Below are 72,089 nucleotides of genomic sequence, written 5' to 3'. Positions count from 1 at the left end.
AGAGACCCCGGTAAACAGAGATTACATATGACATTTGCAATGACAATCGAAAACAGGCGTCTCAGTAAAATTTAGGGTAGTCGTCCGGCCCAGGTTGCCAGGTTATACGGGTACACAAAAAAAAAAAAAAAAAAAAAAAAAAAAAAAAAAAAAAAAAAGGGGAAACCACATAAGCAAAGATAATCCATCAGTCCTTGAGTCTTACGTATGGTTATCAGATTAACCATAATTTCTAGCACTGTAGGCCAGAGCGTTGTCTTGTCTCTAATGACAGAGGCTTTAGGATTATACCTCTGTGTTCTTCGGTTTATGGGTTCTCTATCAGTCCGTGCCCAGCAGAAGGGATGGAGTCCAGGGGTGCTTGGGGCCAAGTGTTGTTAGGGGACATCCCGGTTTCGCTGGGTTAGCCTTCTGCGTGATCAGGTTGTGGCCTCGGCTCGAGAGGTATGGGCCTTGATCCTGGGCACAAAGTCCCGTGTGGCCTCGGGATTCCAGCCGTGAGGGTTTGTTGGGCGTAGCAAGTCCAGTGGCAACCCCAGCGTCTGCAGGTGATTTGTTGCGTCCGACAGGTCTCGGATGGTGATGACTGTTTCTCCGTGAGGTATTAGAAGCGACCGGGCTTGGCTCCAGCGGTAGCTGATGTTCTTCTCGCGTAGTTGAGAGGTAAGGGGTCGAAGAGACCGTCTCCAAGCGAGGGTTCCTCCGGATAGATCAGCGAAGAAGGTCAGGGCCATCCCCTCGAAGTGGTATGGGGTTTGACCCCTGATGGCCGCCAGCACGGCTGCTTTTTCCTTCAGGCTTTGGAACTGCAGCACTAGGTCTCCCGGAGCTGCGGGTGGTGCCTTGGCAGGTATCGGGAGTCGGAATATTCCCTCTAGTTGCATTGCTTTGGCTTGCTTTGGTGTAAGTATGGCTGTCAGGAGGCGCCTAGCAAAATGCGGGAGTTCCTCCGGTGGTACCGACATCCCTACCCCCCTGAGTTTTAGGTTTTTCTGCCTTCGCTTGTCTTCCAGTGCATCAAATTTATTTTCATACTTGCGGCTCTGTTGTGTGAGCTCTTCTACTTTTTGCTGCAGTTCGGTGATTTGTTTTGTGTGGGTCTGAGTGGTATGTTCCATCTCCCCAAGACGGCCTGTCAGTCCCCGCAGGTCTTTTCGAAGCAAGGCCACATCCGCCGAGATTTTCGTTTGGAAGTCCGCCATGATCTCCCTGATGGCTGCCAGTGTCACTGGGGCGGCGTCGGGTGTCTTGTGCGGGGGCTCCGTTCTCACTGCTGGCTGCCTTACTGTTGCCATCATGTGGTCTTCGTCCTCCTCATCCGACAGTCCGTCGGAGAAGTCGGAGCAGCCTCCATGAAGGGACGCCATTGCGGCCTCCTGGGCGCCGCGTGCCTGCTGCCAGAGGTCCCCGATGCTTCGCCCCTGTTGGGGCCGGTCAGGTTTGAGCCGTTTCGTTTTCTTGCCCATTAAATCTGTAGTAGGGGCTTTTTGGGTGCCCTTTGCCTCGATTTTTAAGGGTTTTTGCTTGTCGTTTGGCCGGAGCTCTGAGGCCATGCGACTATCCGCTCCTGTGGTTAGGCCACACCCCCCACTCTTTTCAGTAATAGAGTCGATACTTCTCGCATTAGAGAGAGTTCCATCTCTAGAGAATGAACCTCGGAACATAGAAACATTTCCATTGGGGCTTGTGATAATTCTAGAGCGTATCCGTGTTTTATCACTGTGAGAACCCAGCGATCTGATGTTGTTCCTTTCCAGTGCTCTAGGAAGTGACTCAGCCTTCCACCCACAGGCCTGGCGTCATAACTTTTTATTTCTTCTGTCAGAAAATCTTTCCTTCTTCCTATAATCAAAGGTTTTTTTATGCTGACCCCTGAAATAGTTTCTACGAAAGGAACTTCTAAATGAGGGAAGCGACTCCGCTTTACGTCTTCTAAACTGCTTCTTAAATGATTCTGGTAAAGCTTTCCTTCCTTCCTTCATCTGTTTTAACAATTCATCCAGTTTTGAACCAAAAAGTCTTCCTGGTTCAAAGGATAGGTCACACAGTGAATTCTTAGATGCTGTATCTGCTGACCAATTTTTGAGCCAAAGCGCTCTTCTGGCGACTGTTGAAGTACCTATATTCTTGGCCGAAATTTTTAGGCTTTCTGCAGACGCATCTACCAAAAAATCAGATGCCATCCTGATATTCTTTAATAGCTTTACCGGGTCTTCCTTAGTTTCTCCCGTATAAACTTTTTCAAGTTCTTCCAACCAAAGTCTTTGGGCCTTGGCAACAGATGACCCCGTAATCAAAGCTTTAGCTTGGGCTGCAGAAGATAAGAACAACTTTTTTAAGGAGGAGTCAATGCGTTTGTCCATGACATCCTTGAGCCCGCTTGTGTCTCCAATCGGTAAAGTAGTTTTCTTAGAGATTTGAGCAATAGGAACGTCCACTACAGGGACCGTATCCAGCTTACAGTCTTGCTCCGATGCTAAGGAAAAAGGAGTTTTAAAATGTCTAGACAGAAACGGCTTGTGACTAGGGAATTTCCACTCTTTTAAAATCAATTCCTTAATCTGTGGGAGAAAAGGAAATACTTTGGACTTTTTCCCTGTTTCCTCAATTCCAAAAATGCACTGCACTTCTTTAATCAATTTCCCAATTGCTTCATCTGGGAAGGCAAACTCCTCGTCTGAAGAATCACTATCTGAAATTTCCTCATACTCAGAACCACTAGTTACTGAACTAGTATCAGAAGCTTCCCAAGATCTTAGTCTTTTCTTAGCATGTTTTACAACTTGCGAATCTTGGGCAACCGAGGCCTGGACTGACTGTAATGCAGCCGACTGCATATCCACAAATGTTTGCTGCATACTTTGTTGCAACCAGCTGAGGAAAGTAGACATTTCTGTTCTTTTTGCTTCCTCTGAAGCTTCTTTAGAACACACTGAGCAAAGTTTCTTTTTGTAACCATCTGGCATAGGTTGGCTACACACAGAGCAGATTAAATGCTTGGCTTTAGATGAACATTTCCCCTTTTCAGCAACTTTATCCAAATTTTCCGGATTAGACATACTGAAAAGAGAAAACAAAAAAGGGAAAACAATCAAAATTTTTCTCCTTATTGATTCAGGCTAGGACCCATTTAATTAAAAACTTAATCAGTCTTACCTTAAATGGCCTGAGAGTGTGTTGGAGGGCAGGTGAGATAACACTCTTTACAACCGATCTGAGAGCTCCTGGCAAACAGAGGTTGCTGCTGGTAAATGCTCATATAAGTCCTGAAACCAAAGAGAACGCCCAGTTCAAATTTGGCGCCTGAATCAAGGTTCGCATTGCGCATGCGCATAGCGCTCCGCGACTCCCTAGTGGAACGCAACGCAACCTGTGTGTGCGTTCCACCGCAGGACTTCCCAGCCGACGCACGCCTGCGTCCTTCGTCAGACCGGCACCTGGCACGGCATTAGACGGCAACATAAAACTTGAGGGACCACGCCGTCCGGCGTGTTAAAGGCTACTTACCCGGACATGAAGGAAGCAGTGCCCCCAGAGCCTCAGCCCTTCTCACCTGCTTCCTGGAGAACCTCCTGTCTAACCTCCCCTGCCGGAGGCAGGCAAAGAACTGGGTATGATCAGGAGGAGCTGCTACTTATGGGAAAGGAGGTAATTAGGGGAGGGTTTAAATGTTTGGAGATTTGCCTACCTGTTTTTTCCCTCCAGATTGGATATCCTTGTGGTATAAGCACTGCCTCTAATCTGAAGGGAAAAGTATTTTAATTTTAGTCGTCATCTGAATTGTTTTACGCTAGTTTTAGTCGACTAAATCTCCAGCAGATTTTAGTTGACACAAATAAAAAAACGAATTTAGTTAAAGCCTCTGGTTCATGAAGGAAGTTCAGAGATGAGCATAGTTTTTTGATAAAAAAAAAAAAATATGTAAAAACAAGTGCTTTTAAATAAAATTGAAAAGATTAAACATCTTTATAAATGCATATGCAGCAAATCAGATTTAATTAACAGAAACTTAGGATAGTCATGTTGAAATGTTATCCAATAAGCTGAAATGCTGACTGAACGAGGAGAATAGAAAAACCCACAAACAACTACCAACACCACCATCTGAATGGATATTCCCACTTACTTTTTTGTTTCTTTTTCTGTGGAAAAAGGCTCGGCCTCATTAGGATCTCCACAAGAAGCTAGAGAGAAAAAAAAGAAGAAATAAAGGGTTAAAGAAGTATATAAGCAATAGGTTTGTAATATCGGACGGTAAAGCGTCAGGTTTGCAGAGTTCCATAGAATTTATGTGATTGCATTGAATGTTGATAAGGGGGCAGTTTCCTGGTTGTGTACTTGTTACAGGGATGACTTTCTTGGTGAACACAGAACATTATCCAAACTAGTGGTTCTTAACTTTTTGTTTAGGCCCAAATGCCATTGTAAAATTAGCACAGTGATCCATTAATTATAAAATAATTCACCTACACCACTCATTTACTTATTACTGTACCCGGTCCTCCACCTCTTCCCCCATCACCTTATCCTTTCTTTCATCTGAACTCTGGTTTACGCCCTAAAACCACTACCTACAATGACACTTTCTAAACGATATTGACTTTGAAAAAAATAAAATTAAAATTAAAAAAGACCTTCCTAAATATCGACCTTTTATTTATAGGATCACCTTCTTAAAACTTTCCTCGTTTTATAACGAGGTCTACACTCTAATGGCAGTAATCAATTTACTCTCTGTATTTTCTACAAACATGCACAGGATAAAGGAGGTAGTGTAGCATATGGCGTAAAACAGGTGTTTACTTACATCCACTCCTCCAAACAAATCAAAGGTGTAGGTGTTGGGAAATGGCAGCTCTGTGCTTGTTTTCTTGTCATCAGTCACAATTGCCATGGCTTCCATTGACAGAAGTGGAGAGATTTCCTGCTCAGAATAAAGATTCCATTACTGGGCTTCATGTTAATAGTTTAATTCACACCAGATAAACACTGTAATTCTGGCTAAAGTACAGTATCCAGATCTGACGAGCAGATGAAAGACACAAAACGATTATGTAAAGTATCGAATGAGTGGCTCAGGGTCTTTACCTTTAAGATGCTGTGACAGTGGGCGAAGTCACTGTTGGGGTGACTATCGCAGTAAAGTCTGCGTAGAAGGAAGGGGATGCTATTCCATTTTGCCTGCTTGTCCCTTTCCAAAAGAAACTCCTCTGCAATCTGCAACAAGAATAACGGTGAGAGCGTGAGTGAATCCAGGACAGTTTTGAGCTTTACCAGCCTGTTTACACTGAGCAATGGAGCAGAATCACACAGGCTGCGTTAAAGCTTACACAAACTGATTCTTATGTATTCAAACAGGTCATCCATCATACAATCCATCCCAACAAGAAGACTAGCATCAAGCAAAGAGAAATTAAATCTTGTCGATCTATACCCACCCGCAATTTGGAAAAATTACTAACACAAGATCTATATGCAACTTAAAAGGGACACTATAGTCAACAGAACAACTACAATTTAATGTAGTTGTTCTGGTGTCTATAGCCTGCCCTGCAGGCCTTTTGATGTAAACACTGCCATTTCTCTGAATGCAACGTAACAAATGTTTACATTACAGCCTAGGAACATCCACTTCTCAGACGGATAGTAGTGGTGCTTCCTGGGTCAGTCCAGCATACTGTGCAGCACTGCAGTTCAGTGTCTCCATGCAGAGACTCAATACATCTCTATAAGGAGATTCTGATTGGCTAGGGAGGTGTGTGGCTCTGTCACACCACCTTACCTGAAATCAGCCAATCAATGCTTTCCCTATGGCAAAGCACTGAGATTGGAGGAGATGATCAATTCTGGTGATATCCAAGGAGGCTGACTGAGGGTAGGGCCAGTGCCGTTGACCCACTTGGCGCTGGTTCTTATTAATTTAAGGGGGTAGGGGGCAAGGGGAAAGCAGGGCATGTACCCTACATGTGTTTTTGTCACACTATAGTGTCAGGTATACACGTTTGTCTTCCTGACCCTATAGTGTTCCTTTAAAGGGACACTTTAGTCACCAGAACAATTACAGCTTATTGAATTTGTTCTGGTGAGTAGAATCATTACCTTCAGGCTTTTTGCTGTAAACACTGTCTTTTCAGAGAAAATGCAGTGTTTACATTACAGCCTAGTGCGAACTTCACTGGCCACTCCTCAGATAGCTGTTAGAGATCCTACCTGGGTCATGGCTGCCTAAAATCTCCTCCCTCTGAGGGGCGGGGCCTGACAGCCAAGATGGCTGGACGTGTTTGTAACAAGCTCCTGCTACATTAACCTAAACTACATGGAAAACTGAGGCAAACCTGGAGAAAACCGACATTAGGCAGCCAGAGGATCACCCTAAACACCCTCGACTACTCCCTAAGCTTGAACGGGGGTGACCCGATGGCAACACACAGCGTTACAGCCTGCGGCCTACTACGGTCGACGACCAGGGTGTTGGGGGTGGCGGCCGTGCTCCCGACCCCGGGCTCCGGGCAGCCACAGGAATCTGTAAAGCCCTGTTCCCCCCCCCCCCTTGGACCGGCGGGGGATATCCCGGTCCCCACAGAGCGAGACCTCACCTCGGCAGGGTCAACAAGCTGGAGCAAAAACCCTGGAACCGCATGGCCTCCAAAGATGGCGGATGACCAGCTCCCCTCACGAACATATACAAACTCAGGGGGTGATCGGGAGATCGAGCCCATCGCTGCGGCCTTTGAGAAATTCTGGCAAGCATTCTGGCTCCGCCTGAGACCCCGGGCACACCGGCTACCCACTCATGCGACACCAGTGCATCCGACGGCAAAGACAGCTGCGGCACTACCATACAGGCGCAAGGCCTGCACCACGCGGAAGCCAGCCCGACGCCCTCAAGCCCGGAGAAGCCCCCGGCTACCCGGAGCCCGACCCCACCGACACTCAGGAACACCTCTCAGAGTGTCAAAGCCCAGCCCAGCCTCACAGCAAACGCGGGAGTCTCCCCAGCCACACTTCTCTCGAAGAATGGACCCAGCTGGAGACCGGGAGCGACCGGTGTCACAGCTCAGGAGGGGTCATCCACAATCCCATGCCTCGCACCCGCGACAGAAATTACCTATAGGGGCAACACGGAAGCCTCGTGACCAAGCTCATACGAGGCTCCACGCTCAGACCGAGGACACCCCCGGGCAGGACGTCCTCAAGATAGACAGAACACACAAGACTACACAGCGCAGCATGATCCGGATCCCTGCGGGCGACGCTACACAATGCATGTCGGAGCGACTGCACTTCCCTCAAGGCACCACCGGAGCTGACTCCCGGCAAGGAGACATCACACCCGTAAGCCTTAAAGCAAGGACTCATGTTGATACTGACCGGGACTTTCCAACACTAGGCATTGGCTGAATCACTTTATACACAACTGGGTGCTAGCACGGGTCTGAAGGGGTTAACGCTGACTTTTTCCTATTCTTTACCCCAGCATAGAGCCATCCATCCCTTTTGCAACTCCATGAAGAATATGGCCCACTGCCATACATTACTATACCCCAGTGCATTTACCCAGTGGTTCTTTGCTCTAAGCTTAATTAGCTCTTGTCACAGCATCTTCAGTTTATGTGTAGAAGTGAAACGAGGTCGCGCTGTGTTTTGTATATGTATAATGGTTCTCCTACTATAACATATAACTGTCCTGCTGAAGCCTGCTCTGTTTTACATCACTTAAGCATGTTAATTTAATTTACAGCACTACCAAGCGACGTTAATATTGTTTTTTAATATTGCCCATCTAGTTTTTTAATATTGCCCATCTAGCGACGTTAATATTGTTCAACTTGTTTCACACTTGTCTCTACTTTTAATAGAGTGCATAACTGCATACACACTGTATATGAAACCTTATTGTCTGATTATCGTTCAAAATTGAGCAGTACTACCACATTTTCATTAACGTTACTTAACCAACCGACATACCACAAAGTTTTTTGCATGTTTACTACATTATTTACAACAACAAGTATCCAAAATTGGTTTATATAGCAATCAAAAAAAAAATGTGCATTATACTGCCACGCCATGTCCTGTTACTTTGTTGTTCATTGTTAAAGCGTGAATCTATGCTCTTGGGGCATGACGAACGCATTTGTAACTGCTTTATCTATATGCACTTCAAAAATAAAGAATTAAAAAAAAAAAAAAAAAATCTCCTCCCTCTGCATGCAGACACTGAACATTCCTCATAGAGATGCATTGATTCAATTCATCTCTATGAGGAGATGCTGATTGGTCATGGCTGTGTTTGAATTGTGCTGACTCCTCTGATCTGACTCTTTGTCAGTCTCAGCCAATCCTATGGGGAAGCACTGTGATTGGATCAGGCCAAGACTTCTGATGATGTCCGAGGAAGTTCACAGGCAGAGACAGCAGCTTCAAACTGGAATATAAGTAAGATTTTACTATCTTTAGGGAGGCCAAGGGGGCTAGATAGTGGTTTTAACACTATAGGGTCAGGAATACAGGTTTGTGTACCTGACCCTATAGTGCTTCTTTAAGTGCAACAGTTCTACGTAGCATTACTTTGTGCTATTTAAAGAGAATTAAAGTCTCTGTCTAAGCACCATAACAAATTTGCAGAGACATTACAGCAATTTCTAAACATTGATACAACTGTAAGCCAGCCTTCCTGGCTCTGACACAGCCAAAGAGAAATTTTACAACTAAAAAAGGACACTACAGGCACTCAGACAGCCACCAGCGTTTGACTCCGTGAAACTATCCTGAATGTTTTCACGCTGTGAATGAGGACATCCGGCATCTTCAAATTCCCCATTGGAATGCATGTATTCAATGCTTTTCTATAAGGAAGGCCTAATGCACTCGAGGTGCATGCGCATTAGGTACTCCCTCTGCGTTGAGGTTGGGAGAGACAGTGCCAGCGCCAATGGCCCTTTGCACTAGATTATGGTAAGTTAGGCAAGTTGAGGTTAACACTTTATTTGATTGTAATGGTTGGGGTGAATGCAGAAGGACACTGGTGTTACAGCTTTGTACTCCTAATACTACAGTGTTCCTTTACGCGTCTGTTTCCTTTACTTGTGTGTACAACTAAGGGATAAACTACTGATTCCATGAATTTCTGCTGCTTTGGATTTTTGGGACAAGATCAGAACACTTAGACCAGAATGAAAGGATCCTGATAGTTGAGCCTTTTTCTGGTGATTAGGAAGTAGCCTGTCTTTGCTTTGCGGCTTCAGGGTCTTTGGGCATGTTTGTGTATTAATTCATTTATTTTTAGCCATATTTTGAGTTAGCAGAAATGTAAAATCAGAATGAAACGATGTTCATTCTTCACCAATCCGTTATCAGTATACAGGACTATTTCTAGAACACACAGGAACACACAGGCAAGAGCAGGAGAACCCTGCTTAAAGAGGTTCTCATTCACAGGAGCTACAGTGCATGTTCTGTAGTTCCTCTGATTATTTTATTCTGAGCATGAGACTACAAATATAGTGACAGTTTCACTTTAATCCTGTATGTTAGGCTAACATGCTGACATCACAAAAAAACAATGATAATTAGCACTCTAAATTCACCTATTAGAACTGAAATTTTCCAGTTATGTAAATAGGAATTTTAAATGCATCTGTTTTTCAGGGTTCGAAAATCATACAAATTGCACCATTTTATGTGTATCTTACCAGATAACCCCAGAGGCAGCTGTAATCTATTGTGGATATGTATCTATTTCAGGGAATCACTTTCCCAATACTTGAAATTAATTGGTATGTTGCGAGGCGGAAGCATAGCTCCAGGCTCACTCCAGGAACTGAGAATCTCTGCTAAAATCTGAGTAAACCGTTTAGTAGTAATGCGGGAACTGGCGCCCACAGACTTCAGGCACCATAATCACTTCATATAGATAAAATAGGGGATAATCTGCTAAATACAGATAAAATGGAAAAACATAGCGTTTAACTGTGTGAAGGTGAGTGACACTCCGTGAATTACAATTGGACACTCAGATGTAAAACAAATCACCACTGGGCGTCCTAAAACTGGACTTCCTCAGGGACTTGGTACATCAATGACAACAAGTCCCTGAGGAAGTCCGGTTTTAGGCCGAAACGCGTTGGACGCCCAGTGGTGATTTGTTTTATACTTGTATCTACATATTCCAACCCTATGATGGGAGTGTGAAGATGGGAAAGTACAGTGACCATTGAAGAAAGGATTTCATTTAAGGCTGTTTTCCATCTGAAAATTTGTGAGTGGCCAATTGTAATTCACTGAGTGTCACTCACCTTCACACAGTTAAATGCTATGTTTTTCCATTTTATCTGTATTTAGCAGATTATCCCCTATTTTATCTATATACATTTGCTGAAGACAGGAGGAAGTCTTTGGGGACCTATCTAGATACTTCACATATTACAGGGAAGTTCCGGTTTGTTTTAAGTTTATACACTTTTTTCACTGGGGGTTGTGTTCACATATTCTGTTTGTATACCATAATCACTTCAATACGTTAAAATTTTGATGGTGTCTACAGTGTTCCTTTAAGCATTCAGCTTGGATAGACCCCTACATGGAAACCCATGCAGACCTGTTTCACTTGTGCCTAGGGCATACATTAATGCAGGATGCACAGTGATAGTTCTTCCAGCAAAAAAAAAAAAAAACACTAAACAAAACGGGAAAAAACAGTATTCATGTTTATGACTATGTACACAGTATTCATAAAGACTGAAACGAGAAATAGGATATGTTTCACTTGACCCAGAAATAATGTGCTCATTTTAAAATATATTGGAAAAAAAATCCAACCACTACCAGATACCTCGAGTGATTTTCCATGCAGCATGTACAAGAATACAATAAAGCAAATAAGAATTACAGAGGCTGTGAAAAGAATCAATGGCAATAGATCTTATATTATAGTCACCAGAACAACTACAGCCTATTGTATTTGTCCTGGCGAGTATACTCAGTCTACTACTTTTTGCAGTAAACACTTTTTTCAGAAAAACAGCAGTGTTTACATTACAGATTAGGGATACTTCCACTGGCCATTCCTCAGATGGCTACCAGAGGTACTACCTGGGGGCAGTGCAGCACTGACATTCAGTGCCACTGAACTTTACTCATAGAGATGCATGGATTCAATTCAAGATTGGCCAGGACTGTGTTTGGCTTGTGCTGTCACTGCTCCTGAACTGCCTCCTTGACAATATCAGCCAATCCAATGCTTTCGTATGGGAAAGCATTGTAATTGGCTCAGATCAACACATCTGACGATATCAGCCAAGCAGGCAGATCAGGGGCAGAGCCAGCAGCAGCAGACTGGAATAAGATTTTTTTTTTTTTAACACATTTTTTATACATGTTTGTGTTCCTAACCCTATATTGTTCCTTTAAATTGCCTTTTATTTTACTATCTTTCATGAAGTGAAAAGTAAAAAAAAAAAAAAAAGTGACAAGTCTGCTTTAGAGGTTATCATAGTTTAAACTACAGTACAAAGTGCAAGACAGACTAAAAGTAAAAATCTAAAGTGAAACTTTCCTTCTCAAGGTACCGTAGTTTCACTCCTTGGCCTCAAAAAGCATGATAATGAGAAACAACACGGTCACGGGCAGAGAGCAGGAAGGGCTGTGCCTACAACCACAAACATTTTACTTCACAGCATTGTGACATCATCCATTTATATTGTTACCCTATTAAGAATAAATACTACTTGTAAATTCAGCTGCACCAAACTAAATATCAGATGATTTCAGCAGAGAGTAATGCTTGGATATTATTGATTAATTTATATATAAATATAGACATATCCCTAAGTAAATCTGCAGCTAAGCAGCTGTGATCACTAATGGAGGGACATTAGTGAAATATGCTGACAGTAGGTGAAGTCATTGTTTCAGAAATGCGGTTTCTAAATAGCCCACTTTCTGGTTAAACAATGATCCCATTTGGTCACACAAACTTGTGGTTCTTTATTAAACAATGAGTCATGATGAAGTGAAAACAGGAGATTTACAGAAAAGAATCCTGGTGGTTCACGATCATGTCATAAAACCGGGCTGTAATAGTAATGTCACTTCAATTACAATTTTCATTGAGCAGATATATGATATATATAATTTGCATTGTGAGTATATACATAAAAGCACTATCACTTTAATTGTTTAGTTTTGACGCTGAATTTTTTTTATTGCATTTATCACATAAATTTTGCAATATAATATTATATATATATATATATATATATATATATATATATATATATATATATATTCTTCTTACAAACATTATTTAAATATACTTCAGCTTAATTAGCACCAACATTATTTAATGTCTCCCACATTGAAATTACTGTAGGACCCACCGATATTAGGGTACTGTAAAGTAGAGGTGGGCTTAACACAATATGGCGCAACTGAATCCTCATATTAGTTTGCTAGGATAGACGATTTTAAGCAGCCTTTATTAATTTAGAAATGTATTTTATGAGTGCGCTGTTCCTTAAAGGGACACTCCAGGCACCCAGACCACTTCTGCCCATTGGAGTGGTCTGGGTGCCAACTCCCACTACTCCTAACCCTGCAAGTGTAATTATTGCAGTTTTCTATAAACTGCAATAATTACCTTGCAGGGTTAACTCTACCTCTAGTGGCTGTCTACTAGACAGCCACTAGAGGGAACTTCCTGGATTATAGCACAGATTACACGCTGTGTGAGGACCTCCAGCGTCGCTCATTTCCCCATAGGAAAGCACTGAAAATCTTTTTCAATGCTTTCCTATGGGGAGCGCTAATGCGAATGCGCGGCATTGCCACGCATGTGCATTAGGTCTCCCCGGCCGGTGGGCGGGATCAGTCTCGCCCACTGGCCGACGGAGTCAGTAGGAGGAGCGGCGCGGAAGAGGAGACAGCGACGAAGGACATCGTCACTGCCTTAGGTAAGTGACTGAAGGGGTTTTCACCCCTTCAGTAACCGGGGATTGGGGGGTGGGAGGGAGAGGGAACCTGCAGTGCCAGGAAAACTGATTGTTTTCCTGGCACTGGAGATTCCCTTTAATCTGTATTATGTAAAAAAAACAGGGCTGCAACACAAAAAGTCTATAAATTATTACCAATGAGAGGGAGGATAACAGAGAGTGATACAGGAGTCTGTTGTTAACACATGTGCTGTCCACCATCTCTGACTGGTTCGCGGACGTATAAAAAGAGCAGATATGTTTCCAAGATATGAAGGGGAGTCATGCCCCTTTAGACATCAGTAAACAGGTCATTGTCAGAGGGGATCCTGATTCCTGCTGGATTGGTTATAGAGGTTTCCCAACCAATATGTGCAACTGTAAGCTCCAAAATCACATAAAATGAATCTGGCAATATTTAGGAAAGGTTATTTCAGTAAAGTAAGACTCGCAGGAGGAAACTCATAGTGAATTTCATAATGTACACAAAACACAATTTACATTTCCAGTGTTTTCACATTTGTAAATATCTCTGCTAGCCTACCAAACAAGTATTTAGCAGCAGCAGGCTATGCATCACGGGATTAAAAAATGATGTGAGCAAACCTTGTGAAGCCGCTGCATTTATTTATCTCTCTATTACGAAGGCATTGAAGTATATTTTTATTATAAAACCATCAAGCTATATTTTATGATTAATGCGATCTCAATCTGCAATTCAAAATCCTAAATGCCACAGAAAACAACAGACAGACTCTCAACCAATCCAACTTTATTAAATTAAAACTGGAGACTGATCCCTTAAACGGGATACTGATCTTAGTCGTGACCTCAAACTACTCTGTGTGTTTTATTATTGCAATAAATCTGTTATTGTATCGGACAATCAATAGTTCAGACACACCCTCATATCTCTGTCAGTTAAAATGACCACATGTTCATTTGGATAGAGTATGCCATTACACTACACCCTCTTTGACACTGTTAAAGTACGACAGACATAAAAAGAACCCTTTCCTGACATTTTACAATGCCCATGGATAATAACACTGTAAGAAGTGTGTGTATGCATTCTAACAGACTGGGTTCTTCGTCACTTTGCAAAAAACATTCTGTGAGGATGAAGGTAGAAAAAAAAATGTATGAAAAAAAAAACCCCATAAATAAATAAAGAGCTTTGAAATTACATTTAGGAAAGGGAGAGTCACTTTTCCTTTCATCAATATGTTTTCCAAAATAACTCTAAAAAGGTTATTGTTAGTGTCCTGTAATAGTGACACTATGATAGGAGGGTTATTTAATAGTTTTAACTAATGTAGAATTACAAGAATATCAAATGTTAAGAACTTACACTAGAGTTTTTCCATAAAAGGTATGATCAACATGATCAAAATGAAATAAAAAATATATATCTATAGCAGATGGGATAATTATAGACACAAGTTGGTTGCAAGCTGCACAAAATTTGCCCAAGCTTAACCACAAATGCTACATAGTGACTAGCTATGTCCCATTCTATGTTCTCCAACATTATTCTGTGATTCATATAACCATGGAGATAATTGCTGAGGTTAACTGCATCTTTAAAATATTTAGCTTTATTATTGACAATTTTATATTTTAGAACAAAACAAACAAAAAAAGATCTAAAACGTAAAAATATTTATACAAAAAATTAAGTTAAAATAAATAAATGAAGGAGGGCGGAGCCTGACTGCAGGAGCAAGCGGCCGCAATAAACGAGAGCTCCGGGTCACGAACGAAGAAATCTGGGGGATAACACCCGAGAATAGACCCCCAAATACACAACAAGTCCCCCTAACCGCTCCCAACACCATGGGGCGAAAAACGAAGAAAATATACGCGGAAAACCCCACCCCAGGGCTCACCATCGGGGACATGTGGAGACAGGCGAGAGGCCCAGGCGGATCCAACATGGCGGCGCTCCACGGAGGCTGCTCCGACTTTTCCGATGGCCTTTCTGAAGATGAATACCCACCGACCCCTACAACGGGACAACCCCCGCAACAGCATAAACCTAACCCGGACTCAGCTCCGGTAACTACAGCGGTCCTAAAACAATTACTTACCGACCTCCAAACGACCTTGCAAAAAGACATAACAACGGTACGGGGAGATCTGAAGGGCCTGACGACTCGCATAGGCACCCTTGAAAGAGCCTCCTCGACCCACACCAGAGAGATTGGTGAGCTTCAGCGGGCAGTGAGCGACCTGCAAACACATCAGCGTTACCACGAACACCGCCTCGCAGACTATGAAGACGCCAGGCGGAGAACCAACCTGAAGATTCGAGGGGTTACAGACGCCATACCGGATGCAGAGCTTCCACAGGTAGTTGGACGGCTCCTGGTAGCCATTCTGCCAAACTCACAAGTTAAAGGCATCAGCCCTGACCGCACCTTCAGAGTTCCTAAGCCGCCTAGCGCACCGACTATGGCTACCAGGGACTTAATCGTTGTTTTTCACACCCTCCAAGATAAAATGACAGTCCTCCAAGCCCTAAGGGGTAAACCACCTCTCCGATTCGAAGACATGACACTAAGCTTCTATGCGGATCTCTCGAATATGACCCTGGCATGGCGGCGCTCATTCCGACCGCTTACCGCACTGCTCCGAAAACATGGCTTCCAATACCACTGGCGGCCTTCACACACGCTGGCGGTCCGCCAAGGAATGGAATACCACAAGATACAGGACCCCGCCGACGCGGCACAATTGCTACAGACTTTGGGCCTCCCTCCGGACTCCCTCACCCAGACGGGCCAGCACAGCACCACCTCATCCACACACTCCTGGGACCCGGCGAGAACTATCCCATTCGTGCCGCAAGGACTAACACCCGACCCATACGTTGCAGCTACCACATAATCAGGGACTGGCGACCACACAACCGGCCACACAGTGAGAAATATCGTGCAGGGGGTCATTTCGAAGCCTGAGGTCCCCAGGCTACCCTAGCCTGGCTGGGAACTCCCGTCAGGTTTCTGTTAAGATGTACCGCTATTAATGTTCATGGATTATTTTGTTTTCCCGAAAGGGTACCTCATTTGTCTTTGCCTCAGACACTGGACTCACGGGGACATTTACGGATTACTTTTTCATGCTATGTTTACTAGCAACTTAGTTTAGCCTGTAATGTAACAATCTAGCACCCCTGATAATGGCGCCAATACCTAGGCTAGAGGGCCTTATGCAACGGATTCTTGTATGCTTGTATGCCACCTGCTCATCTAATGTTTTATGCACTGTTAACAGCGCGTTGGTGATTGACTTACAGTGCACATGCCAGAAAAGCCCTTTCCCTGAGCAGTCAACCTGCCTAACACCCAGAGGCATGAGCCTAACATAGCACTCAACTGACATACACAAGGTTTATCATGGTTTGCATGTTATTGTTATTTTTCAAATATGTTTCTATAAGTTAGAACTCAATAGGCGGACGTAGCTCACTACTGTTTTCCATGTCATTAACCCATCAAGCACCCACACCACTATCGCACACAAGCAGGTATCTTCCTGCGCAAGCCCCCATCAGCCATAACATCCCCCACTAAGGGACCTTGGAATCCCATTTAAAACAAAACCATCCTCACTCCATTTTTAACCTTTAGAAGAAAATAGGGGGCTTAGTCACCGCCACTCTGCAGACACTGATCTCTCCTATCGATTTAGACAGCTTGCCGTTGAATTTTTCTGTTGATTTAAGACTAGGCGTAGGCAATCACTTTGTAATTTTAATTGTTATAAAGATGATGTTCTTGCTACCACGAGCATAGCCGAAGCACAGATCTAACCTACCTAATCATACCGCTACACACAAAAGCGACTATTTCAACCTATTATTGTTAATACTTTAAAATGTGCTTGCTTTATTTGTGCTCCTCACTGTAATTTTGATTTTACTCGTTATAAAGATGAAGTTCTTGCTACCGCGAGCATAGCCGAAGCACAGATCTAGCCTGTCTAATTAATCATACCGCTACACGCAAAAGCGACTATTTCCACTTATTATTGTTAATACTTTAAAATGTGCTTGCTTTATTTGTGCTCCTCGCTGTAATTTTAATTTTACTTGTTATCAAGATGATGCTCTCGCTACCACGAGCATAGCTGAAGCACAGATCTAGCCTAACTAATCATACCACTACACGCAAAAGCGACTATTTCAACTTATTATTGTTAATACTTTAAAATGTGCTTGCTTTATTTGTGCTCCTCGCTGCAATTTTAATTTTACTTGTTATAAAGATGACGCTCTCGCTACCACGAGCATAGTTGAAGCACAGATCTAGCCTAACTAATCATACCACTACACGCAAAAGCGACTATTTCAACTTATTATTATTAATACTTTAAAATGTGCTTGCTTTATTTGTGCTCCTCGCTGTAATTTTAATTTTACTAGTTATAAAGATGATGTTCTTGCTACCACGAGCATAGCCGAAGCACAGATCTAGCCTGTCTAACTAATCATACCGCTACACGCAAAAGCGACTGTTTCAACTTATTACTGCTAATACTTTAAAATGTGCTTGCTTTCTTTGTGCTCCTCGTTTTGGAAGTGGATAAGCTAGAGGAATGCTCTTGGGGCACCTCTTACCTGCCCGTGTTATATGCATGCACAACAAAAATAAAGAATTAAAAAAAAAAAAAAAAATGAAACTCTACATACACACTTTTACCACACATGCCATCATGAAAGTAGCTGAATAATACACTATTTACACAATGTTATGTTCTTTGGAATACAAAGATGTACAATGTACATACAATTATTTTTAAACACTATAGTGCTCCTTTAAGAGATAGTGGTGTTCTATACCATCTGATGAAATCCAAGCAAAATGCTCTACAACAGTGGCCAACAGTTAAAGGAACACTATATCATTAGGAATACAAACACGTATTCCTAACACTATAGTGTTCCATTCCCTACTTCTGTGGGTCCCTCTTCCACCTTGTGATTAAAAGGGCTAAAAAAAAACAACTTTTTACTTGCCTTAGTTCAATTGCTGAGGCTTCCTCAGTGCTAGTAAGGTCACCTCCTCCTGTGACATCTGACATCATGCAGATAGGGCATCGTTTCCCAATTGGTGTTCTGCGGAACCATAGGGTTCCGCGAGAACAAAATTGGGGTTCTGAGGCATTTTCCCCGTTGGGTGGCCCAAGCACTTAGGGCCACCCGATGGGTATAGCTAAACAGGAGTATGATCAGGCGCCGCGGCCGTCTAAGGCTGCGACCAGACCCCTGTTTTATGGGATGCTGGGAGGAAGTGACAGCACTTACTCCCAGGCAGAGAGGGAGCAGTGGGGAGTGAGCAGTTGCCAATCTGGCACACCATACACAGATAGCAGCACTGAAGGAAGGCACCCTCATGAAGAAAAAATTTAAGTGCACAGCACAAATAAACATGTGTCAGTGTGTGCATCTATCAGTATGTGTATCTGTGCGCGAGCGCACATCTGTATGTATCTTTGTATGTGCAGGTTTGTGTCAAGGTGTGTGTGTTTGTATGTGCCAGTGTATCTGTGTGTCAAGGTGTGTGTATCTGTGTTTGTGTGTATATGACTGTGTCGTTGTGTTTGCATCTTAATGTGTAAGTATGTATGTGTACAGACATCCCAGCAATCAAACACCAACACATCACACACTTCTGCAAACACAAACATGACATAAAAAGAGACCCCTGAACTCTAACTGCAAAATGATATACAAAACACCAATACTACACACCTCTGCACGCATAAAAATACAAACACATCCCTGTATTAAAATGCTAAAATTATATACAAACACTAACTCTACACACAGGAGCACACCTACTCCTAAGTACTACAATATGTTTACTATCTGTAGAAATTAGTGTGTGTATATAAATTAAAAAAAAAACAAAAAACATTATGCTTTGCTAAAAGTTTATGCAACAGAAGACATAGAGAGGCACAGAATCAATGCTTTCCTATGGTGATTTTAAGAAGTTAGACATCCTCATGCAAAGCATGTCCAATAGGATGTTAAATGTTGTTTCACGGAAATAAATTCTGCTAGGAAGCGACTCTATTGGTTGTCTGGAAGACAGCCACTAAAGGTGGACTCAGCCCTGCAATGTAAACTCTTAGAAACTTGACAGTGCACCTTACCCAGACCACGTCAATGAGGTGAAGTGGTCTGGGTGCTTATAGTTTGCAATTACCCATTATTAATCTTTCCTTTTAAAGTTAGTGGACCACCACAGTGATGTTATTTCTTATGTCCAACACTGAGAGAAAGGACATTATTGCAGGTCTACCAGAATGGGTCTTACAGTCAGTCAGTCTTTAACTGAACTTTAGGACCACTTAGGATTATATTCTAAAAAGGGAGAATCATTATCTTGCTCTGCAGATGAGGCAGTGCCCAATATACACCTGGACAGCATAGATTCAATATCTGGAAACACACTAATCTCCATAATTTAATCAGCATCAAAGGCATAAAGATTCTTAAAGAACAGGGGGTGTTATTGTGGACAGCATGGGTGTGCAAGGAAAAAATATATATTTTCCAGCTACTGGCAGGTCTGAATGCCATGGTTAGCAAGACGGTGGCTGGATAATTGAAAAGAATCTAATGATTTACAGGATACGCTAGATGTGTCCCCTAAGCTGTTGCTCTGCCTTTCCAGCTGAGGTGCTCTCGAGGGGCAGCATTTGTTTGAGAATTAAATCTGACTTATTTCTCGCAGGTGTGGCATTGCAGTTTCTCCAAAATTGCAATGTTTTACATTGCAGGGTTTAAACTAAAGGGCCCCTGCCCACAAAGCGTGTCACCTCCAGGGACCAAAACAACTTAATCTAAATGAAGTTGTTATGGTGTCATGAGGCCCCTTCAGTGGACATCGCTGCTGGAGGCTACTTTGGGGTTAAACTGTTTTTTAAAAAAAATTAACCCCTGGAGGTAAGAGTGCCTCTAGGAGCTTCCTGACACCATATAACATTTAGATTAAGTTGTTTTGTGTACTGGAGTGTGCCTTTAAGTGGTCTTTTAAAAAGGAAGTGGACCATAAATAAGGCCAACTAGATATACAGTGGGTTATGTAAAAAAGTGATTTTGAAGGGTGGTGCAAAGATGTGTTTCCAATCGAATGTGTATGCTGTTTCCAATGGTTTCCATGGTGACTACTCAACTGATATTACTTTAGAATACAACACTTTTTATGCATAACTCCCACAATATCTTCAGGGAAATCACATAAAAAAAAAAAAAAAAAAGCTATGTTTAGAATCCATGCACTGCACATTAAGCACCATAACCACTATAACCACTATAACTCAGTATACCACTGGTTATTTCTAAAGTCGTTTTGACAAAACAAAAAGATACCTCCTCATCACCCACAAGCCACTCCCCTCAACAATCTGTTTTCCTGGCACTGCAGGTCCCCTCTCCCTCCCACCCCAAGTAGCTGAAGGGGTTAAAACCCCTTTAGTGACTTACCTTTATCCAGCGTTGATGTCCCTCGGCGCTGGATCAGGGTCTGCCCACATCATCCAGCGGGGGAGACCTATTGCACATGCACGGCCAGGGAGACCTAATGCACATGTGCGGCAACCCCTGCACACGCGCATTAGACCTCCCCATAGGAAAGCATTGAAAGATGCTTTCAATGCTTTCCTATGGGGATTTCAGAGACGCTGGAGGTCCTCACATAGCGTGAGGACGTCCAGTGACGCTATAGCACAGAAAACCTGTGCTATAAACTGGGAAGTGCCCTCTAATAGCTGTCTAGTAGACAGCCACTAGAGGAGGAGTTAACCCTGCAATGTAAATATATAAATGGCAATAATAATAATAATATTATAACCTCTACATACTACAGGGCAACGCTTTTCCTGTGACTCCCATCAACATGATGTTTGTGGGTGCTCTCTAGAAATGCTGGATGTGACAGCAACCCCCCCTCACCCTCAACAAGTCATCCCATCAGGAAGGCTGCTTGGGGACAGGTACATGAAGTGACTACTTACCTGCTGAGTGTGTCAGGTAGGTCCCTGCTTATTGACAGACCCTCTAATAATATTGTAAAGCGCTACGGAATCTGTTGGCGCTATATAAATGGCAATGATGATAATAATGACTGAGTGATGTAAAGCTTGGCTCTATGTACACAGTGTGTCATTGATGATACACCACTATTAATAATAATGATAATAATAATGTGTCATTGAAGATATAACACTAAGAACAACAATAATAACAATAATGTAAAGCTTGGCTCTATGTAAACTGTCACAGTGTGTCATTGATAATAATGATAATAAGGTGTCACTGATGATAATAATGTGTCGTTGATGATAATAATGATAATAATGTGTCATTGATGATATTGCCCCCCCAGGCCTACTATTGACTCCAGCACAGGCCTGCCCTACCTGGGACCCTCGGGTGAGGCCGCACCCCGTCAGCTGCCCCCGCCGAACCCGCGTCACCATGTTCTCCGGCCGGCGGCAACCGGACCCCAGCTTGGGAAACGCAACCCCGGCGGCCATGGCACCACCAAGCAACCGGGAAACAGCAGCCAGGCAGACGGACACCGAGTACAGCGCCACCAGACGGCCGCCCCGATTAACTCAACGTATAGAGCCCGCGGGGCAGGCCGGGAAATGCAGTCCCCGGAAGTGGCTGCACGGCAGGGCATATAGGGAACTGGAAGGCGAGAGGGAGGGGGGTTGGGTTGGAGCACGTTTGCAGTGCATGACGGGAAAGTGTGGTATTCCAGAGCCTGCGTTCTGTGCCTGCCGCCAAGCATCATGGGTAAAGAGTCAGTGCCAGAGCAGTGAGAGAGGAGGTGTGTTAGGATGCTGTGCTGATACCCAGTGCTGGCGATACCAGGAATAGTCTGACAACCTGGAATTTAGGGGGAAATATTTATACAGCTGAATGCTTACACAAGGGTTAGCTAATGGGTGTGACATTTATTTATTTATTTTTCCTTTTATTATGAATTTTTTTTTTTTTTTAAAAACCCTAAATTTTGGGAATTATTTTTACTGTACATTTACTGTGCATTTCGTGCACGCCGGCGTGGCAATATAAATCGGTTTCACCACAGCGGTGCGTATGGCTGTGCTTAACCCCTTAAAGGGACACTCCAGGCGCCCAGACCACTTCTGCTCATTGGAGTGGTCTGGGTGCCAACTCCCACTACTCCCACTTTTCATAAACTGCAATAATTACCTTGCAGGGTTAACTCCACCTCTAGTGGCTGTCTACTTGACAGCCACTAGAGGTCACTTCCTGGTCCATAGCACGTCGCTGGACGTCTTCACGCTGTGTGAGGTCCTCCAGCGTCGCTCAAAACCCCATAGGAAAGCATTGAAATGATTTTTCAATGCTTTCCTATGGGGAGATGTAATGCGCATGCGTGGCATTGGCGCGCATGCGCATTAGGTCTCCTCGGCCGGTGGGCGGGATCAGTCTCGCCCACCGGCTGACGCAATGGACAGGAGGAGGAGACAGCGGCGAGGGACAGCGCCGCTGCCTCAGGTAAGTTACTGAAGGGGTTTTCACCCCTTTAGTAACCGGGGATTGGGGGGTGGGAGGGGGACAATGTCTCTTTTGGGGTCCTGTCCAACGTTGCATTCTCTGTGGTCCCCAAAAAGCACAGCGAGGGCGCACAGTTAGACATGGTCGCACTGTGCTAAGGACACGAGGGCCATGAGTGGAGTATTGCGACTGTCCTAACTGTAATTAGGGAAGCGAGCGTAATTGGCAGTCAACCTGGCTTGACCAGTTTGACTGATCCACCACCAACATCCCAATTTATGGGAGCTATAAGTTGGTAGGTATGTAACATGCGCTTGTATGGTGTTACCGTGTAGATGCCTGAGCATGCATTAGCTTGTGCCTCATGGAGAAATGAAATTGCCTGCAACACAGAAGTACTGCCAACGTAAGTTTTTTTTTTTTTTTTAAATGTTTTACTTGTTGCTCATTTATTGGGGTGATGGAACAAGGAACTCTTCCATGAAAGTTACAGTTTTGCTTTAAAGGACCCCTGAAAGCACATCTCAATTAAAAAACAAAGACGAATTCCTACATACTTATTCCTCAGCCCTCCCGGCAGTGGTGTATTTTGAAATGGTGCTGCCCTAGGCATGACAGATCTCGAGCACCCCCTAATTTAAATGTGCCTGCCCCTTCCTGACAAGGCTCTTTCCTGTTAACTTACACACATTTTGACTGACAGACACACACATATACTCACTTGATTTGACACATTCTGGCACACATACAATCATTTAGACACACACTGACAGACACGCATAATCACTCAGACACACATTCACTGACACACACACATTGTAACGGATCTGATACCGGAGAAACTGACGGAAGCGAAGCACAGAGAGATGGACACAGGTTTCTTCAGGAAGGAAGAGATTCTTTATTGGATCACCGATCGGGACTCAGAGGGACTAACGTCACCAAAATACCACAAGTTCTGAGCCCCAGACAATAGTGCAGGCTCCTTATATAGGCACATAACTCCTCCCATATTAAGCTCCACCCGCACATTCTCTTGACCAATCAATACAAATAAGAATTAACTTCCTGCTTGACCGCATGGCCTGTCCAGCACAATGGAGGAGGGGAATACTACATCCTGTATTCTTGCACATGCTCCGTACACTACTGATCGTATCTTGCCTCGTGCAACCAACTGATCGATACGTCAGCATATGCACGTACACATGCCACGTGGTAATCTCGGCCTACTAAATTTATTTTTACCGAGATTCCACCACATTCCCCCCTTTGATGCCTCTTGATATTTCACAATTACTTGAGGCATCACTTAACCTTAGTTTGCATACACCGCAAGTTACCTTGAACTAGACCAGACTTATCTTATGATGTGAATCTTCAACACTCATCTTCCTGCATTGGTTCTCCCTGATCTAGAGCCTCATATTTATAAATTGCCATTATCTGTGCAGCAGCCTTCCTCTCTGCTATATTTTCTATCAGGCTTTGCACAGACCTAACTACTAAAGGTATAAGACACGGCAGGAGTAGACACAACATTAAAATCAGTAGGACTCCACCTACCACTGCCTTAAGCCCTCCAAACCACTCATACCAGCTACCAAACCAACTACTTGGATTATACCCTTTCCATACCTGAGTAGGCACATGCGCTAGTTTAACCATATGGCTAGTAAGCTCAGCTATTGCTTGCCCTTCGTCATCTATTTGAAGACAGCAATTGCTCAGGTTAAACTTCCCACATACACCTCCCTCTACTGCCAAAAGGTAATCCAAGGCTAATCTATTTTGGTAGACTGCTGTCCTCATCCTGGTATTATGCTTCGCTAGAAGATTGAGCGCTTGTGATGTCTCGTTAGTAATAATCTCAACCACCGCCTGTAATCTTATAATACGGTTGAGCATATAAATAGGGGTTCTATAACCAAAGGTACCATCTTCTGCCCACGTGGCTGGCCCATAATAATCTATAATACGCTGGGGAGGCCATTCATTATCTTCCCAGGCACCTATCTCTATGGGTCCCCTTTTCTTCCTATGATTCACATCATATACTTTAACACCTAAAGTCTCACCTGTTTCAATCGGTAACAAGAAGAAGGATGGTTTGAGCATACCCAACACACATGCCCCTTCCCAGTCCTGTGGCAACTCCGAATAGGCTTTCTTACCACAGATCCAGTACAAATTTACTGGGGCTCTCCAGGTAGATGTGATGGATAAATCAAACCACACATCCTTTAAATTGGCGTATCTAGCAAACGGGTTAGATGGTTCTGAGACATTTGAAGCCGACCACCAAGTTGTATTCTTTGTATCATCATCATAAGCTTTTTGCCCTAGACAAGTTAATTCTCCTACAGAAGTATTATACATTATTCCTTTCCTTGCTATGCAAACATAACCTATGATGGAGGTCTTTAATCTCCACTCAGATTTACCTCTAATACTCATATGATAATCGGCTTGTGTAGATATTAGTTGGTCAACTGCCTCAGAACCGGACATTACCTCCTTTGCTTCCCAAGGCCATTGGTCTCCCATGTTAGTACCTCCACACACATAGCAGTTGGTAACATTAAGACTACCGGCAATACTTTCAGCTAAATCAATGAACAGGTTTTTAGCATTATGGGGGATCTTATTATCTATACTCATCTCTTCATAAAAGGAATGGTATACTTGATGAGTTTGGGAGGATACCGTATCAGTCTCTATCCCTATAAACAATACTGTCCCAGGATCTAAACCCGTCCCGTATATTTGAAACCCAAATAAATTGCCATACTTGTCTAAGAACTTGTCGGGGTTATTTATAAGTATATGGACTGGATTGCATTCCATAGACTTACAATATGGGCTGGTAGGCAACTTAGTCACTATCATGTCCTTGTCTACTGTCTGTCCCCAAGTTGCCCACCCCACACAAGACCAATATGGGCAAAAGTTATAATCTCTATTTGGGCATCTAGGACTCACATATTTATTTTTACTACTGGGACAAATATATTTATCGTTAGACCCATACGTCCTCTCCCATCTAAGATCCCCACATACATTCCACGGCTTTCTACCACTTGATATCGCTTTACACGCATCAAATAGCAGAACACCCGAAGAATGTACGGATTCTAATACTGTCTTATTAATTAGGGTCCCCTGAGGATCTCCATTCCTGAGAGTCAACCAAATTGTACGAGGTTGATACTCCGGACTGAAGCACTTAGGTTCTCCTACTCCTAAATGGCACACACTATATTCTATATTTAGGTATCTACATCTCGATACATCTCCTTTACACTCGTATTGTGAATGCCAAATTAGGGTTTGGGAAATATGGTTACCTGTTCTTGTAGTCTTAATGCATACCTCACAGCTAGGAGTGTCGGTACCTCTACCTTCCTGAATATAAAAATACACATAAATAAACATTATCAAAAACACATCTTTCGCCGTCATCCTCAGTCTTCGTCCGTGCGAAGGCACCTCAGCTTCCAGGATGTAAGGGCTGCAGGGAATGGAGTTCTGCTCGTCTTCACAGGAGTCCCTTCGGGACTTTCCCTGGCTTATATACTATACGTCGGTGGGCGGACAGGCTTTATTATGGCCTTCTCACTCACGCACCAAATCCCTAAAATAATAAAATTTTGTAATCCACACAAGTTCCTCGTTACTCCGACTGAGTCGTGCGTTTTAACCGGATCTTGCAGGGATTCTCTGGATCTGCTGTAACTTGCCAAGAATCGACTGCTGCTGGTTTAACCCTGGAGTGATGTATCCACGGAGTCACTTCGGCTACTTTTATCGCTGTAGGGGTAGACAAAAGAACAACATAAGGACCTCTCCACTTGGGCCCTAACGGTACATTATTCCACTCTTTAATCCACACTTGGTCTCCTGGATGGTAACTATGAACAGGGGGATAAATATTCACAGGTAATCTATCTTGTACCCATTTCTGTACCTCCTCCATAGTCTTACCCAACTCTACAACCTGCTGCCGGGTAATTCCTTCTCCCAACTGACTCAAGTCCCCCCTTAAGTTACCAAGTACGGGAGGTGGTCGCCCATACATGATTTCAAAAGGAGAGAGGCCCATCCTTCTGGTAGGGGTACTGCGGATTCGCAATAAAGCTATGGGTAAGAGAACGTTCCACTTAAGTTGGGTTTCCTGACACATTTTAGCCAACTGATTCTTAATAGTTCTATTCATTCTCTCTACCTTACCAGAACTCTGGGGTCTATATGCCGTATGAAGCCTCCACTTTATACCAAGCATATGAGTCAGTTGTTGTAGGCACTGATGAACAAAAGCTGGACCATTGTCCGATCCTATAGAGCAGGGTAGTCCATATCGGGGTATTATTTCTCGTAGCAGGAATCTCACAACTTCTCCTGCTTTCTCTGTACGAGTAGGACATGCTTCTACCCAGCCTGAATAGGTGCACACAATTACCAACAGGTAACGATGTCCACCCGATTTAGGCATCACTGTATAGTCAATTTGTAAATCGGACATGGGGAGTCCCCCCATAAACTGGACTCCTGGTGGCTTTACTGGTCCTTGTCTTGCATTATTTTTAGCACACGTTACACATCTTCGTACAATGGCCTGAGTCAAGTTGGACAATCTTGGTATTTAGAAATGTTTTCTGAGAGATTCTTCTGTGCTGTCTCTCCCAGAATGTGTCCCGTTGTGATAATTTTGGACAATTTCTACCGCTAGTGATGCTGGAATGACTATTCTTCCATCTTCTAACTGATACCATTTGTTCTCCAAATACTTTCCTGGTTCAGTCTTTAACCACTCCTCTTCTTGAGCTGTATAAACTGGAGTCCATTGCGACAGTGGAGTTGGTATAAGAGCAGCTATATGCCCCACATATTCCTGTCTTCCTGATTCAGCAGCACGCTTAGCTGCACTATCTGCCATCCGATTTCCCTTGGTTACATCACCATTTCCTCTCAGATGCGCTCGACAATGTATGATACCGACTTCTTTCGGCTCCCACACTGCTTCCAATAGTTGTAGGATTTCAGCTGCGTACTTGATTTCTTTGCCTTCTGAATTCAATAGTCCTCTTTCTTTATACAAAGCTCCGTGGGCATGAGTGGTTAAAAACGCATATTTGGAGTCCGTGTAGATGTTCACTCTTAAACCTTCAGCCAATTGTAACGCTTGTGTCAGTGCTATCAATTCTGCCTTTTGTGCTGATGTTCCTTTCGCCAGTGGCCGAGCTTCTATCACCTTGTCTATTGTTGTTACTGCATATCCTGCATAGCGGATCCCTTCTTTCACATAACTACTGCCGTCGGTATAATATTGAACATTGGGGTTCTGGATGGGAAAATCACAAAGATCTGGTCTACTTGAGAATACTTCATCCATTACTTCCAAACAATCATGTTGACTTTCAGTAGGTTGTGGCAAAAGGGTAGCTGGATTTAAGGTATTTACAGTCTCTAAATGCACTCTTGGGTTTTCACACAACATTGCTTGATACTTGGTCATACGGCTGTTACTAAACCAATGATTTCCTTTGTAATCCAACAACGTCTGTACTGCATGTGGGACTCGTACATAAAGTTCTTGACCCAGAGTGAGTTTATCGGCTTCAGCTACTAGCAGGGCGGCTGCAGCTACGGCTCTTAGACAAGGTGGAAGTCCGCTGGCCACTGCATCCAGTTGCTTAGACATATAGGCAACAGGTCTTTGCCATGATCCCAAGTACTGTGTCAATACTCCCACAGCCATTCTTCTTTGCTCATGTACATACAGGTAGAATGGTCGTGTGTGATCAGGTAGACCTAATGCTGGGGCACTCATCAAAGCCTTCTTCACATCTTCAAATGCCGTTTGCTGTTCTTGAGTCCATAAGAAGGGGTCGTGCTCTGTACCTTTGATAGCTGCGTACAGAGGTTTTGCCAGTATCGCGTAGCTGGGAATCCATATCCTACAGAAGCCTGCTGCCCCCAAGAATTCTCGCACTTGTCTTCTATTCTTGGGTATCGGTATTTGGCACACAGCTTCTTTTCTCTCTGGCCCCATAATTCTTTGACCTTCAGAGATATGGAATCCCAGATATTTGACAGTTGGCAAACACAACTGAGCCTTCTTTCTAGACACCTTGTATCCTGCCTTCCAGAGAATGTGTAGTAGATCGTGCGTTGCTTGCTGACATATTTCTTTTGTAACTGCTGCTATCAACAAGTCATCTACATATTGTAACAATACACACTCTCCTGGGATGGACTCGAAATCCAGTAGATCTTGACTTAGAGCTGAACCAAATAGGGTAGGTGAATTTTTAAACCCTTGGGGCAGTCTTGTCCAGGTCATTTGGCGTTTTGAGCCCGTTACAGCGTTCTCCCATTGGAAAGCGAAAATACATTGACTTTCTGCGGCAATTCGGAGGCAAAAGAAGGCATCTTTGAGGTCTAAGACTGTAAAGTAAGTAGCCCCGCCCGGAATTAAAGCAAGCAGGTTATATGGATTGGGTACAACTGGATGTATACTAACAACCGCATCATTGACTGCTCTCAAGTCCTGCACAGGTCGATACTCATCTGTACCGGGCTTTTGAACAGGCAGCAATGGGGTGTTCCAGGGGGAAGTACAGAATTTTAGGATACCATACCGTATGAACTTATCCAGATAAGATTGGATGTTCTTCTTAGCCTTCTGCGGGATGTGATATTGTCTTAGGCTCACTGGATAAACCCCAAGTTTTAGTTCAATTTTAATAGGTGGAATATTGCGGGCCAGTCCTGGTGGGTTGTTCTCTGCCCAAACTCCTGGTATGTTGAATAAGGACTCATCACTCCTAGGGTTTTGGCTAGTCAACGCTGTATAAAGTCGCCACTCTTCTTCCTTTGGTACGGATAATGTCATAATACCTGAAGGTCCATTAAACTTTAAGGATGTTGTTCCATTTGGTAGGAACGTAATCTGCGCTTGTAATTTAGATAGCATATCACGTCCCAGCAATTGGACTGGACATTCAGGCATATAAAGGAATTGATGTTTTACTACGTGGCCTCCCAATGTACAGAGTCGACTTTTAAGAACCGGTTTTTCAGCACTTCTTCCAGTTGCTCCTATCACAGTAATAGTCCTTCCAGATGGAGGAGCAACTAGGTTAGTCACCACTGAATGTTCAGCACCAGTGTCGATCATGAACGCACTCCTTTTTGCCCCTATTGATACATCGACCATAGGCTCCGCTCGACCAAGGGGGATGGAGCCCGGTCGGTATCAATAGTCCTCCATGACCGTGTCAGTCAATCCTACAAAGTCCCTGCCTTCTCTATCGCGGGACCTTTGCGCTGCTGGGAAATACCTATCTTCCCTAACACTTCCTCTGTTCCCATTGCTCCCTCTATTACCATTACTCCCTCCGGGGCCTCCTCTACCTCTCGCTCTGCCTCTAAAGTTTCCATAACCTGTCCTAGGTCTGTCTCTCTCACACTGTTCTCTTCGAGGACACTCATTTCTCCAATGCCCTTCTTCCTTACAGTATGCGCACTGATTTCTACTTAGAGGTTCCTCATTCCACTTACTATCGCCTCTATCTGGGCCCCGTCTATCTACGCCTGCGATCGCTACCGCTAGCATGTCTGCCTTTCTACGCATCTTGCGCTCTTCCTCTTTCTTACTTTCTGTTTCCCTGTTCATATACACTTTATTCGCTACCTCCATTAGTTGGGTAATAGACATACCTGCAAACCCTTCTAACTTCTGTAGCTTGCGCTTAATATCTCCGTAAGCTTGGCTGACAAAGGCGGAGTTCACCATTCGGGAATTATCTGCGTCTTCCGGATTAAAGGGGGTATACAAACGGTATGCCTCCAATAATCGGTCATAAAAGACACTGGGCGCTTCATCACTTTTCTGAATCACCTCAACTGTCTTCGACATATTAATGGCTTTCTTTCCTCCGGCTTTCATGCCAGCAATTATAGCGTCTCTATAGGCTCTGAGTTGAACCATATCAGCACCATTTACATTCCAATCGGGATCGGTGTTGGGATAATGTGTTGCGGCCCATGCTGATGGATTGGCTTGGTTTAAAGTACGGGCTTTATCCTCTAGCGCTTTAATGGCCGCTTGATTAATTCTTGTCCTTTCTTCATTGTTAAACAAAGTCATTAATAACTGCTGGCAATCAGCCCATGTCGGGTTATGTGTCTGTACTATTGAGGTGAACAGATCAGTCATAGCTTGTGGTTTCTCAGTATACGAGGAATTGTGGGTCTTCCAATTTAAGAGATCGGTTGTCGTGAACGGGACATATACGAAGACTGGGTCAGCATGTGCCATTTGGCCTGCGGCATCGATATAGGCTGACCCGGGATTCAGACGAAGAGGCATCTGATAATGTTTTAATTGTTGGGTACCAGTCAGTTGTCGGGTTTGTATGGGGCTACGTAGAGGGGCGTCAGTTAGAGGTTCCAGTCGGGGAGAAATAGGGCATGAGGATGTGGGAGCTTGGTTTTGGGAAAAGGTAGTAAATAAAACACTTCGAGCCGAGCTAGAAGAAGCTTGACCGGAAGTCTGAAGTGGCGCCAAATCAGGATATTCGGATTTAATGGGGGTTGGCTCTGGTTCCGGAAGGGGAGATTTAGTATGAGAGGGGGTGGATTCTGTACTGGAGGAGGAAGCGGAAGTGGATGAGGGCAATGAGGGAAGGGTTGCAGGACTTCCTGCATTTGCGTCACTTCCTCTTAACGGAAAGTAAGGGGGTGGCAAAGGGATCTCGGACTCAGGGGGCGTGTCCAAAATGGGCCTAACACCAGTCCTAGTGGACAAACAAGTCCTAGCCACCATGAGGCGACATTGCTCCTCGTGGCATGTCTGAATCCATTTTGGCGAGTCATTTACGGCCGTCTCCAACAATCAATATAAGGAAACTGCCCGTAAAGTTCAGGCCTACCTGATACAGCCACGTGTAAGCGCTGTACCAGAGTTGGATCCAAACTGCCACGTGGCGGCCATGCCGCAACCAAAGTAGGCCACTCCCTAGTACACAAAGTGACCAAACGTACAGGAGACATTTTAACCCCAAAATCACAAGTTTTGAATCCCTTTTTAAAATTCTTCACCATACAACCTAAGGGATCCGGAATCGTTGACTGCGACGCGCCCATACTTATCAATGGAACGTCGTTGACAACGAATACTATGCACGCGTACTATTCAACAGTCACACCCGTTTCCTCTGGCAACAGCACCACGTGGTACGGTTACCAAGTGAAACGTATACAATAACACAATAAACACTCAGGGAATTCCCGTACACACACAGCTGTTACACCAGTCACTAGATAATCAATATTATGCCCTTTGGCGAAACTATACAGTCACCCACGCTATAATTCTCTATATACGAATTACCCGTCTATAACACACCCCAGTAACATCGTCTTTTACAAATAGCGGTTACAGTACGGTTAGCATAGGTCAAAGCACAATTTAAGGTCACAATACAATTATTAGTGGTTATGGTGTTAAACATGCAATAGACGACAATGATTAGTACTTATATACAGTGTCAGTAAATATACAGGGTTATGGTACCGTGCACTATAATACAGCAACACACTATTAACACTCTCGCTAGACGGCTGAGCTCGCGCTATCTAACAAGATATACACTTTATTAAACAATCTTTATCACATTTACAATTCCCAACTAAACTATTGGCCAGTACCTTGAATGGACTACCAAAAACAATCTACATACGTTTTGGTTAGCCACACTGCCCAAGCACCACATATAGCGAGCTAGAGGACCGAATTTACACAGACGCCTCTTAGTCGATTACTATCAAAAATCTAGTGGGTTCCAAATTTACACGCCTTCCCACTTAGCCAAGATAGGTTGAGAGCTAGCGAACCGAATTTACACAGACGCCGCTTAGTCTCCCGGTCCCTCCGACCTAGCGAACAAAATATACACCCTAGAACGCTAGTCTAGACAAGACACCGGTGTCCGGCTAGGGCTATTTACACCAGAGCCCCGCCTGACTAACCAAATCAAACGGTCTGACTAAAGAGCGTTCGATCGAGCGGTGCGCCTTCGCTCCTTCCCTCCGACAGAGGGGGCAGATTCCATACACAAATAACCCCTTATGGGCCTACCGCACAATCGGTATACCCCTAGTGGGTCTGCCGTCTAAAACAGCAGTTGTCTTACCTCCTCGTTCCTGAACCTGAGTTCACACTCATCGACGGGGACACCCCAGCACTTCTTACGTAGAGGCCGATGATCTCCTGGACAACAGACCAGTGGCGCCGAGACGAAGGGAGGTCCACGCAGAAGTTCAGGGGTGCAGCCGTAGAGAATGTGGGCAAAGATAGACCGTCTCACGCCTCTGCCTCTCAGCTACCGTTGAACGATGAGCTTCCCGGCCAATGCACCAAATGATACCGGAGAAACTGACGGAAGCGAAGCACAGAGAGATGGACACAGGTTTCTTCAGGAAGGAAGAGATTCTTTATTGGATCACCGATCGGGACTCAGAGGGACTAACGTCACCAAAATACCACAAGTTCTGAGCCCCAGACAATAGTGCAGGCTCCTTATATAGGCACATAACTCCTCCCATATTAAGCTCCACCCGCACATTCTCTTGACCAATCAATACAAATAAGAATTAACTTCCTGCTTGACCGCATGGCCTGTCCAGCACAATGGAGGAGGGGAATACTACATCCTGTATTCTTGCACATGCTCCGTACACTACTGATCGTATCTTGCCTCGTGCAACCAACTGATCGATACGTCAGCATATGCACGTACACATGCCACGTGGTAATCTCGGCCTACTAAATTTATTTTTACCGAGATTCCACCACAGATCGACGGGCACCCCAACTGGGTACCTCCGTTGAAGGATGCTCCTAACGCTTCCTAAGGACTCCAAGCACTGCAGCAGACACCACAACCACCCAACCGGAGAAGCATACTGTAACGGATCGACGGGCACCCCGACTGGGTACCTCCATTGAAGGATGCTCCTAGCGCCTCCTGCGGACTCCAAGCACTGCAGCAGACACCACAACCACCGAACCGGAGAAGCATACGAATGCTCTCAAGCATATGAACGCTGTAAACAGCTGAACAGGAAAAGCATACAATCAGCTTACACTCCTGGCAATCAGCATACAATCCAATTCCCCCAATAACGAGACGACACTTCGTTTTGAGGTCAAGCAGAACTGACTGTACTGGCACATGCATCACCCAAGCAGACTATGCTTCTGTTTTTTACTTTTGCCCCCATCGGTTATGGACCTGCAAAATATGTTGAAGCCAACTCCCAGTGGTTTAACGCTTAATTAACCCCGACATAACAACTTTATTTTTGTTAAGCCACGGCATACCATAGTATTGTATTATAACTACACTAGCATAGCCGAACTAGCATTGCTAAACGGTATTCACTTAATGCTACTCTGACAATATAAACGTATAGTCAAGCTTGTTATCTCTTTATATATAAGAACTGACTTAGCTAGCATATAATTTAACATATGGTTCTAACTGCACTAACACAGCTAAGCTAGCATTGTTAAGCATTATTTGTTTTTTTTTGTCACATTTACTTCTACTCCGAAAATATAACCTTTTCGTTAAGCTGGATAAATATATAAAAACTGTGCAAATTCTCATGCCACTGCCTCACATGTACTAATCTTGCAATACGCTGTTGTGGCGTCTGTCGATACCATGTAATCATATGCACAATAAAAATAAAGAATTTTTAAAAAAATGTGCAAGATATCTCCAAGCCATGTTTATGTTACATCAAAAGAAAATAGTGCTTGTGAAAGCTATTGTGGCTGTGCAAGCACTGTTGTAATTCTCATGCACAACAAAAATAAAAAAGAAAAAACAGGTACATTCAACATATCCCCAGATAGCTTAGATCTGAGCGCACATTATGACTGAATGGCGCTCAGATCACATACATATAGTTCAATTGCCATGAAGCCAATGTCTTTCACATAGTCTTTCGTTATACGAATGAGCTCCATGGCATAGCTATCTGGGGTAACACTGCTCACATAGGGAAAGTACAGAATGACCCAGCTTTCGGGTCTTTGCAGGGGAAAATCAAGCATTTTAACATGGGGCCATAGTCACAGGGCAGGAGGCTGGCAATCAGTCTTCTCCAATGCCCAGTGGCGAGGCTGGTTCCGCCACACACATTTTCCCCCAACACTCCCAATTATTTTTTTAATTTTAATTTAAATCCACCCAGCCTCCCTACTTTTGGGATAGCTAGGTGGATTTTTCACATGGGGTCAAGTGGGACTGCTGGGCAGGAAGGCGGTCGAACCTGCAGGTGGGTGCTCTAAGTTTTCAGCGAGGAAGCTGTGACCTCTCTGCTCAGCTCCCACGCGTGCTGCAGAGTAATGCCGGCAGCCTGACGTCATATTCTGGCTCCCGGCATTACTGCGGGTTGCACGAGGGAGCTGAGCAGAGAGAGCTCAGGGGAAACTGCTCGCTCGCCCCCCACCTGGGAACCAACCCGAGGGAAGCCCAAAGGTGGCCAGCCGGCGAGCTCTTGGGCCCCCATAAAACGAGGCAAACGCATTTGGGGGCAGTGTTTATTGCCGCCCAAGGTAAATGCCTTGTTTGCCATCCCGATAGATACATCCCTGTCTTCTGGCCCTCCCTAGTGATGTAAAGGGTTAAATACATCACTTTATTCACTTACCCTTTCCCCGCGCCAGTGTGGGTTGGCGCTCCACCTCCTCAGACGTCATCTGATGGGGGGATCTAATGTGCAAGTGTTGCACACACATTAGTCCTTCCCCATAGGAAAGCATTGTCTTGATTTTCTATGGGGTTTTCTCTGACATTTGGAAATCCTCATGCAGAGCGTGAGGACTTTCAGCATCATTTCACGGAGTCTAACTCCAGGAAGCGCCTCTAGTGACTGTCTGGTAGATATCCACTAGAGGCAGTCTTAGTGCTGCAATGTAAACATTGTAGATTCTTTAAAACTGCAATGTTTCACATTGCAGGACTAAGAGCGACCCAGGGACCGTGCAATGAGATGAAATGGTCTAGGTTCCTATACAGTCCCTGTAAGTTGTCTTGGAGCAATGCCCCTTTGGTTTTAACCCTGTATTGTAAAACTTTGTAGTTTTGTAGAAACTGCAGTGTTTCCAGTTAAACACACCTCTAGAGACTGTTTTCCTGACTGTTACTCAGGTAATTCCCTGTGGGAACGGAGTCAAAAACTGTTCTCGATCAGCAGCATTTGATTGAGGCAGCACAGTGATTTGTCACATTAGCCTCCTAATGCTTCTTGTGATCATTTAGCTAGAGCAAGGAGCACATGGAGCTTGTAAGCCTTTTGTCCATTTAGTTTTTACATTATTCTCCAGTTCATAAAGCGGTTTATTTGAGGTTTTACAAAGATGTTTGTGCTTCAAAAAGATGCTTGAGTTTCAAAGAAGACCAGTGGACTTTCGAGCTGTCATAAGGACTTTATGAAGGGACTGTGCAAGCGGATCAACTGTTTTATGCTTAGCACAAAGTTGTGGCAGGGTTATTTACTGGTGATTTCAAAGTTAAGATCTAAATAGCTGAAAAATCTGCAAAGTCAGCTATTCTTTCTATTCAACTACACTGGCTTTAAATTTGAAATTCACTTTGACTTCTCACATTGGTAAAGAACACTAGAGGGAGGGGTGAAAGGGGGCATGTAGCTGCGGGGGATTGTGACGGTGTGTTTGTAAGCATTGGAATTCAGAACGAGTTTGAATGCATTTTTGTGAATTGAATGTATGAGCACCTGAGGGGAGTGTTTGTAAGAAGAAACCACAAGGGAAGACCACCCGGGTGCAATATTTAGCAGTGAAGCATTGTATATATAATTTATATTTCCTGAACTTGGCCCTACTTTTATTGCCTAGTTCTGCATGTAGATGGAACGTTACAGGGAGGTGAGAGTCTGAAGTGGTGTTTCACTAAAGATAACTGCGATGAGAAGTTTTGTAGCCAGTGAAGATGTGGAAATCCATTCACAAACAGGACTATACAAGGATACGAGGTCATGCGTTTAGACTGGAAAAAATATTTAGTAAGAACAATATGGATGTGGAATTATGTACCTGAAGAAGTGGTTTTATCAGTCTGTACATATGTTTAAGCAGCAACTAGATGCATACTCGCAAACACCATAATATTCAATGATATAATTTTTCAACTGAAGGGTAATAGCTTTTTTTTTTTTTTTTAATTCTTTATTTTTCCGTGCATCATCAATGGTACAGACAGTTCTGTTTATGCAACGATTATATACTGCTTAGTTAGCATAACAAACAAGTCCATACAGTAGATCGGTTATAACAGTGAATGCACATTTTTGTATATTGGTCTGATGGGTTATAACGAGGTACCTACGAGAGTACTGGGCGTTGCTGGGCGAGAAATTGTGAGATGGTGAGTCATCATCGTTATGAACATTGTGGGGGTGCGGTGAATGTATTGGCCTTAAGGCTTTCAGGGTAGTTGTCCCACTACCCGGCATTCTATGTGTTGGATCACCTCGTATGCTGGTGGGTGTATAGTTCCCTCTTTAAGTCTGGTGTCCCTGAACTCTGAGTCTCAGAGAGCCTATTGAAGTGGGGGTCTAACGTACCCTTATCTTTTGTGCCAGTTGAGTCCACCATGACCCCCGCGTGTATAATTGAGTCAAAATGTATTTCTGCCTAGCGAACAGGCCTTCGTCTATATGGGAGTGGGTTGTGTTTCGGAGCGTAGGTGTCTATTTTGTTCTCGGGGTTCGTCTGTTATGGATATGTGCGTTGCTTATGAGTCCCCTGTATGTCTGGTTCCCGGTGTGGGGTGTAGCGCTCCATGGTTGGTTGTGTCCCTTGACCCTGGGGCACTGGGGGGGGGGGGGAGGGAGTTGTGTAGTTGAGTCGCAGAGCTGTTTCTACGTGGTGTGAGCCCGACATAAAGTGTGTGGTTGTAGTGGTGTGTAAGTGAACCTTAAAACATAGGTGAACATAGGTAAAACATTAGCATAAACAACATGAGCAGTCTGTGGGTTCAGGTCGGTTCTTCTTCTCCGCCCGTGAGGTTAGGGGAGTTTTCTGTGCTGCGTGGGCGAGTACTGGATGTCTCTGGAGCGGGTAGTCCTTGTGGAGTGAGTCCTAGTGCTGTCAGTAAGGCAGTGTTGTCTGATGGGTCTGACGCCTTATATGTATTCCCATCTTTTGTGACCAGGAGCGTTCTGGGCGTTGACCATCGGTATGTGAGTCCTGCTATTTGGAGGAGTTTCGTGATGGGCTGCATTCCCTTTCTCCATAACAATGTAGATCTGCTCAAGTCCTGAAAGACTGATATGGTGCTGGTTTCAAATTGGTACGGGGTGTTCCCTTTAAGGGCGGCTAGTAGGCCCATCTTGTCTGTTAGCGAGTGACAAAGGAGAATGATGTCCCGTGGTGCTGCGGTGGGTGCTTGTGGGGATTTAGTTATCCGGTATACCCCATCAAAGGCAAAGTGTTTAGCCTGTCGCGTTGGGATGAGGGAAGACACCAGCCTTCTAATGAAGTGTGGTAGTTCCTCTAAGGGTACTGTTTCTGAGACTCCTCTGAGTTTGATGTTTTTCCTCCTGCCCCTGTCATCTATTATGCTGACTTGGTTAGTGAGGTTGACTTGTTGGGCTTGTATTTGATGCATCTGGTCGTTTAGTGCTTTGAGGCCCTGTTTGAGGGTAAGTATATCTGTCTCATTCGTGTCTGTGCGAGCATTTAGTGTGTGTACCTCTGTTTTCAGCACTGCCAGGTCAGCTTCCCACATTTGCCGGAGGTTCCTTTGAAGATTTGTTAGCATGTCCTGTATGTCCCCCTTGGTTGCAGGGGCTGTGTCTTCTGCCCTGGGTGGGGTAGGTTTCCCGGTTCTTGCTGGGGTGTGTTCGCGGGAAGATTCCCCTCCATCCACCGGTTGATTCTGGGCTGTGTTTGGCCCTGGCGTTCGAAGCATCATGCCGATGTCACGGTGAGACTGGGGGGTGTTTGTGGGTTGTTTCTGTGGTTTCCGACCCATCTCCGCTGGTGCGTGTGTGCTCGGGTCTGGTAGGCCAAGGTCGCTCCACATGCGGGGAGCCCAGTCCGCCTCGAGCTGGAGGTTTCCCGCGTGGTAGGCCTTGGAGCCGCGGCTGCGAGTTTTCCTTGCCGCGGGTTGGAAGAACGGCATCGACCTGTTCAGCGGGTCGTACCCTGTTGTTTTCCGGTACTTGTGTGGTTAGATGGGGTTCGGTGTCTTTGTTTTTTGCGGGTTTTTGCTCTAGTTTGTCGGAGCTCGGGAGAATGGCGACCACTCTCGTGTGCTGTCAAGCTCCGCCCCCTAACCCGGGTAATAGCTTTTTGATTTAAATCTGACTGCTATTCTGGGGGCAGGAAGGATTTTTTTTCCTAGTGTGTTGCAAAATTGGAAGTGCTTCAAACTGGTTTGTTTTTTAAAAAACATTTTTTGTCTTGTTTTGGATCAACCGCAAAAACCAAATGTGAGGAAGACTGAACTTGATGGACACATGTCTCTTTTCAGCCTATGTAACTATGTAATGTATCCGTTTTGTTGTGTGATCATGTAACCATATTTACTGCCATGGGGATAGATCTTTGATTGCGCAAATGTCTCTGTTGATCACAGTTTTGCTTTAAGGGATACGTTAAGTGCTAGGAATACAAGGGTGTATTCTTGGCACTATAGCTTCATCTGCCTTCTCCCTCTCTCGTGCCCTTCCACCGACGTTCTGCGCCAAGCAGGCACTAATGCGCATGCGTGGCAAATGCTGTACACGAGCATTTGACTTTCACAAGCGGGAAAATCTGACGCTGGATGTACTCCTGCAGAGTGTGAGGACGTCCAGCGTCCATTACCTAACCAAAGGAGACAGCCACTGGAGGCAGACTTAGTGCTGCAATGTTAAACTGCAATATTTACATTCTAGCACTAAGTGCTCGAGGGACACTGTAGCCAGACCACTTCAATGAGCTGAAGTGGTCTGGGTGCCTATAGTGTCCCTTTAACCCCTTAAGGACCAAACTTCTGGAATAAAAGGGAATCATGACATGTCACACATGGCATGTGTCCTTAAGGGGTTAAGATCAATATACAAGTTTTTGGACCTGTGGGCTTGGTCTGAGTATGTGCCTTTTTGAAGGTGGAGAAAAGATAATATTCTCTATGAGGAAGCATTGGATTGGCGAAAATAATCAGGATTGTGAGATGGCCGTAGAGAGAGTACTCTGGCCATGGAGAAAACTTTAGTAAAACAAACTCCTTACTTCACATTGTTCTTTAAAAATGATCAGGATTTTCAACTCACTATTACGCATCCTAGGTCTTCCCTATCGCCCTTTTCTGCATTATTGACATTCTCCATTTCGGGGACAGGCAGAACATAAAATATATTACGAAAAATCGAACGCTATGCTCCTGGACTTATCGGCCACTGGGCTACAAAATAGTCCATCTATGGCCTATCCATACAATGGACGAGTCTTAAATACCTAGGGATCCACCTTACCCCTGAGCCCTTCCAGTGGCGGTTTATAAACGAGACAGTGTACAGACAATATAGATCAGTTGGATGGTCATAAAACTACTATACAGGCCTCAACAGAGGGGCCCTGGGACTCCCTAGTCTCTTCATTTACTAGTATGCAGCTCAGGTCTTACTGTGGCACTCATCTTTTGGGTTATGGAGATGGGTAGACCTCAAGTCTTCTCTGTTGGGGTCAGACCTCCCACAGTTCTATATATGGATGGGTAGACAGCAAAGAGTAATTTTGAGGACTCAATGTCTGGCCATATTGAATTTCTCTATGGGACAGGCTTAGGACCAAATTTGGATATTTGGTCTGTCTGATACCTCCTCCCTGATGGCACCATACCTTCGGAATAGGGATCCCCCGCACGGATGTGTGCTAAGGATTTTTGGAAGCGGGGATTCAAAGGTACTGCCATTCGTGGAATGGGGACAAACCTCTTGACTTAAAGGAAAATGTCCAGGAAGTTCCATAGGAATCTGAGAGATTATTTATGATTCATATAACTTTGAGACTTTGCAGTTAGAGCAGAGGTTAAAACAGCAGCCAAGCAAGATTTTTTGATGTTTGAATAATTCTGTGGCGCATTAGTTGCCCAAAAAGGATTAATACCTGCCATATATAACCACATATGCTCTAATTCTTGACTGTGGTGGGACTTAACATATCAGAGAGAGTGAAGCAGACGTATGAGAAGTACTAGAAGGGGACATGTGGGAAGCAGTTTGGGAGACCGTAGCCTCTATTTCTGTATACCTGCAGAAAATACACAAGGCTACAAGGGATCCTATGTACATATCTGTGAGTGTCCTGAAATGTGTAGGTTTTGGTGACAAATTAAAGAATTACTAGAAATTGTGTTCCAGAGGCCATTGGAAATTGACAATTGGTCCTTTCTCTATTCTAGATCAGTGGAGGGTGTGACCAGGCACAAGCAAAATCTTTACAATAAAAATCACTTTAGCTGCCAGACTGTTGCTGGCAACCAACTGGCTTAAAGCAGGATGTGCCATCGCTTAGAAAAACAAAGTCCATGGTAGGACACAATAAGCTAATGGATCAGTGAGAATCAAGGGTGTATACAGTGTAAACAATGCAAGCGAGTGTGGTAGCTAGAGTGCTACAGACCACCTGAGTGGGAAACCCCTCACACCACTCTACATAACATAAATAAATACATACAAAAGGTGGTAATTCACACTTCCGGTTATATCTGTAAAAAATAAATATAACACACACAATAGTGTAATACAGTAGGTGTAGCTGGACAATGCCGAATTCTCAAAATGAGGTACTCACAAACGTGGAGCCAATGACGTGTGGCTCTCACTGATATCGCCTTGGGACGTTTTTTGGAAGGATGTCCCTCTCCTGCCTGGCTCACTGCTCCCACTTGACTTCCACACAATTCCACGATGGGTTGGTATACTCAATTACGTAGGAACAATAGCTAAATAAATCAGGCTCTTGGCTGAGTTGGAAATGGCATAGGAAGCCACAAAATTTATTATAAGAGCAAAATATGAAAACAAACTATAAAAACATACTGTATAAAAATAGCATGTAAAATAATGTAAAACTTTTAGCTAAAATCTGCTAAAAGATAAGGTAGCCAAATGGCTAATAGGTAGTCCGAAACGCGTTTCGCCCCTGTTGGGGCTTTTTCAATCGGTAATAGAGTCCAAAATCTTCTCTGGCGGCTTTTTCTCGCATTGCGTCTTTTTACTTCCGGGTTCCGGCTGGGTTTCACCGTGGAACGCACTGTGCGTTCCAAATCACTTCCGGGTTCGGGATTTTTCTCTTTTGGAACGCAGTGTTGCGTTCCACTTCGTTCTCCACATCACTTCCTGGTTTCAGACCTCGGTCGTTCACAGCACTCTGTGTATTTAACCATACACAAACCAGTCTCTTACTTTAGTATGGAGGAAACAGTCTCTTTATCACCTCAATTAAACAGATAAATATCCTTATTGTTATATCATAAAAAATATATATGCACTTCTTGTTTGTTTGACCATAATAAAAAGGGGGAAGGAAGGGGAAGGAGAGACCTTAAAATATATATGTGATAACAATTAGGGTGTGTCAGATCTATCTGATGTATAACCAATAGGGGTATAATAAATACAAGGATGATATATAAAAAACAAGGATGATATATAAAAAAAAAAAAAAAAAAAAAAAAAAAAAAGGGGAAGTCTTCTTAACTGCTACTCATTTGAAGGGGGCAAAAAATAAATAAACTCCCCTTACATTGTGTGGGGGCTTCTAACAACATGCAATTAAACACACATTACATGCATCTAAAGAAAGTGACACACCTCAAAATCAGAATTCAGACCGTGGGGTGCGAGTGTGTTAAAATTATATATAAATTGCATCTCTTCTTTACCTATTTTTTGGTTAAAATCGCCTCCCCTCCAATCTCTTTTAACTGTTTTCAACGGACAGAAAAACAGATTCTCGGGATTATTTTGGTGATGTCTCTTAAAATGATTAGACACGCTGTGTGTTTCTATCCCATTTTTAATGTTTCTTATATGCTCTGAGATTCTTATGTGCAGGCATCTTATAGTCCTCCCTATGTATAGTAAATTGCAGGGACATTGTAATACATAGATCACTCCCTTTGAAAAACATGTCAGTTGGTCCCTAATGTTAAAATCCTTATTAATATGTTCTTTCAAATTAGTGAGGTGTCGTTTCATACTTTTAGTGCTCCTACAAGCTAAACATGTTCCGCATCCATAAAAACCTTTGTTCTGATTTAAAAAATGCGTACTCGTGGTTGGGCCCTCACTACTGTGAACCAAGGTTCTTTTAAAATTGGCCGCACCTCTATAGATTATATTAGGTCGAGTAGGTAAAATGTTTTTTAAAATGGGATCTTCATGTAAAATGTGCCAATATTTTTTTAAAACCTTATTTATACCTCTATGATTGCCGTTGAAGTTGCAAATAAAGGGAATTTCTTTAGAGTGTGTTTGTTTATTAGGTTTTGGTTTGTATGTCAGAAGTTCTTTTCTCGTTATATTTTTGACGTCCTCTATGTCTTTCTCCAAGGTTGTTTTCTCGTACCCTTTATCTTCAAACTGAGCTTTTATTCTTCCTGCCTGTGCCAAATAATCTTCCTCATTGGTGCAATTCCGCCTAATTCTCATGAATTGCCCTTTTGGTGCATTGTTCAACCAAGGCCTGTGGTGACAACTCGATTTTTCTATATACCCATTGGCATCCACTTCTTTAAAATAGTTTCTAGTTTTGATCTGAGCATCTTCTATAAAAATTTGTAGGTCTAAAAATTGTATTGCTGTCTGATTGTGCGTAGAGGTTAATAAAATTCCCCATTCATTGTCGTTAAGATAAAATATAAAATTCTCTAAAAACTCTATAGGGCCATCCCAAATAAACAAGATGTCATCAATGTATCGATGGTAGGACACCAAATTCGACACCCAGGGCTGGCAGGAAAAGATATAGTGTTCTTCCCAATACGCCATTTTTTTTTTTTTTTTTTATATATCATCCTTGTTTTTTATATATCATCCTTGTATTTATTATACCCCTATTGGTTATACATCAGATAGATCTGACACACCCTAATTGTTATCACATATATATTTTAAGGTCTCTCCTTCCCCTTCCTTCCCCCTTTTTATTATGGTCAAACAAACAAGAAGTGCATATATATTTTTTATGATATAACAATAAGGATATTTATCTGTTTAATTGAGGTGATAAAGAGACTGTTTCCTCCATACTAAAGTAAGAGACTGGTTTGTGTATGGTTAAATACACAGAGTGCTGTGAACGACCGAGGTCTGAAACCAGGAAGTGATGTGGAGAACGAAGTGGAACGCAACACTGCGTTCCAAAAGAGAAAAATCCCGAACCCGGAAGTGATTTGGAACGCACAGTGCGTTCCACGGTGAAACCCAGCCGGAACCCGGAAGTAAAAAGACGCAATGCGAGAAAAAGCCGCCAGAGAAGATTTTGGACTCTATTACCGATTGAAAAAGCCCCAACAGGGGCGAAACGCGTTTCGGACTACCTATTAGCCATTTGGCTACCTTATCTTTTAGCAGATTTTAGCTAAAAGTTTTACATTATTTTACATGCTATTTTTATACAGTATGTTTTTATAGTTTGTTTTCATATTTTGCTCTTATAATAAATTTTGTGGCTTCCTATGCCATTTCCAACTCAGCCAAGAGCCTGATTTATTTAGCTATTGTTCCTACGTAATTGAGTATACCAACCCATCGTGGAATTGTGTGGAAGTCAAGTGGGAGCAGTGAGCCAGGCAGGAGAGGGACATCCTTCCAAAAAACGTCCCAAGGCGATATCAGTGAGAGCCACACGTCATTGGCTCCACGTTTGTGAGTACCTCATTTTGAGAATTCGGCATTGTCCAGCTACACCTACTGTATTACACTATTGTGTGTGTTATATTTATTTTTTACAGATATAACCGGAAGTGTGAATTACCACCTTTTGTATGTATTTATTTAAGCTAATGGATCAGCCAACAACTGCGGTGAGGGCCAGCGCATCTACAATCCAGGAGGTCTGGGCTAGGTGGGATGAGTTTGTCAAGCTTCCATAATATAAATGCAAAGAAGACGTTTACAGTTGGCTGATGCAACTCCCCTGGTTTCACCCTCACCAATTTATTTCATTCAATATTTTTCTATGTCCTGTTGCAAGACTGGTTCCAACTCTCAGTATGTTACGCAATCATACCCATGGGCATAAACTATGCTAAGGTTGACAGTTGCATATGAGCACATTGTAATCCTATCAGAGCCTAAGTGTTGTACGCCACCTTTTTGGTTGTGTTTTTTTGTTTGTTTATAATCCTAATATTTCCTTATTTATAAAAGGCAGGATTCTTTGTAAATTACTTTTGTGTCTGGTAAATATCTATTATAACTTTTTCTATCATATAAAGATTTAATTAAAAAGCCACATTCCATCCTAGGTAACTGTTTTGACAAAGCTTTAACCATATAAAGGCTTACAGGATTCGCCTATACCTTAAGCATTCCCAACCACATGTGCCATTTTATATATATATATATATATATATATATATATATATAAAAATTTTTACAAAATTTTTTTTGGTTTTAACTGCCTTCCATTTTGCTATAGAACAAAATAGTAGTAACAGAAAACACAGAAAATTAGGGAGGAGACAAAGTTGGGGACCCAGATTATCAGGACAAGGATGTATGAATATTAGGACAAAAGCAGGTCACACAACTAAATATTTGTTCTTATAATTTATTAAAGTGGAAAATAAAATATTTACAGCAATTTTAATCTTCCCTGGACAGAAATCGGAATGCCAGTATTATGTAAGATGACCACGAGCAACATGAAAATTTAATTTCCAGCACCCCCTCCCCCAAATACACTGTAAATGTAAAAAAAAACTGAATTGGTCAATTTGAGAGGAAGAGGATTGCAGCCATATTCCAAAAACAGCTTCCTAATTTTAGTTTCTCCAAGATTTCAGGTTATCCTTTAACAAGCATGGAGCGATTCAACCAATATATTTTATATTTGTCAATAGACCCACCTGACTAGAGTTGGGTGAAGTTGTCACGGCCACCAGGTCCTAGAAGTCTAGTTGGCCTGTGAACTACGCACTCATCGCGATCCCCTTAAACACGTGATCAAAGTAGTAGAGCTTCAGGTTTTTCCCCTGTGATGAGAAGGAACTCTATAGTGCATGATCCCTACTGACACATGCGGTGTTAGTGCACCAGGATATGAAATGTAATCTCTTTCCCTGCTAACATAATGGAACTGAACATTAGAGGTAGCATGGTAGAGAGTTCTGCTCCATAAAAGAATCTGCCAAACTTATCAGGTAGGATTAGACAAGATGATTTTTCCTCTTTACCCACTGAGATAAGGAACAAAACCTTAAAGTACAAAAGTCTCTATAAAAGGATAGTCTGTCTTATTGCACCAGGATTCTGGCTGCACATTATTTTAAACACAGGCCTTGAAAGATTGTAGGTTTTACCTTATTAAAATAATTACGGTATGTGAAATCCCTAAACGTTTTATAAAAAACAAACAAAAAAAAAAACTTAAAAGAACACTTCAGACACCTAATCATTTAAACTTGCTGAAGAACTTTGTGTGAAATGTTCCCCACCCATCCCCACAATTTACAAAAAAAATGCTGATTTCATTAGAAATTGGCACATTTATAAATGAACCTGTGAAGAAGGGGAGGGCTTGCAAAGACTGCAGACAACAGATCAGTTTTTAGATAAACCCCCAATGAAAAAAAGGAAACCTAACTTCATGTTTTTGAGATGGAGAAGGATGTTTATCGCAAGTCTAGTAAATTTTACTAATTTTAAATATTTTATTGGGTTAGAATGCTTGTACCTCGGTGTTAGAGCCACCCCTCTTGCTTTCACTAGAAAGCATCATACCTTCCCATTCAATTAAGAGTTTTAATGAAATATCAATAGCTGCAATTAGTACATATTAATTATTTTGTTACAGCTTTCTCCACTCCAGGTCTGGTACAACAAACTCTTGAACAGGGATCACCCTCTTCCTGCTACGTTAAGACATCGAGATTTTTAATACATTTACCCACAAAATTTCCTGAGTATACTACAGAGGTCTTCTTCAAAGCTCACCCAATCACTAGAATGCTTAGCAGTGGTTCCCAAGTTCAAGGCACAATAACCATTCAGGTTTTGTCACTATTCCCATTGGCACAGAACTGGGAATTGCTTCAGTCCTGGACTGTTTGCGTGCACAGGATCAGCATCATACAGGACAATGGAAGTACAAAGCAGTAATGCGACAATGGGCCATTGATAACAAACGAGACATCCAATGTGGCCATCATTATTCTGAAGTGTATCCATTTAAAATGTTGCATCGAAATAGCCACATGGTAATAGTGCTGCGTTGATAAGAGGAGGGCATCATTACATCACCAGTTTAAAAAGTGCTGTTATAGTTTGGAGAGGTATAGGGATTGAACAATGCCCACTGTCCATAGTGTTGGGAGGCTATTCATGTTGGATAAGGAGTACACCTGCTCTCAAGATGCATTGGGTTGTAACTCACCAACACTGTGGCTCAAAGTGATTGATACAAAAAACAAACTAAGAGCAGGAGAGAGAGACAGATTTACAGCTCACAGTATGTTAGGGAGTAAGCAGCTTAACCAGTGTTGTTTCTTGGTGTGATCTAGAATGATAAGCACTTCCTTCTGATGAATGCAGCTCCATAATATCACTATAGTGCTGCTCAACCTTTCACCCTCACCATTTTGCCTCTGCTATTTTAATAATTCATTGTCACATAGCAATCAGAACATTAAAACCGTCCAATACTATTACGTTTATAAAGATAAACACTGTACTTCATGTCTGTGTTCCAACACACATATACCATCTGCGGGTCCTTTGGCATTTTTTCTGGAAACTTATCATTTGGTTCTTCGAATCATTCTAAGTGATAAGTTCCGTAAAGAGAAAACGAGGACAAAAAAAAAAAAAAAAAAAGATCCCTGATTGAGCAAGCCAATATCAGTCTAAAAATACTTGGCCAAAAACTGAAAGTTTAGAACTAAACGGTTGACTAGGACAGCGAAGGAGTGAAGTTTGTTTTCGTTTAGTTCTGTTCAGCATTACAGAATTCTGTGCTTGATGTTGTTTATTATGTTCTGTGTTTGGTCTCCTGACCTCCTTAGTCCTCTTAATAGAGAAGAATTCTCGAACCAGGTCTTCCACCTCCCACTTCTCCTGTGTGTCCCTGTTACAGCAGTGCAGGGCGGCAGGGTCAATGGGATGTGCTTCAGTGTTAAAAACATACCCACCTGCCCCCAAGATGCACTCCCCGTAAGGTGTCACCACCAGATCAAAACTAGAACCTTCATTATGGATGAAGTTATCTGGGTCAAACAGCAAGTACAGGTACTTGATAGTCTCAGCCAGGAAGAAAGATTCCATTCGGTTGTCTAGCTTGTGATCTCGGACATCTTTTATCTACAAAGCAAACACAGCGCTGGTGATAAATTCTGAGCAAGTAATACAGACATTTTATTGGGAATAAACCATAAAGCAATAGAGAGTGTGTATGCCCAGTGTCTGTAATGATAAGGCAGCAAGTGAGATGTTTGAATAAATTATGCATTTGGAAAGGACACTGAACAATGGAGTCTTTTTATTCCTCGTTTTCGGTTTAGAATCAACAAAAAACGATTTGTGTTTATACATCATGGATTGTAGATAAGTGATGGTGTCATAAAATGAAAAAATATTAAAAACTGTTAATCTCAATAAAATATATGTTCTTCCTTAATATGATAACAATAGGTGTGCAGCAAGTGTCTAAATGGGGTCCAGTTTTAAGAGCAGGTAATAGAACAGGAATCAAATCTAAATCGATGCAGTACTTTTTAAGTCTATTCTATAAACCATGTTACATATGCACATGGTTTAGAGAATATAGTAAAAACATTTGTGGATATATTTCAAGGGCTCTATGAACTTGGAATGAAGGAGGATACAGTTTTATTTTCACTGCGTTCTAGCTGAAATTTAACATTTATTTAATTTACGAATTTAATAAAAAACAAACAAACAAACAAAAAAAAGCAGTGTAAGCTGTACATGTGACACCAGTCAAAATCAGACATAATAAAGTTGCTGTAAATATCTAAAAAATATCACGGCTTTGTGCAACATTATGGTAATTATTAAACTTATGGACTTGTTGTCGGCAGAAAGTCTAATTACTGCTCTAGAGTGGAACAGTCTTGTATAGGAGTAGTCTTGGTAGAAATATCTATTTTCAATAATCGTTTTAGTAAGATCAGAATTTCACTTGCTCTCTTTGGCCGGTGAATATATGGATTACATTAAAAAAAATATTGATATATATATATATATATAATGTAATTAGCCACAACGGGTAAGTTTACTAGTTTCCGGTAAGTACTGAGGTCTAGATATTAACATTACCCAGCTTATTGGTACTGATTATATCAACCTTGGAAGGATGAAAGGCTGAGTTGACCTTTAAAAGAATCAAACCAGCAACCCCTTAGCCATACGTAACCCACAATATATCACGCCGTGTTATTTTTTTTTTTTAAATTCTTTATTTATAATTTTTGGTGCAAGATATTTTAGTTTCATAGACATGTGTGCACGTGAGTGCTCCAAAAAACAGTTTGATAGAATATCGTTTAAGGTTTGCACCAAATTTTGGGTCAAGCAATAACGTAGTCAGAAATAACATCAACATATGAAACTGTATATGAGGCGCTATCTAGATGTGTTCGTATGTTTTGTATACCCTCGTGAGTAGGGTGGAGCTGAGTGATTGGTGTCAGCACGTGCGGGTTATGGGTCTGCTGGTGTTGGCGCTCCGTGTGGGCGGTGGTGCGTTAGTGCGGTTATGGTGTGCCTGTGTTGCGCTTACACCGAGTTCGTAAGTCTAGCTCTTTATGTGGAGCTGAGTGAGGGAGTCTGTCGCAGGTGGTGCTTTAGCATTGATTGAGTACCCCTAACCAAGGGGGTAACGGGGGGGGGGGGGAGGTTGGATGCGAAGACGCCAAATGTGTGGGCACAGGTTGTGCTGAATCTTATGGTGCTAACCGTTTTGTGGCCCTCTGGTAGAAGGTTAAGCGGTCTTGGACCTGTGGTTGTGAAGCCTAAGTATACCTAAAGCGCTGGTAGTGAGTGTAAGTTAAAGAACCAGAACGAAAAAGCAAAAGACAATAAACAATATCAAACATTAATGACGCTGTGTTATTTTAACCACCACCTACTCTTATATAGTTCTCTAAACAGCCCCACCACCTAGTTCTCTCCCTGTGTTGTCTGTAGGTATTTAAATTACATTAAAAAAAAAAAAAAAAAAAAGCCACTTACGGATGCAAATCCACAGTCCACTTTACTAATCTTCTCAATGGACTCCACAGCATCTCTCCCCAGCTCTAGAAGAGTGGGGTCTCCTGTTGCCTTATACAGATACATAGCACTTTCAATAAGCTCTGTAAGGCAGAGTACACGTCAGTGCCACACACACACACACAGATTCCATGACTAGACAAAGAATTTAAAGTTACACTAACACCAACAATTACAAGTATATCATAACGTCTATATAATTATTATAATCTATATTATTATAAATATTAAAATGCATATTACCATGATTTTACTTAGTATGTCTTGGACTAATTACTTGCTTAGTAATTGATGGTAGTTAACCAATGGGAGGGATAATTGATCTGAACAGCAAGTTACAGCCATCTTTGCTGCGAGATAGGCCGTTTCAGCAAAGTATTTTACCATACATATGGTTTCCCCACAGGCCAGCCGATGTATATGCTGTTTAAAGCAGAATTGTGCAGGTTAGAAGAGCTAATACTAAATTATCTAGTCCACAACTATTGACGTCGTATAGCATGTTCACCTCTAAACACAACCTCTTAAATATACACAGAACTTCTAAAAGCCCATCATATATACTGAAAATATTTAAAATGGAAGCTGCTGTTCATAAATGGAGTTATACTGCATCAATTTTCTGGTGGTAATGTCTCTTTAAACCACAAACAAAGCAGTTCAAATGAGTCTACTAATCAATTTTGGTTTCTTATTACAGCTTAAAGGATCACTATAGGGTCAGGAACACAAACATGTATTCCTGACCCTATAGTGTTAAAAACATCTAGCCCCCCTGGGCCCCTCATGCCTCCATAAATATAGTAAAAATTTTACTGTATTCAAGCCTGAAGCAGTAAATCTGCATCCTGTTAGACTCAGAAAAACAAGCAGTCTGCTGACATCATCAGAAGTGGTAGCCTGATCCAATCACAATGCTTCCCCTTAAGATTGGCTGAGACTGACAAGAAGGCAGATCAGGGGCAGAGCCAGACTGATTCAAACACAGCCCTGGCCAATCAGCATCTCCTCATAGAGATTAATTGAATCAATGAATCTCTATGAGGAAAGTTCAGTGTCTGCATGCAGAGGGAGGAGACACTGAATGTTTGGATGCATTTTAGGCAGCCATGACCCAGGAAGGATCTCTAACAGCCATCTGAGGAGTGGCCAGTGAAGTTATCACTAGGCTGTAATGAAAACACTGCATTTTCTCTGAAAAGACTGTTTACAGCAAAAAGCCTGAAGGGAATGATTCTACTAACCAGAACAAATTCAATAAGCTGTAGTTGTTCTGGTGACTATAGTGTCCTTTTTTTTTTTTTTTTTAATTCTTTATTTTGGTTGTGCATGTGGTTACAGGTTATGAACAGATGCCACAACAGAGTATATCAAGATGAACAGTAGTTACGTTGTGGCATAGAAATTCGCACATTTTTTGTAGTATGTCATGCTTAACTAAACGATTATGTCGTCGAAATATGTTTAACTCGTATAAAATAAAACATGTTCAATTATGAAATAACAGGAGATTAGTTCCACAAGTTAGACTAAATCATTGTTACTTAGGCTCACAACACTAACACAACTAAAGTGGGCAGATATTCTATCACTATGTGACATTGGACATGTGTACAGACGTTTTTATCCAGTAAGTAGCTTGGCTAGTGTTCTTAGCGAGTAGTCAAGTTTAAATGGGCTTAGATAATTCGAGAATATGCTGCAATTGGGATATGGTAAGCCGTTCACAAGTTGTTGAGAGACGCCACTACAGCTCGTTGAACGGTGTTTTAAGGGTAGACAGTGGCGTAAGAGATTACACATTTTATGTAATGATAACAGGCTTGGCTAGACAGTGAGATTATTAGATCAAAGTAAAACAAAATAAAATATAACAGTCAACATTAGACATTACTAGATTAGCTATATCTGCATAGGTGTAGAGTGGCAGTGAATATATATACCGGCTATCCTAGCTATCCTAATCGTGAGTGACTAAACATAAAACTTTGCTTTGCCATTAATCAGCTGGGTAAAAAAAACAAACCTTCAAGAGCATTGTGCCCTGCATTACCAAGGGGGTATTGCCCACATGTGGCCTGCGTTAAATTTCTGCGTCTGGGTACTTCGCTGGTATGGGGGTTCAAAGCAGTCCAGGCTATGATTACCCCTGTGAGGCAGTGTTATAGGCCTTTCAACCTATACCCAGTGATGGTAAGTCCTGTGCTCTGTGTCCGCTGGACTCGACTTTGCTTCCTCAGGGCCCGATGTCTCCGCTTCGGGGTTCTGCTCCGGCAGTGTCCCCCATGTGGTGCAGTCGCGTGTTCGCTTGCGGTGTTGTCTGGTATAGGGAGGTGCTTGTCGTGTTGTGCTCGTCGCCGGCGTTTCGGTCAGGTTGGGTACGTGTGGGCGTTGTTTGGTTCGGTGCCCCATTGTGCCTTGTGTGCTGTTGGGTTCGTGTGCACGGAGGGTTTGGTGCGACATCCCGCCTCAAGGCCCGACGGAATCTGTGGTGCCGGACGGCCATCTTGGAGGCGCGGGGTATCTGCACATAGTAGCTGCGCCTCGCTGCAGGACGTATCCATGAGGCCACGATTAATGTAGCTTGGCGGTGAGTCACTCCCCGGTTGTGTAAAGCCTCCCTGAGGCCCGTGCAGAGCCAATCAAAGGTTTCCAGTGAGGACCTGTGTGTCCTGAGGCTGGTGCTTTGCATTTCAGGCTTAGGCTGTGTGGCCGTTGTGGACAGGCTGTGTGGATTTGTTGCCCCACTTTGTTTCACCTCCATCTTGTTTGCTTTAGAGATGGGAATGGGTGTTGCAGGCTGCTGCCGATTGCCACGAGTTCTGTTGTCGCTAGTGTCCGCCATTTTGGAGGCCCTCACCCCTGGTCTGTTGGTTTCGGCTGTCGGCTCTGACTGCTCCATGTGGCGTGGACCGGGATGTCCCCCCGGTCCGTAGGGAGGGGGAGGGGGGGGGGAGGAAGGTTTGGTGCTTGCCTGTGGTCCGGAGTTGGGAGCTGGAAGCGGCCGCCTTCCCAGCCCGCCTAACCTCGTAGGCCCCAGGCCGCCGTCTCGGTTCCCAGGCATTCTGAGTGGCAAATCGGGCGTCTGCAGGTACGTGCTGTTTTCCCCAAGCTACATAGGTGCAGTATGTGGGTCCTGTTGCGTGTCACCCCCAGATTTTTGGCCGTGAGTGTTCCGATCGGCGGGAGCTCCAGCAGAGCACGTCTTGCTCACTTGCTTGTTAGGCTCCGCCCCCCTATAGTGTCCCTTCTTAACAATGACATGTTTACATTAGCTTGGATTTGGATACTAGCAGCATTATATTATTGAAACTACTGTAGAAAAACTTCCATCTCCATTCACATTGGGGAATAAGCCATTTAAAGGAACACTCAATTCGATTCAGAAGTAAGTTATTTGCAGGGCATTGATACATGCTTGACTTTAACAATAGCAATGTAATTTTAATTCATGCAATATATGTGATTTCTGTATCAATCTGTAAGATATTTTGCTACTATCCCAGCAACTTCTCTTTCTCCCTGCCAAGTGCACTGCTTTCCATTTTTGGTACTCGGAAGTCCGTGTTGTTGCTATATTGGGGGAAGTATTCATCCCTAAAGCATTGTATTTAGCACAGTACAAGAGAAAGCATGTCTCAGTCCCACTTTGGCTGTTTAAGAAGAAGTCCATTAGAAATTGTGTCTGTAGCCTTTTATTCCAGGTGATCGTTATAGACACTGTACCTAGTGAGTATTTGTCTGTGTGAGGTTAGTGAAGTACTCTGCAAATCTGTACTCGCTATGTAAGGCTTATTAACTCTCACAGGGTCATTCACTTTAGGAAGGTGTAACTAGGACTCCATAAACAAAATGATTTATCTCCTAAATGGCAGAGAATTAAGCAGTCAGACTGCCAGGGCATGTTCTATACACCAAAACTGCTCTATTAAGCTACAGTTGTTTTGGTGACTATAGTATTCCTTTAAGCCCAGAGTGGCTGTACTGAAAGCATAGTTGACTTTGAGAATTTTCCCAGTTTGGCTATTTTGAACTTAAAGGGACACTATAGTCACCAGAACAACAACTTAAAGTAGTTGCTCTGGGGTGTGTATAGTATGTCCTTGCAGGCATTTTAATGTAAACAGTACTATTTTCGAAAAAAAAGGCAGTGTTTACATTGCTGTCTAGTAACACCTCTAGTCTCAGTCATTCAAAAGCGCTTCTTGGGTCAATGCTGCAACCTGCAGCGTCTCCACGCTCTGCACTGAATGTTCCTCATAGAGATGTATCGATTCAATGCATCTCTATGCGGAGATGGTGACTGGTGCAGTGCAGTGTTTTGCCATGCATGCACAATAACCTTCCATTGCTTTCCTATGGGAAAGTATTGGATTGGCTGAGATCGCCAAGTTTAATGATCTCAGCCATAGAGGCGGCACTGATAGAAAGGCGAGTAAACTCACATTTTACTTTGCTGACAGGGGGCCTGGGACCTAAACATTGCTATTAGAACTATAGTGTCAGGAAACATTTGTATTCCTGACACTATGGTGTTCCTTTAAATTTTAAATTCACCTTGAATTTTCACTTTTGTGCATAACCCTATCAATCTTGCTCTGCTGGCCTGTCTGTTTCCAACGCCTGGTGTACCTCTAGTCCAGAGCTGCTCACAGAGTTTTCAGCTCTGTTCTCTCGCAGGTCAGACATATACTTCCTGAATAATGTCGTATATAGATTGTTAAGCGCTTGTAACGTTCCTTAAATAAGTAGATATATACAGCACAAACAATCAAACCAGTCACAATAGAAATAAATAGGACCAGTCACCCTCCCTACCGATAATTTTTACTTATTTGTCAAACTGACAAAATAGGGCTTTATAGCAGTGCTCCTTGTTCCACCTGCAAACCCTGTCAATCAGAAATTACACTTTCTGACACTCAGCAAGCAGAGAGCGCTGGTGTCAGAAGGACTTGTAGGTGCAGTTTCCCAAAATGAAGTGCGTGCAAGGCCAAAGAATGACCGGTCTCTGTAGTGATAGACAAACACACATGGACACCAGCGGCTTTACTCACCACAGACACCAGGATAATCTCTGGACTTGCAATCACTCATTCCTGGAAAGCTGTACCTGAAAGCCCACTTATATCAGCAATGCTATAACAACCCAGTAGTATGATTTGGAATGACAACTGAAAGTATAATTCCTGTCTCTCTGATGGACAGGGATTGTAGGTGAAGCTACAAGCTATGCTTTATAGTCCTGCTTTGTGATTTTGACAAGTTAGTTAAAGGACCACTATAGTGCCAGGAGAAAAAAAACTTGTTTTCCTGACACTATAGTGTTAATAGTTTCCCCCCACCCTCATGGCCCCACTCCCGCCGGGCTGAAGGGAGAGGAATGGGTTAAACACTCACCCTCGGCGCTGGAGACTCTCCTCCACCTTTGGACGTCATCGGTTGAATGCGCATGCGCGGCATTCAGTCAGTCCATAGGAAAGCATTCTCAATGCCTTAATATGGACGCGGGTGTCTTCTCACTGTGAAAATCACAGTGAGAAGCGCAGAAGCGCCTCTAGCGGCTGTCAATGAGACAGCCACTAGAGGCTGGATTAACCCTAGTGTAAACATAGCAGTTTCTCTTAAACTGCTATGTTTACAGCTGCAGGGTTAACCCTAGAGGGACCTCGCAGCCAGACCACTTCATTAAGCTGAAGTGCTCTGGGCGCCTATAGTGGTCCTTTAAACAAAAAGCTGGGGTGGTATCCTAACAATATAACCCCTTTAATAAGCTGAAGTTGTCAAATTTATTGCAAGGCAAGCACTGGACTAAGCCTTCCCCAGAAATAACAGCCTGTTACTGCCATCCAAAACTGGACAGATCAAGCGACATTTTCACAACACTTTTTCTTTAATTTGCTTCACTTTGTAGCAGGAAGAGACCCTCCAACTCCAGATTTTGTTGGTCAAATAATGCATAATGGATATACCTGGTCGAAGAGGGTAACCTTCTCTTTTATCCACAGTGGATCCTTGAGGAATATTGTAGAACTCAGGCAATCCTCCAAACTGCTTCCACACTGTATAATAGTTATGAAATGTTCTCATGGCATTTCCAATGTCTCCTGTCAGGCTCTGCAGGACAAAAAGTATGACATGAATACCATACTCTCTCTATGGAACCCCATCATGTGGAGCCCAAGAAGCTTTTTGGTCTGCATCATAGTGCTCAACATAATCCACAATAATATTTACTAAAAAGCGACCATCAAACTGTGATCATCTAGATGTTAGCCAACGTTACAACTCCCATTGTACACTATCTTTTGTCCTGCTAGAACATTTCCTTTCTCCCAACTTTTTTTTTTTTTTTTTTACACTAATAACCATGTTTTCTAGGAGCTAAGAATATGTGGCTGATTTATAGGGTTCCTCTGCAATGAACTCAGTAGTGGACCTTTAACTAAAGTAAAGGGGAGTACACACAGAAACATGGGAATATTATTTTACATATTTATGACTTTAGGATACTTCGCGACACATGCAACATTATACGTTGTGTTTTGTAACATTTACATTTCAAGGAATCTGTCAAAAATAATGACAAGTCCAACCGCTTCCTTTGTCTTCTCTTCATTAAAATCACTGAGCATTAAAACATTGTTTAACCCCTTAAGGACACATGACATGTGTGACATGTCATGATTCCCTTTTATTCCAGAAATTTGGTCCTTAAGGGGTTAAACGATAGACTTTGTACTTGTTCTAAAGTGCCCATGCAAATTATATATAAAATGGCTATTGACAGATCATAAGGTCACCTAAACCAGTCCCCCCTCACTTCCTGTAACACACATCAAAACAAACCAAGAGTAGGTCTGTTGTTGGACAATTTCTGTTGCCATCACGCACTGAGTGGGGGAGAAACTTGTGCATTAATCACTATCGGTGCATTAGAAAAGCATCCGATAACTAACATCACAGTTACCTGCAATCCTGGCCAGAAAGCCTCTAGCGACTGAAAAATTGGCATGGACACTGTGCCTTTGTACATCTGTACCCACACATACCAGTCTTCATACTTGGTGAAGTTCTTGATGGCTTTGTTGTATTCTGAAGAGTAAAATTGTTTTAGATAAAACATCAAAGACAAAGCAAAATAAGATATTCATGAAGTCAATTGCAGGACATTACAGGCATGATATGGGCTGGACTTGAAGAAAGGAAAGCTGTATCATTGGTACAATGTAAATGTAATTCAGTTTGTAGCTCTTAATTCTATATCTACATCGATTTACAAAGCTGAAAGGTACAAACACAATGCTGAATTCCTTTAATATTTTTAGCTGCTACAGTATTTTTCTTTGTTTTACTGTGAAGTTTCACCTTAAAGGACCACTATAGGCACCCAGACCACTTCAGCTCAATAAAGTGGTTTGGGTGCCAGGTCCCTCTAGTTTAAACCCTGCAGCTGTAAACATGTAAACACTGCAATGTTTCACTGAGGGTTAATCCAGCCTCTAGTGGCTGTCTCACTGACAGCCGCTAGAGGCGCTTTCGCGATTTTCACTGTGAAAATCACAGTAAGAAGACGCTGGACGTCTATAGGAAAGCATTGAGTAATGCTTTCATATGGGCTGTTTGAATGCGTGCGTGGCTCTTGCCGCGCATGCGCATACGGATCTGACGTCGGCAGGGGGTGGAGAGTTCGCCAGCACAGAGGGAGCCTGGCGCTGGAGAAAGGTAAGTGGCTGAAAGGGGGACCTGAGGGTGGGGGGGGGGACTTACTGAACCTATAGTGCCAGGAAAATGAGTTTGTTTTCCTGGCATTATAGTACTCCTTTAAAGGGACACTCCAGGCACCCAGACCACTTCTGCTCATTGGAGTGGGCTGGGTGCCAACTCCCACTACCCTTAACCCTGCAACTGTAATTATTGCAGTTTTTCATAAACTGCAATATTTACATTGCAGGGTTAACTCCACCTCTAGTGGCTGTCTATTAGACAGCCACTAGAGGTCACTTCCTGGGTTCTAGCACAGGTTTCCTGTGCTAGAGCGTCGCTGGACGTCCTCACGCTGTGTGAGGACCTCCAGCGTCGCTCAAAACCCCATAGGAAATCATTGAAATGATTTTTCAATGCTTTCCTATGGGGAGACGTAATGCGCATGCGCGGCATTTCCGCGCATGCGCATTAGGTCTCCTCGGCCGGTGAGCGAGATTAGTCTCGCCCACCGGCCGACGTAATCACTAGGAGGAGCGTCGCGGAGGCGGAGACAGCGGCGAGGGACATCGCCGCTGTCCCAGGTAAGTGACTGAAGGGGTTTTCACCCCTTCAGTAACCGGGGATTGGTGGGTGGGAGGGAGAGGGACCCTCCAGTGCCAGAAAAACGGATCGTTTTTCTGGCACTGGAGTTTCCCTTTAAGAGTATTATTATATTGAAATTAGGACTTTCAGGATGCCAGTTGAAGTTCAACTTAAGTAAGCACTCATGTTTGAAACTGGATGCTCTTACCCAGAAACATGGACATCATCTCTTCATCCTGTAGCAGAATTGCCCCTTTAACGAGATATTCAAAATAAGAGTCCACACCAGCCCCTATGCCGGCATCTTGGGCCACCCATTTGGATGTCATTACATCTATATGGTTTCCTACCTGTGAAAGCAGAAGAGATTGTGTGAAAATCCAAGCAAAGAGTTTGTTTATCTTACTAAAACCTTTCTCCATGATATGTAGTGTGACCGAATACCGGGGAGTTTTTTTCCTATGTCAATAAGGCAAACTAACAGCAATGTTATAAGGAAATATATATTTTAGGTCTAAATCAAAGTAAACTATATATATATATATATATATATATATATATATATATATATATATATATATATATATATATATATATATATATATATATATATATATATATATATATATATATATATATATATATATATATATATATATATATATATATATATATATATATATATATATATATAAATTGGGGAGATGCTTACTCTTCTGGTACTCCATTTATCCTGTGAAGGCAAAATACATAGTAGGTACAATGCAAGATTTAGAACGTGATATCTCAGACACAAAAAGGACAACATTTTTGTTTATACCTGGTGACATTGCTGCAGCTGCTTTTGTGTGAACATAATTTATTGGCTAAGATTAACAGCTGACTAGCCAACCCAATTAATGCCATCCAAATTTGAACAGAATTTGTATGGCTAAAGAGTAACTTATTTTTTCTCGAGTTTAAATACAATATTAGTTTTTGTTTGACTTACCAGCCCAATTTCAGACCGGCTTTCCCATAATCCTTTGAGTGCCCGTCTTGCCACTGTCTCGAACTCTGGATCCCCAGTAAGGCGACTCAGTGTTGCAAACTCAATTATAAATGTCCCAACTCCAGCTGTACAGGTCACTGGTGTTTCAGTAGGGTTAACACCATTCAAAAGGTTCACAGTCCCATAAGGCATCCCGGTATTCGTGTTAAAGGCTGCAAAACCATTAGTGAGAATCATTAACAACCTTTCTGCTTGAAACGGTCCTTTATGAGTACTAACTACAATAGAATGCCATATACTCTTAATGTTAAAATAATTTAGCAGTATTTTTTTTTTTTACGCTGTTAAGATGTGATTTGCCTTTTGCGATTTGCACACCTGGAAGGAGTTTTCGAGCTGCTTCTACCGCCATATCAAGGAGGGGACCAGAGCAAGGCCATCCTGGATCCAAATCTAGGCCCGCTCTCTTGGAGAGGAGATGAGCAGACAGGAGACCACCTACCACTAAAAATATCAATAATCATGAATGTGTCTATAAAATATTAAATAACAAAACATTACAAAGGAAAGAAAACTGGGGAAACATTGAATGACGAGACAGAGAGAACATGTAAGAAAGACAATCATGTAAAAGTAAAATAAAATTATTGTCACATCGGACAGATTTGTATCCACTTTAGGACTGTAACAATTTCTCAACTTATACTAAAAAATAGTATTTTAGGGGGCGGGGCCTGACCAGCATGGAAGGCAGACGTGCTACTGCAGAGCTCCTCAGACAATAGGGCGATTTCTGTAGTTTCTGGCTCTAAATAACTCAAACCTGGCAACCCAAATAGGTGTACCTGACCCACAAAGGGGAACTAACCGGACACTGAGGTCTGCAACTAATCTGAGGCCGGCTGGCCGACTGACTTCTGACATGAGGCCTGGCGCTCGTAGAGCGGGAGAGGCGGCCGATCTCCCGGTCCGGCGCCACAAGATTACGGTGCTTAACAAACAGGAGCCCCGTTACTCCCCCCCCCCTGGACCGTCGGGGGTGATCGCGGTCCACATCAGGAAGGCAAACTGAGACCAGAGAAGGTGCAGTGGGGGACTGCACGGAAAAGCACACAACACGACACGGCTACAAGCATGGCGGATGCCACGCGTCCCCCTAAGCCTACAGACCCACAGCATGGGACCCTACAGAGATTGGATGCAATCTTCGATGATTTCTGGCGCAAGCTGGAGGCCAGACTGCAACCGCTTACCTCATCACAGACAAGCGAGCGACACATGAGCAACCAGCACAGTGCTACCAAAATGGCCGCCATACCGCAACTGAAGCGGAGCAGCTTGGGCCTACCACCACCAGAGCGGAGGGAAGCCTGTGAAACCAGGACGAGAACCAAGCCAGCAGCACCCACGAGAGAGCGTTTGAAACTGCAGTCCTGACTGCCCGACACCTTTCTGGGCTGGGAGCCCACCAGGAGTTCACTCCAAGCCGTCCATACACCCGTGGGGACACCCGGGACAGGGAGAACCCGCGGGCCCCCGAGCCAACCACCGAGATTGGGAGGCTCCATGGACACAAGGCGAGGGCTCTCACTAAGGCCCGGAGCCGGAGGGGCAGGAATCTGGGACGCAGAGGAAACACCCGTACGGAATGGCGAACCCGCCAAAACTCAACATACCCGCCTTTATCCAGCGGCCATTGCACACAGACCCTGATTGGGAGAAACAACACCAACCTGTGGACATTACCTCTGGGCGACTCAGACAAGGCCACTTTGGGGGCCAACACCATACCAGCCGCTGGCGTGGGCTGAGGGATGCACTGAGACTCTTAAGCTAACTCTGGCTAGAGTACTGGGAAGCACACCTTCCGACTAGTTATATTTTCTTAGATTCTATCGCAGCCTATAATCCTGTCTCCTCGCTAGGCAACATCCCCCTGAGATAAGTTAAATTGTACAGACCTAGCCTGACTTAATATACACCGGCCTATTTGTAGCATAAATACCACGTTAGGTCTGATATGCCATGAACCCAACCTGTTTTCACTAAGGGTCTCCCCCCACACATCACACACCACTCTCCCTCCATTTGGTATCACAGTGGCCCCGACAGTCTCTGCCTAGCATGTTCCAAGCATTTAATACTCAGAAAACTCCATTTGTTTCTTGCATAGCTTAACTGCAACGTATATTCGGAGTTTTCGACACTTTCGCTGATCTAGCATGATTCCAGCTTGTACCTAAATATAAAATTAGTGCACTGTTTTAATGTACCCCGATGCTCTCAATGTTATGCTATCATTGTTATGAAACTTGAATGTGGATTGCTTTTGGGGTACCACATGCCCGTATGTTACCCTCATATGCACTGCAAAAATAAAAAAATTAAAAAAAAAAAAAAATAGTATTTTAATGTGTCCAAAAATGTACTATACGTAGAAATGTTTATGTGAAAGTTAAACAGAGATTGATCTCAGAGGCTGACCTCGAATGTTGGTCTCGAACACAGAGGCATTGACATCAATATCAAAATCCAGTTTTTCCTGTAGCACATTTACAACTCTCTGGAACTCTGTTTTATTGCCAATAATCTGCAGATTATAAAAGAACATAACAAATTATGAAGAAACTGCAAGACTTGTATTTAGCATGTATTGTAATTCATTATGACACTAGCCCACAAAAATCACTCTTCCTCCCACTCACCACCGATTATTAGTCATAATGAGAGAGGTATGACCATAGGCGTGCGCAGCCTATTGCATTAGGGTGTGCACCCTAAAGCACAAACACACGGCGCATGTGTATATATGTAATATATATATATATATATATATATATATATATATATACACACATACATATATACACACACACACATACACTGCTGTGTATGTGTGTGCTGCTCGTGTGCTGTGTGAGGGTGGTGTGAGGCTCGTGTGCTGTGTGAGGGTGGTGTGAGGGTGCTGGTAGTGTGCTATGTGGGTGAGGGGGTTTGTGTGTGTGTGTTTGTTAGGGTCCTGTTACTGTGCTGTGTGAGGGTGCTGTGTGTGAGGGTGCTGTTTGTGTGATGTGTGCGTGTGATGGTGCCGTTTGTGTGATGTGTGTGGGTGTTGTGTATTTGTGAGGGTGCTGTTTGTGTGTGTTTGTGAGGGTGCTGTTAGTGTGCTGTGTGTGAGGGTGTTGTGTGTTTGTGAGGGTGCGGTTAGTGTACTGTGTGTGTGAGCGTGCGGGCTGTATGTTTGGAGGGATTGTGGAGGTGGGGGCAGATTAGTAAATATCCCCCCTCCCTACCTTATATAGGGAGGGGGGATCCTTGCTGCCATGTGCCATCCCTGGTGGTCCAGTGGAGAGTGAACTCTAGCCTGCGGGGCTAGAGTTAACTCTCGCGAGATCTGAGTGTTGCCGTGGCAATGCTCAGATCTCGTGAGAGGAACCTGGCGGAGCTGCTGTCTAGAGCTCCCCGGGTCCTCTACTGCCTCCCTCCATGTTGCTGTGGGCTGGTGAGGTAGATCTTTGATCTCCCCGCCAGCCCATGGAGGCTTAGAGCAGAGCCGGCACTCAGATAGCGCCGACTCTGCGTGAGCCGACAGGGGAGATCCGGAGATCTCCGGTGAAGTCCTGGGGAATAAAGTGTGGGAACTCTTTTCCCACCTCCCAAAAAAAAATAATATACACGTGTGTGTGTGTATATATATATATATATATATATATATATATATATATATATATATATATATATATATATATATATATATATATATATATATATATATATATATATATATATATGCGTGCACACACAGACTGACACATACACAGAACACATATATACGCGTGCACACAGACATTCATAGACACCCACACACACACTCACAGACACACACACACATTCAGACACACACACTCTCAGATACACACCTACATTCACAGACACACACACACAGACACACACACATACATACATTCAAAGACACACTCACTCACAGACACACAGACACATACACTCACAGACACATACACACAGACACACACACATTCACAGACACACTCACTCACAGACACACTCACTCACAGACACACTCACTCACAGACATATACACACAGACACACACACACATACATACATTCACAGACACAATCACTCACAGATACATACACACAGACACACACACACATACATACATTCACAGGCACAATCACTCACAGACACATACATACAAATTAGTATTTTTTAATTAAAAAATGTCCACCCAGCCTCCCTACCTGGAGTGCTGGTGGACTTGTCCCTGGGGTCCAGTGGGTCGGTCAGGCGCCGGTCTCCACTCAGCCGCGGCGAGGGAGCTGTGTGCTCTCTGCCTGCTGTAGCTGGGAGCCGGAATATGACGTCATATTCCGGCTCCCAGCATCAGCAAACAGCGCGCGGCGAGAGGAAGCAGAGAGCACACAGCTCCCTCGCCGCGGCTGAGTGGAGACCGGCGCCTGACCGGGGGGTGGGGGTCCTTCATCACCTGCCCCCCCCCCCCCATGACAGGGGGAACATAGGGTGAGAAAGGGGGAGCTGAGTGCCTGCAGGAACAGCGTTCCTGCTCAAATAAAAGTGCAGGAACGCTGTTCCTGCAGGACTCAATACATAGGCGTGCCACGGGGATTAGGGTGTGCCCAGGCACACCCGGCACACCCCGTGCGCACGCCTATGGGTATGACCAATCAGCTGAGAGATCCAGGAGCCATCCCTGTGTGAAAAACTCTTTCCTGTCTGCCAACTGATACATTATTACACTAATGTGGCAAACATTTACCTCCAGAAAAGTACGGATTTAAAATATCAGAAAGGCAAAATTAAAAGGAAACTATAGTGCCAGGAAAACAAACTCGTTTTCCTGGCACTATAGCCCCCCCCAACCCCCCTTTATCAAGGCCCCCTCCTGTGGTGCAGAAGGGGTTAATAACCCCTTATATCACTTACCTGGGTCCAACGCTGATGTCCCTCGGTGCTGGCTCAGCTCTGCCCGCGCTCCTCTGAGGCAGACGTCCGCCGGCGGGGGAGACCTAATGCGCATGCGCGGAAATGGCCGCGCTCGCATTAGGGATTTCCCCAAATGGAATTCCGGTGACGCTGGAAGTCCTCATGCATAGTGTGAGGACGTCCAACGTCGTTTAGACAAACAAAAGTCGCCTAAGCAGAAATAGTATGGGTCCGGAGGAAAAACGGATCAGGAACAACGCAGAGCTAAAATGTTAGAGTTGTGAGAAATAATTTGGGGGCTTAGGGGCACAGGAAGCCTAGAGATATGAAGGAAGCTGAGAGACAGGAGAGCACAATTAAACAGAAGGTTTGTCAGAAACAAAAAAGGTTGTAAATAAACATGTTTGAGAAAAGGTGCTAGCATCAGAAATTCTAATATTTATCTATAATTACCTATTGAATTTTCCAACAGAAATATCTAACATATTTTCTAGGATATATATTATCTATACAAATTGACGGGCAACTTATGAAAAGAAATTTGGAGATGGAGAAAGTATGTCCTGTATACAAAGGATAATCAATGAGTTTCAAAGTATATTAAATAAAGTATTTGGCAAAAAATTCAGGTAGAGTGAATTGAACAGAATTGCAAAATTCCAATGCTAGCCTTATAGCTCTTAAAGGGACCATGTAGCCAGTGTAACTGCTACATCTCAGCAAAGTGATTATAATGTCTGGAGTCTCCTGGGCCATCATTCCATTCAGTGTTAAACGGTTAGAAATGATTTAATGCTACATGAGAGTTCCTAGTAGCCCCTGTGCTGCTTGGGTTAATGAGGAAGCATTAATAACCTATAGTACCAGTGATAGGCTGAAAATGGTCAGCTGACACTCTCAATCAGCGTGCCAAATCAGGAACTAATCAGTATGGCTAGAAGGAAGTCTCTGACTTAGCCACACCTCCAGTGTGGGCAGGGCTATGGGCACCCAGAGACCTTCATTCAGCATTAAACTGCTTGAAAATGGTATAAAACTAAATTGAGGGACAGTGCCAGGTGACTCCAGGCACTATAATCACTTCAGTGAGATTAAAGTGTTATACTGCCTACAGTGTCCCTTTAAGATGAAGATAATCAACCTAGAGTGCAAAGTATAGCTACTGATCATAACCATGGGAAAATCTGCAAATAATGGCTACTCGTAAGTGTTTTACTTTAATATTTTAATGCATTTTTGCTACAAATTTACACTTACTAGTAAAGTATCCAGAGCATCAATTAATGTCAAGGAAAAACTGCAATAGAAAATAAGTTATTTAACATTGACAATAGACAGGAAAAGGCAATTATATATATATATATATATATATATATATATATATATATATTTTAATAATAATTATAATAATAATATAATAATACGAATATGGAGAACTTTTACTTTTTTTTAACAGAACTTTGCAGTGGAATTATGAAATTCATGTGCATGTACAGGATGGAGTCATGATTCATGAATAAAGTTAGTTATTATACACAACTATAACACCTAAAATGTTCTTGAAGATTAGTAAAATCTGTTTTTTGGGTTTTTTAAAGGAGCATTATAGGGTCAGGAACACAAACATGTATACCTGACCCTATAGGGTTAAAACCACCATCTAGCCACCCTGGTCCCCTCATGCCTCACTAAATATTGTAAAATCTTAATTGTATTTAAGTCTGGAGCTGCTTGCTTTGTCACTGTTTCCTTTAGACCTGCCCACTGCCTGCTGACATCAGCAGAAGTGGTAGCCTTATTCCAATCACAATGCTTCCCCATAGGATTGGCTGAGTCTGACAAAGAGGCAGATCAGGGGCAGAGCCAGACTGATTCAAACACAGCCCTGGCCAATCAGCATCTCCTCATAGAGATGGATTGAATCAATGAATCTCTATGAGGAAAGTTCAGTGTCTGCATGCAGAGGGAGGAGACATTGAATGTTTGGATACATTTTAGGCAGCCATGACCTAGGAAGGATCTCTAACAGCCATCTGAGGAGTGGCCAGTGAAGTTATCACTAGGCTGTAATGTAAACACTGCATTTTCTCTGAAAAGACAGTGTTTACAGCAAAAAACCTGAAGGTAATGATTCTACTCAGCAGAACAAATTCAATGAGCTGTAGTTGTTCTGGTGACTATAGTGTTCCTTTAATAATTGCATGAATCAGAAGATAAATGTATCAATTTCTAACAGCCATTTCAGAGTAGGCTCGTGCAATCTTTAGGTAATTACCGTATTTATCGGCGTATAACACGCCCCGGCGTATAACACGCACCTCATTTCCAGAAGGAAATTCCAGGAAATTTCCACCTCTCCCATAGTATTCCCCCCCCTCATCCCATAGTGTTCCCCCCCCTTTCCATAGTAATCTCCCCCCCTCCCATAGTATTCTCTCCCCCCTCCCATAGTATTCTCTCCCCCCTCCCATAGTATTCCCCCCCATAATATTCTCTCCCCCCTCCCATAGTATTCTCCCCCCCCATAATATTCTCTCCCCCCTCCCATAGTATTCTCCCCCCCCATAGTATTCTCCAACCCCATAGTGTGTCCCCCCTCCCATAGTGTCCCCTAGTGCACTTTCCCTCTGTCCCATATTTACTTACCTGTCTTGAAGCGTGGGCCGGCTTCACAGCGCGCACCGCGGAACTGGAACTTAAATTTCAGGTTCCGGTTTCCGGCGGGACTGAAAGGAAGTGTGCACACAATAGTGTGCACACTTCCTTTCAGTCCCGCCGGAAACCGGAACCTGAAATTTAAGTTCCAGTACCGGCGGGACTGAAAGGAAGTGTGCACACAATAGTGTGCACACTTCCTTTCAGTCCCCCTGGAAACCGGAACCTGAAATTTAAGTTCCAGTACCGGCGGGACTGAAAGGAAGTGTGCACACAATAGTGTGCACACTTCCTTTCAGTCCCCCTGGAAACCGGAACCTGAAATTTAAGTTCCAGTTCCGCGGTGCGCGCTGTGAAGCCGGCCCACGCTTCAAGACAGGTAAGTAAATGTAGGATATCGGCGTATAACACGCACCCATGATTTTCTCCCTATTTTCAGGGAGAAAAAGTGCGTGTTATACGCCGATAAATACGGTATATATTATTTATGTGTCTGTTAGTCCACCCATTGTACAGCGCTACGGAACTTGTTGGCACTATATAAATAATAAAATAATAATAATAATAATAATAATATAATCTATACATTAGGCGGTGCTTTTGCCCACTCTGTTATGTACAAGCCTATTAAATGCCTTTTATTTTTTTGCGTGTCATTTATGCCACATACTCATACACTCTGGCACGTATATCTTTCCCTTGTAGTCATGTACTCTGTTATGTTTTGTATTTTTGTATTGATCCATTACCTGCCCCAGGTATCCTGGCCATCACAAGTAAGAGGTCGTAACTCATCATACGGGTAGGCATTATCCAGATAATTGTTGTAGGCATGATAAAACATGGCTTTCACCCGATCCCTGCAGATAAAACAAGATATTTTACAATTACGAATAGCTAAGAAGGTTGTGCGATACAAAAACTATATAACTTTACAGCCTTGACATGTTATGTGAAACTTAGGCTAATATTTACCAGTGTGGAACCCAGGTTATTTACCTTTTTTTTTTTTTTTTTTTTACCAATGCTTGGCTACTTTTAACAAAAGAGCAGAGTTAGAGAGTCCCATTATAATATAGTTCGCCAAAATCACTTCACATGGGGTACTTTCACAAGACGCGCATAGTAGCTGCATCTCTTCCACATACTCTCCCTCCATAATACAATGTCCCCATAATACTCTCTTGTGCTCTCTTCTGTTACTTCCCCCTGTGTTCCTTCTTTTTTCTCAGGTAGAGAAGGAGACCCTGGGGGGCTCCCATCTTTTAGATGGGGACACTTTTTGTGGCCCCAGAGTAACAGATGCAAAGTATGTTGTGCTCAAATTGAGCGCTGCCTCAGTCATTTCAATGACTATTGCTAGAACATTGTGTGAGTAGGGTTAAATCCCTGCTCATAGCAGTGAGATCCAGGTATCGATCGATGCCTGCTGTTCACCTTTTTCAGCTGGGGCCACATTTAGTGGTTTCAAGCTGACTAATGAACTGTATGCAATGTTTAAAGTGAGCATTGCTTTCAATCTTTTAAATCAGTTAAGTGGCTGAGCAGCGGTGATTTTCAGCTGCTAGATTCTAGAACCTCAAATGAAACTTACAGGGCATGAACAGACCCTGACGGGGTCTCAAAACATGGCACCGGGCCAATTCTGATCGGTGCTGGGATTTGACAAGCTGACCAGCACTAATCAGAGTGTAATCGGCCTGAATTTCAGCATTATAGACATCCCTGTAATGCAGAAAAGCCCGTAGATGGCAGCAACATACTTTTTTTTAGAGTTAGGATTATGATTAGGGTGAGTTGTAGGGTTAGGCAAGGGTTAATGCTGGTTTAGGGTTAATGTAGGGTTAAGGTTAGGGCTGGCACAGTATTAGAGTTTGTATACGCACAGAGTAAGGGTTACCATTTGTATTTACATTACATTTAACAATCAGCACCATGAATCTGAGTTCTTATTACAATTATTTATATAGCGCCAACATATTCTGCAGCGCTGTACAATAGGTGAACAAGACAAATACTTAATTCTAACAAAACATGATTGACATACTGGAACAATATACAGGGTAATGGCCAAACGATCTAAAAATCTTTTTTTTTTAATTTTATTTTTTAAACAATCTTTAAAAGGTTGCACTGCATGTGTCAAAATTAATACAAGCAGAAATATGTAAAAATAAAATAGTTTTTTTTACCCCACTTTTTTCCATTTTAATCACCCTAAATGTTAAACAAAGTATACATATAGCATATTACATCCTTTTTAAAATACTGGGGGGAGGCATTTAAAGAGGAACTCTTAAATTAAGATTTTTACAAACACACAGAGCAAATCATAAGTTTTGTTTTTAGTTCAAATTTGTACAATTATGTCCTTAAGGGGTTATAAAAGCAGTCAGTGTTTTTATGTTTTTTCTGACAATGCATTATCCCCTTTACTAGCAGTGCCATCTCTCTCACACTTTGCACAGTGGGAGTTATACCATGTCCATACCTGTACTTAGCCATGTCCTGCTCAGTGATGTGACCCTCCTTGGCATTGTGACAGGGCAGCAGGACACTGAGGATTCCAAGACACACAGAAATAAACAGGGAATTCATGGGCTGCAGCTCCAAAACAGCCTCACAGCAGCCTGACACATGGCCACAGCCTACTTCCTACTCAGTCACAGCCAGCGGGGCGCTGTGATTGGCTCACACAGCCCTTCTGCTGCTTGCCTATTTTTCATTGGTCAGAACTGGTGACACAGCTTAAGAGCAGGACGCCATATTGGTTTCTGGCAAGCTCTGGTCTGCCTTGTATATTTCATAACCTGTTTCTATGTTGTGCACTTGCACTGGTGGTAGTGGATATTCCTGTGTTATTAAGAGTGGCAGGGTGTGATCATTTGGGGTGTTTTAATTAACCCCTTAAGGACTGAGCCAAATGTACGTTGTGAACAGAACAAAACGTAAACAAAACCTGGCATTTGTGCTATATGTCTGTCCAACCGTAATTTTATGGCAAGACAGGAGGCTTCATATTTGCTTATCTTTCTTTACTGAAACTCCCGGCAGCAAAGAAACAGTTAACAGCAGTGTAAAAAAGTTTAACCAATCAGAGTGCATCACAGCAATATAAACTGTCATCAGGCTCCTCCCAATTCCTCTTTCTTTGCTGCTTAGCCTCCCAGGTGAGTCTATTCTAATTATACTCCTATTTATGCTCAATTTTTATATATATTATATGAGTATATTACTTTAATATTATATATATTTATTCATTTACTTATTCTAGTATTTTCTCAGCCTTTCTGTGCTTTTACACTCTGCTTAGGTGACATGAGCTGACTCCCCAGTCAACCTATAAACACAATTGCCTCTCTTATTTTTTCTACCATACTTGTATTCTTATACTGTCTGTTTAACTGACACACTTTTCCCCGCAGCGCCCGGCATTTTGCCGGTCCGCTCCGCTCAGTTTTTTTCCCTCACACACTTCGTGTGTTGCCTTGCGTCTCCATAGAGACGTTTCCCGCCCTTTTCTTTCCGCGGCCATTTCTATTTACCTTTTCCCGGGCTTCCTCTCAGCGCCATCTTGCGGAAATTTTATGCGCGGCGGTTCACTCGCATTTCAGCTCCCACTGCAGAACAACGACCCAGCTGTTCGGTAAGTACTTTTTATCCCTTAAAGCCCCAGACCTTTTTATTTTAAATCATTAAGGATACATACTCAAAATTTCCCCTTTTCTTGACAGGTTTTTTCAACTTAAAAAAATCCTTGCTTGATACTGAGGGTGAACCCCTCAAGCCTTTATTCAGAGGGTGACCCCCTCTAGCCTTCCTTCAAGGGTGACCCCCTTTTTCTGCCTCTATACAGGGTAATCCCTATTTGATGACACAGGCACATACCTGTTATTTGATTTTGGACATTTCATTGTCCTTCCTCTCTGGGTGAACCCCATTGATGTATTGTGGATGAACCCCACTGTTACAAAAATTACTTTTCTGTATAAGTCCACCGCCTCATTGTAATTAGTTTGTCTGCATACCAAAATTAAAAATAATTAAAAATAATAAAAATTAAAAAAAAAAAAAAAAAAAAAAATAATTTTAAACTATATATATATATTGTATATTATATTATTCTCTTTGTGGTGACCCCACTGTTATTGACATTATGTCTGATGTGCCAGAACCAGCAGTTTCTGCCGAACTTAAGGCTTGGCTATTCAATGCCATCACTGAATCCATTCCTAAAGCTTTAGCGGCTTTCAGCGAGCAGACAATACCAGCCCCTACGGCGGCCATTACCCAACTCTCAGATTCCGAAGATTCTCACACTTCGGAACATGAAGGAGCCCCTCGCAAACGCCCTTGGAAGGGCGATAGCGCCACCGCCGATAAAGGCAAAGCGCCCGCTAAACACCCTAAAGTGCCCTATTCAAAACCCAAACATGATAAATTTGACGCATTTGAGGGTTCTACCTCTGATTTTAACCTCCAAGTATTAGACGAATACTACGCAGAACACTCTGATACTGAGGCTCCGCCTCATAAGACATTCCGAGACCTTTATCCATCCGATTCTGCAACTAATGAACCCCTCATACCTCTAGAGGAACTCCAATCGGAGTCTGACCCCATAGATACCTTATTTGACACCTCTGGACGCCCTCTATTTGACCCCAGGTGCATTAAGCACCCTAGATCGGCCGAATGGACACCCCCAGACCACATTGCCAAATACTGTAGAATGTGGCTCCGTCGGCCTTTAGAAAAAGAGGTAAGAGCCAAATTAAGGGCTGAATGCCCACGCCCCACCATCCCAGACAAGGTGGCCAATACACCAGAATTTGACCCCTTCCTTGTGACCTTTCTAACCAAGTCAGGGAAAGACCCCCGTAAAGGTCTAGAACAGGGTCTTAAAACTGCTCAAGACAAGTTGATGGATGTGGCGGGCCCGCTCACACAAATCTTCATTATTGCAGACGAGGCTTTATCAGGTGGCACATTTGACGCACATATGGTGCGAGAGTGGGCACAAAGGGCCTTATGCCTTTTAGGCAATGCCAATGTGGCAATATCAACAGAGCGGCGGAAAGCCGTCCTTTATAAAATTGATGCTAAACTTGCCGAACTT

At 43.1% G+C, this 72,089-nt stretch overlaps 2 protein-coding genes across 2 annotated transcripts in view; both read right to left on the bottom strand.

The window, feature by feature from the left end:
- TRPC4AP (transient receptor potential cation channel subfamily C member 4 associated protein) overlaps positions 1 to 21,669 on the bottom strand; it is a 47,160-nt gene extending 25,491 nt beyond the window's left edge. The window contains exons 1-4 of the mRNA XM_063455773.1: positions 21,405 to 21,669; positions 5,089 to 5,217; positions 4,808 to 4,924; positions 4,127 to 4,184 (exon numbers count right to left, since the gene is read on the bottom strand). Of these exons, the coding sequence (XP_063311843.1) occupies positions 4,127 to 4,184; positions 4,808 to 4,924; positions 5,089 to 5,217; positions 21,405 to 21,521 (421 nt within the window). The 5' untranslated portion in view covers positions 21,522 to 21,669. The remainder of the gene's footprint in view (positions 1 to 4,126; positions 4,185 to 4,807; positions 4,925 to 5,088; positions 5,218 to 21,404) is intronic.
- Positions 21,670 to 47,640: 25,971 nt separating this feature from the next.
- Positions 47,641 to 69,610, bottom strand: EDEM2 (ER degradation enhancing alpha-mannosidase like protein 2). The gene is made up of 11 exons (XM_063455800.1): positions 69,462 to 69,610; positions 67,720 to 67,830; positions 65,573 to 65,612; positions 61,832 to 61,937; positions 59,726 to 59,851; positions 59,348 to 59,559; positions 58,565 to 58,706; positions 57,038 to 57,162; positions 56,040 to 56,184; positions 50,029 to 50,150; positions 47,641 to 48,135 (listed from the first exon to the last, which is right to left on the bottom strand). Exons 1-11 carry the CDS (start codon positions 69,566 to 69,568, stop codon positions 47,677 to 47,679), a joined length of 1,695 nt encoding a protein of 564 aa, XP_063311870.1. The 5' UTR covers positions 69,569 to 69,610; the 3' UTR covers positions 47,641 to 47,676.
- Positions 69,611 to 72,089: the final 2,479 nt, after the last annotated feature.

This window comes from Pelobates fuscus, chromosome 5 (genome assembly GCF_036172605.1).
Source record: "Pelobates fuscus isolate aPelFus1 chromosome 5, aPelFus1.pri, whole genome shotgun sequence".
In the NCBI taxonomy this organism is placed as follows: domain Eukaryota; kingdom Metazoa; phylum Chordata; class Amphibia; order Anura; family Pelobatidae; genus Pelobates; species Pelobates fuscus.
The sequence above is the reverse complement of the archived record's forward strand: the minus strand, read 5'-3'. Positions and strand labels throughout refer to the sequence as shown.

Coding starts and splice junctions, on each gene's coding strand:
- EDEM2 (XM_063455800.1), bottom strand. CDS start 69,568: ATGAATTCCCTGTTTATTTCTGTGTGTCTTGGAATCCTCAGTGTCCTG. Junction 61,938..65,572: donor ATGCTCTGGATACTTTACTA/GTAAGTGTAAAT, acceptor TATAATCTGCAG/ATTATTGGCAATAAAACAGA. Junction 48,136..50,028: donor TGGACTGTGGATTTGCATCC/GTAAGTGGCTTT, acceptor TTTGCTTTGTAG/ATAAAAGATGTCCGAGATCA.